Source organism: Lissotriton vulgaris, chromosome 8 (genome assembly GCF_964263255.1).
Source record: "Lissotriton vulgaris chromosome 8, aLisVul1.2, whole genome shotgun sequence".
In the NCBI taxonomy this organism is placed as follows: domain Eukaryota; kingdom Metazoa; phylum Chordata; class Amphibia; order Caudata; family Salamandridae; genus Lissotriton; species Lissotriton vulgaris.
The window spans coordinates 314,335,873-314,407,961 of NC_141696.1; positions in this window are offsets into that span (position 1 = coordinate 314,335,873).

Consider the following 72,089-nt stretch of genomic DNA (forward strand, 5'->3'; position numbering starts at 1 on the left):
TGGAGAAATGGCATCTTGTTCGCAAGCTCCTCATCATTCTTCAGATGAAGATATCTTGGAGGAAGATCCACCGAAGCAGAGACCTGAATTAGTGGTAGGGAAATGTTTCACCTTTCCTGCCAGAGAAAAAAAGGTAAATGCAGGAAAAGTTACATGCTTGCTGTGTGACAGGGTCCTGTCGCGAGGCAGTGACAAAAAATACTCCTGTGGAACAGCGAGTATGTATAAACGTATGCAGACCATTCACCCAAAGAATCTGGCACGAGAAGAAATGAGACATGCAGCAAAAAATCCACCACCAGGCATTGACAGCACCTCCTGAGCGTCCACTTCAGCACCACCAGTAGAAATTCGCCCAGAATTTGCTAATCTGCAGCAGCACTGCACTAAGTGCAAAACCATCATCTGTTATGGTGAACAGTCAGTGGACATTATTTGTGCAGCTCAACGGAACCACAAATGCAAATGATTTTTATTTTTTTTGTTATTGGAATGATGTTGAATTTCAAAAGCTAACTGTTTACTTAGTTCATTTTTTGTTAAATTTTTAAAAAACACCAAAAAAAGTACCACATTTTTTTAAAACGACATAAAAAATAGAAAACAAAAAACAGAAGGAAAAAAAAATTCAGAACTACCTTATTTGGTTTGAAAAAGAACTATATTTGCTTGGTAATGTCTAAAAGTTTGGTTGAATGTATGTGTAGAGCATGATTGACTGAAAGAATGCATTAGAACTGTATGGTGAATTTATAGGGGATAGATCTATGTGGAAGTGCTGCAGCGTGGCACTGCAAGCCCTATAGCTGCACCGCACTGTGGCACTTCTAAAGCACTGGGTTGTGACATATTTACATGAATATGTCCCGAATTCTGTGCTCCCTCTGCACTAGCACATAAACTGCAGCCATGCAGTGACACAGGCACCCTTGCACCATGGTCAAGGATATCTGTGCCATGGGGAGATTGTTTTTTGTGCAGGAAGGGACTACTTCCTGCACAAAAACAATCACTGAAGGCATTTTCCTCCTTCAATGTGGGCTGTGGAATGCTGCATGCATTAAAAGAGGAAAAAACAAGGATAAATGAAAACATTTCACCATGTTCTGCCTCGCTACACCACCTCTAGGGTGGCGCACCATTCACACATATCTACAGATTTACACTTTCTCGTAAATCTTGATATGTGTTATTCCATGGGTGTTGTGTGGGAACAGACACAGCAACACCCATGGTACGTCCCTTCAATGCAAAATTCTGCGTTTGAATAGGTCGTATTTTCAAGGAGAGGAAAAGCCACTTGGCTTAAAGGTTTGTAGGGATTGCGCACAGAATATTGTACGTGTTGAGTGCTAGTAGTTGACAGCAGGATAAGTTTATAGGCACTTATGTTTCAGCAGAGTGATTAGATAAGGACATGCTTCTGTCAGGATGATTGTAGGAGTGAACACAGATTCACAGTGTGATTCAAGACAAGCATGACTATTACCTGGACTTTTTGTCAGTTTACAAGCACTCTTACCTGTAGGATGCTTGTTAGATGATTTCGCAGTAACGTTATAGACCAACTTACCTTGGCTCTAAATAACACCCAGTGATATATAATTAAACACTAAGGTTATTAAATAGAATCTAGGGAGGAGGGCTGAATCTAGGAGGCTGCCTGTTCCTTGATTGTCCACCTGCGAAGCAATAGGGAAGAATATTGTAACTTCACCTCCTTTTTAGCTATTTGATTGCTATCCTAGTCTAAGAGTTGCACTCTTGTTGTTTAAATCCAAAGAGGAGCCTACCTGCGACTTCTGAAGTTAGGTGTCACGTCCGTGTTGTCGTTGTGAAGTGAGATGGAATAGGTGTTGATGGTCTTAGTGGAGATCAAGGGGAGGGCAGTCTTTGGAGAAGTTTGTTGTATTCCTACATGAAAATGTAAAGGGGTGACTAAGTTACTGATTTTTCTACATCTAAGAACTGCTATTTTAAAACCGTAGATTAAAACATTCCATTCTCTATGTCACTTACTCTTTTTTACCCTCTTGAATTTGTTCCTTCACAACCTATAATGTCGTATGAGAAAATCATGAATAAAAATAACACACTCTGAACAGTTACAAAGTTCAAAACACAAATGTTCCCTTTAAATCACGAAAGCGTTCAATGGTTAAGTCTTTAAATCTTAAATGTTTTCTTTTTCAGGAAACAAGAATGTTCTAGGACATGATTCAAATAATCGTCTTTAAATCATGCCAGGTAAGTATCTTTTCTTGGTTGCTGCTTGCTTGTGGTGGACAACTACATTTAAGTAGAAAAATGTTCACTTAGCTTTTAAAATGTTCTTCTTTCTTTCTTGCAGCTTATGAAGGTCTTCGCGATGTCCGTTGACGCCAGGGTACCTCGCAGAAGAATCCAAAGGACTAGCAAGACAGGTGAGTCTGCTGGAAGTCGAAGGAAGGCAAAGCGTCTTGGTACGTCGGGTGTGGCTCTTTATACTCGTGCCACACCCAAACGGCTGCTGACGCATTGCGCACATTTACTTACGTGCGTATGTGTTTAAACTGTTTTCCTCTTTTGCCGGTAGCTTCAACAAAAGTGCACCAAGCTCTCTTACCTGTGCGAACGAGTATTTCCAATAAACTATGAGTCTCTTTTTGTGCAAATATCAAAGCTGCATATTTCCCTATACAACTAGCAGTAACAAACATATCACATAACGATTATGTTACAACGAGCTGTTACAAATATGTCAAAAGACAATCATATTACAAAATCAATATGCAGAATATACATATTTATTTATTTATTTATTAATGGCATTTGTAGAGCGCGTGCAATTACCCGTAGGCGTCTCGGCGCTGGTATGCAATGCTGTCTATCCCTGATCAGAAGATTGGTGGCTGGGTTTACTGGTTGAATAACCACGTCTTCAGTTTCTTTCTGAACTGGAGGAGTGTGGGACTTGTTTTAATGTGGTTCGGTAAGGAGTTCCAGATTTTAGGGGCTGCGATAGCAAAGCGGCGATCACCCCATGAGACTGTTCTGCTTCGTTGGACCACAAGTTGGTTAAGCGAGGAGGAACAAAATTAATACCACAATAACCATTGCTGTGCTGGATGCACGGGACAGGGGTGGGTCTCGAAGTGGGATAAGCTCCTTTAGGAGCACTGCGCCAAACTATTGGTGGAGTAATAGGTTTCATGACACTTTTGCAGGACTGACTCAGTAGTCTGCTAGGGGATAAAGGACCGCCTACATTGTGCACATTTGATTGTAACACTACTTGTCTCAATGCCTGGTCATTCTGCAAGTGCATAGACAGTGACTGGGTTCCTAGAGGGCTAGTAATTGACAGCAGCATACGTTTATAAGCACTTATGTTTCAGCAGAGTTATGAGATAAGGACATGCTTCTGTCAGGATGATTGTAGGAGTGGACAGAGCTGCTTTAGATCCATGGAGCAGGTCATCAGAGCTGCTTTAGAGCCAGAGAACCAGGCAAACAGCGCCATTGTGAAGCCAGAGACCCAGGTCAGCAGAGCTGCTGTAGAGCCAGAGAACCAGGTCAACAGAGCTGCTTTAGAGCCATAGAACCAGATCAGCAGAGCTGCTGTAAAGCCAGAGAAACCAGGCAGCAGAGATGCTTTAGAGCCAGAGAACCAGGTCAGCAGAGCGGTTGTAGAGCCCGAGAACCAGGTCAGCAGAGCTTCTCCAGAGCCAAAGAAGCAGGTCAGTAGAGCTGGTCTAGAGCCAGAGTCCCAGGTCAGCAGAGATGCTCTAGAGGCCGAGAACCAGGTCAGCAGATCTGCTTTAAAGCCAGAGAACCAGGTCAGCAGAACTGCTCTGGAGGCAGAGAACCAGGTCAGCAGAGCTGCTCTAGAGCCAGAGAAACCAGGTTAGTAGAGCTGCTTTAGAGGGAGAGAACCAGGTCAGCAGAGCTGGTTTAGAGCCAGAGAACCAGGTCAGCAGAGCTGCTCTAGAGCCAGAGAACCCAGTCAGCAGAGCTGATTTCTAGCCATAGAACGAGGTTAGCAGAGCTGCTTTAGAGCCATAGAACCAGCTGATCTAGAGGCACAGTACCAGGTCAGCAGAGCTGCTTTAGAGCCATAGAACCGGGTCAACAGGGCTGCTTTAGAGTCAGAGAACCGGTCGGCAGAGCTGCTCTAGAGCCAGAGAACCAGGACAGCAGGACTGCTCTAGAGCCAGAAAAACCAGGTCAGTAGAGCTGCTCCGGAGCCAGAGAACCAGGCCAGCAGGACTGCTGTAGAGCCAGAGAAACCAGGTCCATAGATTTGCTTTAGAGCGAGAGAACCAGGCCAGCAGGACTGCTGTAGAGCCAGAGAAACCAGGTCCATAGATTTGCTTTAGAGCGAGAGAACCAGGTCAGCAGAGCTGCTTTAGAGGAAGAGAACCAGGTCAGCAGAGCTGCTTTAGAGGGAGAGAACCAGGTCAGCAGACCTGCTTTAGTGCAAAGGAACCAGATCAGCAGAACGTCTCTAGAGCCAGAGAACCAGGTCAGCCAAGCTGCTCCAGAGCCAGAGAACCAGGACAGCAGGACTGCTCTAGAGCCAGAGAAACTAGGTCAGTAGAGCTGCTCCAGAGCCAGAGAACCAGGCCAGCAGGACTGCTGTAGAGCCAGAGAAACCAGGTCCATAGACTTGCTTTAGAGCGAGAGAACCAGGTCAGCAGAGCTGCTTTAGAGGGAGAGAACCAGGTCAGCAGAGCTGCTTTAGAGGGAGAGAACCAGGTCAGCAGAGCTGCTTTAGTGCCAAGGGACCAGGTCAGCAGAACGTATCTAGAGCCAGAGAACCAGGTCAGCCAAGCTGCTCCAGAGCCAGAGAACCAGGACAGCAGGACTGCTGTAGAGCCAGAGAAACCAGGTCTGTAGAGCTGCTCCAGAGCCAGAGAACCAGGACAGCAGGACTACTGTAGAGCCAGAAAAAACAGGTCCGTAGATTTGCTTTAGAGCGAGAGAACCAGGTCAGCAGAGCTGCTTTAGAGGGAGAGAACCAGGTCAGCAGAGCTACTTTAGAGGGCGAGATCCAAGTCAGCAGAGCTGCTTTAGTGCCAAGGGACCAGGTCATCAAAGCTGCTCCAGAGCCAGAGAACCAACACAGCAGGACTGCTGTAGAGCCAGAGAAACCAGGTCAGTATAGTTGCTTTAGAGCGAGAGAACCAGGTCAGCATAGCTGCTTTAGTGCCAAGGGACCAGGTCAGCAGAGCTTATCTAGAGCCAGAGAACCAGGTCAGCAGAACTGTTTTGAAGCCAGATAACCAGGCCAGCAGAGCTGTTGCAGAGCTAGAGAACCCAGTCAGCAGAACTGATTTCGAGCTATAGAACGAGGTCAGCAGAGCTGCTTTAGAGCAATTGAGCCAGGTCAGCAGAGCTGCTTTAGAGGGAGAGAACCAGATCAGCAGAGCTGCTTTAGTGCCAAGGGACCAGGTCAGCAGAACTGCTCTAGAGCCAGAGAACCAGGTCAGCAAAGCTGCTCCAGAGCCAGAGAACCAGGACAGCAGGACTGCTGTAGAACCAGAGAAACCAGGTCCGTAGATTTTCTTTAGAGCGAGAGAACCAGGTCAGCAGAGCTGCTTTAGAGGGAGAGTACCAAGTCAGCAGAGCTGCTTTAGTGCCAAGGGTCCAGGTCAGCAGAGCTACTTTAGTGCCAAGGGACCAGGTCATCAAAGCTGCTCCAGAGCCATAGAACCAAGACAGCAGGACTGCTGTAGAGCCAGAGAAACCAGGTCAGTAGAGTTGCTTTAGAGTGAGAGAACCAGGTCAGCAGAGCTGCTTTAGTGCCAAGGGACCAGGTCAGCAGAGCCTATCTAGAGCCAGAGAACTAGGTCAGCAGAACTGTTTTGAAGCCAGAGAACCAGGCCAGCAGAGCTGTTGCAGAGCTAGAGAACCCAGTCAGCAGAGCTGATTTCGAGCTATAGAACGAGGTCAGCAGAGCTGCTTTAGAGCCATAGAACCAGGTCAGCAGATCTGCTTTAGAGGGATAAACCAGGTCAGCAGACCTGCTTTAGTGCCAAGGGACCAGGTCAGCAGAACTGCTCTAGAGCCAGAGAACCAGGACAGCAGGACTGCTGTAGAGCCAGAGAAACCAGGTCCGTAAATTTGCTTTAAAGTGAGAGAACCAGGTCAGCAGAGCTGCTTTAGAGGGAGAGAACCAGGTTTGCAGAGCTACTTTAGTGCCAAGGGACCAGGTCAGCAGAGCTACTTTAGTGCCAAGGGACCAGGTCATCAAAGCTGCTCCAGAGCCAGAGAACCAAGACACTAGGACTGCTGTAGAGCCACAGAAACCAGGTCAGTAGAGTTGCTCAAGAGCCAGCGTACCCAGTCAGCAGAGCTGATTTCAAGCCATAGAACGAGGTCAGCAGAGCTGCTTTAGAGCCATAGAACCAGGTCAGTGGAGCTGATCTAGAAGCAGAGTACCAGGTCATCAGAGCTGATTTCAAGCCATAGAACGAGGTCAGCAGAGCTGCTTTAGAGCCATAGAACCAGGTCAGTGGAGCTGATCTAGAAGCAGAGTACCAGGTCAGCAGAGCTGCCTTAGAGCCATAGAACTGGGTCAACATGGCTGCTTTAGCGTCAGAGAACAGGTTGGCAGAGCTGCTCTAGAGCCAGAGAACAAGGACAGCAGGACTGCTGTAGAGGCAGAGAAACCAGGTCAGCAGAGCTGCTCCAGATCCAGAGAACCAGGACAGCAGTACTGCTGTAGAGCCAGAGAAACCAGGTCTGTAGATTTGCTTTAGAGCGAAAGAATCAGGACAGCAGGACTGCTGTAGAGCCAGAGAAACCAGGTCAGTAGAGTTGCTTTAGAGCGAGAGAACCAGGTCAGCAGAGCTGCTTTAGTGCCAAGGGACCAGGTCAGCAGAGCTGATCTAGAGCCAGAGAACCAGGTCAGCAGAACCGTTTTGAAGCCAGAGAACCAGGACAGCAGAACTGTTGCAGAGCTAGAGAACCAGGTCAGCAGAGCTGCTCTAGAGCCTATGAATTAGGTCGACAGAGCTGCTCTAGAGGCGGAGAACCAGATCAGCAGAGGTGCTTTAGTGCCAAGGGACCAGGTCAGCAGAGCTGCTCTAGAACCAGAGAACCAGGTCAGCAGGACTGTTATGAAGCCAGAGAACCAGGTCAGCAGAGCTGTTGTAGAGCCAGAGAAACCAGGTCAGTAGAGTTGCTTTAGAGCGAGAGAACCAGGTCAGCAGAGATGCTTTAGAGGGAGAGAACCAGGTCAGCAGAGGTGCTTTAGTGCCAAGGGACCAGGTCAGCAGAGCTGATCTAGAGCCAGAGAATCAGGTCAGCATAACTGTTTTGAAGCCAGGGAACCAGTTCAGCAGAGCTGTTGCAGAGCCAGAGAAACCAGGTCAGTAGAGTTGCTTTAGAGCGAGAGAACCAGGTCAGCAGAGCTGCTTTAGAGGGAGAGAACCAGGTCAGCAGAGCTGCTTTAGTAAATCTGGCCCCCAATCTTGGTCTGTTTTATTTCTAAAAAAAATATCTGCTACATAAATGTTGTTTACTGCAGTGTGACTCTTTTGAAGAACTGTACCATGAAATGTGTTCTTTAGCTGTGGTGTGGAAAATATGTCCTCACTAAGGGCCAAATGTATCAAGCCAAATTGACTTTTGCGTTTGCGAATGCAATTTGGACTAATGGTATGTATCAAGGAAATCTGCTTGAAAAATAAGGAATCGCAAAATTTGCGATTCCTTATTTTGTGATTGCATTTAAGGAATCACAAATTTAGCGATTCCCTAAATGCAATGTAAGAAGCCAAAAAAATTCGCAAATTGGCCTTAAGGAATCGCAAATTACCACCAACTTCTAGTTCGTAGTAAGTTGCGAATACCTTTAAAAATGCATATTTTTGCATTTTTCAAAGTGCCATGTGACTCACATACATGCCCTTAGGGCATGTATGTGCGCCACATGTGCACCCATGCATATTTCAGGGGTGCAACAGGGTGTCCTTTGGACACCCCTGCACCCTTGAAAATATTCTCAAATTTCCGAATAGCAAATTGCGAATCGAAAATTTCCCCTTCATTCCTATGGGCCTTCTGGCCCAAAGAAATGAATGGGAAAGTATTCCTTAATTGCGAATTCGCAATTTACGAATTCGCAATTAAGGAATATCAAGAAATCGCAAAAAAATTGCGATTTTCTTGATACATAGCAATTAGCGATTCTGTAACAGCGATTTCTTAAAAATCGCTATTGCAGAATCGCTAATTGCTACCTTCATACATATGGCCCTAAGTTAGCAATGGACATTTGCCTTTCCTTGGTCACTGCTACAAACTCAACCCAAGTAATTCGGCACTTGGACTTAAATGGTTGTAAGCACACAGGTGGGTGAGGCAGAACAGATGTGACTCATAGATCATGGACCAGAACATGTCTCGTCTTTTAATGAAAGACGTCAAAGTTCGCCTTTATGTCATGTGTTTCTCTGCCAAAACATGCGTTAAGAAATGTCTCTTGTGATTTTCCCCATCACATAAATTCAGACGTGAATGAGCCGCCTGCTGCAGCTGTCTGAAAATCAGGTCAAGGACCTATTTTGGATAATAATGAAAAGTGACTTATTTGTCAAAAATATCAGAATATAGACGAGACATATATTTGTCTGCAGCTTGTTTGCCAACCAGCACCCTTAGTAACAGTTTTTTCTCCGATCCAAAATATTACACTTTTTAATGATCTGGAACAAATTCAGAAGAATAATAGCCAGACATCAGGACGATTCTTTTATCTGTCAAGGAGATTGGATGGCGGGTCAAGGTCTGAGCCCTGGGACTTTCATTTCTCAGCAGTCAGTCACGAGAGGAGGATAAAGTAAAACCTAAGCATACTTTGGGGAAATTGATTTGCCGATTGCTTCTGGTCGTCATTTGTCATCAGTATTAAGAGATATTTGCCTTGTCCCACGGAATCCCGGGAGCACGCCTTCACTTTATATTTTATAACATACAATGGCATTCGACTGGCACATTCAGCGTGTGGGGTACCGGAACTGTTCCCTTCCAGTCAATTTGCAACAGACAAGAACACAGCTGCGTGACCATTTCCTGACCTTTCAACCATCCCTTATGCACATCCCACTCAAGTAAACCCTCACCTTTGTGCTGACACCTTCACACCTCAAAACACCTGCACAATCTGATTCTGCTGGTGCCTTAGGTTTTTTTTAAATTTTATTATTTAGACTACGTTGATCCTTGCAATCAAACACTAGCAATTCGGTTCATCAGTCGTAAGCACACGAGATATAGTACAAGAAACATATCTATACTTCAAACACAGAAAAAACATTGTATTGGCCCAGAACAATTAAACCAACTCACATAAAAAGAGTATACTTTTAAGAACCACGGGGCATATTATGAAGGGGGTTTATCTCCGCTTTTTTGGCTTTAAAAGCCAAGAAAGCGGAGATAAAATTATCTCCCTATTACCTAGCTGCCGCTAACACCAGTTAGTGACAGCTAGTTGGAGATAGCGATCATCTTGGGCCCCACTTTGCATGTCAGTGATATTTATCACTAATGAGATGCAAAGTGGGCGTGCCAAGATGTTAGCGACTGAAAACAGTCGCTAACATCGCTATCTCCTATTACCAACTTTTGGAGATATTCACGCTAAGCGGGAATATCTCCAAAAGCTAACACCTGCCCTGAGCAGTTCTTAGCCATGTTATCCAATGGGAGGTGGATAACATGGCTAAGAGCATTAGCTTGCTAATGCATGAATATCGCTGACTTTTCAGCGATATTCATGCTTTGCGGCGATTTTTACCGCATTTGCGTTAAACCTTGATAATACCAAGGTTTGTTTGCGGTAAAAATCGCCGCAGCGCTGCGGTAAATATTTGTCTCTAACCAAGCAATAGCGATAATTATCGCTATTGCTTGGTAATATGCCCCTGCATCCTTTATTAGATCAGTGTTTGTAAAAGTGTGGGTTGTGAGACACTGGTAGGTCGCCAGACAATTTCTGATGGGTCGCAACAAATATGAAGATGCTGCAGGAAGCTGAGTCTCTGTATAGTGTACTAAAGAGAAGTAAACTGTGTAGAGCAGTGATACTCCTCCTGACCTTCACATGGGGCCCCCAGTAGAACCCCTGCAATAGGCTGCTCTTTACTAGATCGAGCAGTAACATGCAGAAAGATGGTAAATAAACAGCAGGCGTTTATTTAAACTAACTGAAGTAAAACAGAAGAAGCAGATATGGTGTACTGCCTCACTCAACTTTAGGAGAACATTATGTTTTTAAAACCTTGATCAACACACTTGTAAAAATATTATAACGTCTCATCTAATCTAAAACAGTGTATTTTATGAAGATGCAGATCCTTTCACCTCAGTTAACCAGATGATATCAGAGCATTAAGTATTAAAACATTAACAGAGAAACGTTCATGCATCCGTCCACCCTGACAACAATGCCAATGGCGAACTAAGAGGATGCCAGTTGTCACATGGAACCTTCTGGGTGGTCTGGGTTGTTATTATACATGGAGAACATTATACTTTATTAAATCAAACACAAGAGAGATGCTTTTCAACACCGCATATCCTGGACTCAGGAGGCAAAGTGAAATGAAACAATTGTCTAGGATCACACAACTTGGTCAGTAGGGAAGCTGGGGATTGATCCCAGGTTTTCTGATTTCACATTTTGTAATTCTTTTTCATTCCACTTTAATAATCATGTTGGTTCCTTTTTACACCTCGATCTCCCAAGCTATTGATAGCATCCATCTTAACCCCTCTCCTCAAAAAGCCCCACTCCCACATGTTCGCATAAATGTGGGCCTCAGACCCATCACCGACCACACGTTGGGGCCCTTAGGGAAATGTTTATGAGTACCCATGGTGCAGAGTGCCCACAGAATCCCCAAATGGTACACAGAGGTAAAAGTTGATAATATGAATGTTCTATAACCTATGCAGTGTATAGTTGGAATGGCACACAGAGATGAGTGCCATGTCGACTCTCTGGACTTTCCTCCACCAAGACATGCAGCCTGCAATGGCAGATGACATAGACTTGGTGGAAGGGTCCTGGGGTGGCAGAACCAGCGCTGGAGCCCCAGAAGACTCTCTTAAGACTCTCAGACAAATCTGCAACTTCTAGGGCCGTAGTACATAGCAATATGAGGGATACACTGCATAGATGTATGTCGAGTCTTGGGTTAATAGATCTATGGAGACAAAGATCTGGGAACACTATGGGAGTCTCATACCATAACTATAAATACAGGCATAAATCACGTATTGATTAAGCCCTATTTAGTCTTTCAATTAAGGATCAGGTTAAAAGCATAACATATCTGCCTCTACATCTGTCAGATCATTCTGCTGTTTTCTTCACTATAAAATCAGAGCAGAAGTCCACTCACCCATCTTGGTCTTTCGACCGAACAATTCTATTGGAGGACGAGGAGAAAGAGTATTTGAGGCAGGAAACTGTTTTCTTTCTAGAGCAAAACTTAGGCTCTGCCTCTTTGGTCATTGTATGGGAGGCTTGGAAGGCTTTCATCAGGGGTTGTATTACAGGTAGGGCCTCATTCAGGAGAAAGGAATATGAAGAGGCAATTCGACATATAGAGCAAGAATTGACCCACCTAGAATCATCAGACCAGTCCCTCGCTGATAAGCAAGAGGAGAAAATAGAATTAAAGGCCAAGCTAGACACACTATTGCAGGAAAGGATAAATAAAAGATGGCAGGCAAGCAAACTTGCCCACTTCGAATATGGTGAATCTGCTGGAAAACTGCTGGCTTGGAAAATCAAAGCTGATCAGTCCAGAAACTTTATTAAGGAAGTGAGGGTCGCTGGGGAAGCCAGTAGTAGGTTAACAGATACAGCCATTGGGGAAGCCTTTAATGAATTCATCCAGAATATCTATACAGAGGAACTTAATGTTAATTCAAATGAAAGGAATAAATGGATGAATAATATAACTCTCCCAGAATTGGAATGCCACCAAACTGAAAAACTAGATAAAGCTATAACAGAGCTGGAAGTTTCCAATACTATTAAACAACTAGCCCAGGGTAAAGCCGTGGGACCAGACGGTCTCCCAGGAGAATTATGCAGGGTACTTAATTCTATTCTTACCCCAGTCCTTACGAACCTTTTTCACAACATAATGATTAAAGGGGAGATACCACCAAGTTCTTGGGGGAAGCCAATATAGCTTTAATATTAAAAACAGGTAAGGACCCAGCTGAGTGTGGGTCATATCGCCCAATCTCGCTTCTCAACAATGATTACAACATCTTCACCTCAATCTTGGCTGCGAGATTGGGAAGCGAGATTGGGTCAATCATTCCCTCTGATCAAAAGGGGTTTATTAGGGGTCGGCAATTGGCCGACCTAACCTACGACTTGGTGGGAGCCGCGGATATTGCTTCAACTTTTGGCCTACCCCTGGCCATCATGACCCTTGACGCTACAAAAGCGTTCGATAGAGTAAACTGGGTATATTTAAAATTAATAAAGGAAAAATATAATCTGGGTCCTAATTTTTGCAGGGCCATAGGCTTACTGTATAACAACCCTAGAGCATCCCTATTAATAAATGGCACTCAAACAACTCCTTTCAAATTTAGTCGAGGAACAAGGCAGAGCTGTCCCTTGTCCCCCCTTCTTTTTAATTTATATGTCGAACCTTTTGCGCAGTCTATCAGGGAGGATACCAACATTCCACATTTTACTTTTTCAGGCTGGGAAAAGAAGATCGGTCTCTATGCAGACGACATAATCATTTACACAACTGATCCCGCGCTGGCATTCCCAATTATTATAAAGAAAGCGGAGAATTTTGGAAAATTTTCGGGATATGAAATTAACGCAGGGAAAACCGAAATTATGGTTTGGAATATTCATAATCTCCAGCTCCCGGTAAAATCTTCATTGAGGTACCTGGGTCTTACAATTACTAAAGATCTAGAACACTTGGCTCAAAATAACTTAGCCCGTATTTCCCGAGAATCCCAAACCTTGATGAAAGCTTGGTCCTTCCTCCCGCTCACCATCTATGGGAGAACCAGCTTGATAAAAATGAGTATCCTCCCGAAATGTACTTTTATTTTTAATTCTATCCCGTTTGTATTCGACACCAAACAGCTTGCAAAATGTCAGCAAAATATTAATTCATTTGTTTGGGGGTATAAATCCAGCAGATTAGCTTGGAAAAAATTGAGAAGGAGAAGAGAAAAAGGGGGGCTCGCATTGCCAGATTTGGAATACTATGCTTGGGCATTTCATCTAACCCACTCCAGGATGTTACTTAAGATCCCTTGGGAAAATGCAAATGGGCGTATGTACAAAGCAATGCTAATGGGATCGGATCTTCCAGTGAACGGCTTTCTCTTTAAGTTCGGCCACCAGAAGTTCTTTAAAAAAATTAGATTAAAGTCACTATTGGGTGCTTTAAAAGAATGGTCTCAAATAAAGTCTAAGATCAGGACAGGATACCTATCCAAACATGCCCCGATTTGGGATTTATCGGGACTAGCGTCACAAGAAGCCAACACAGTAAAAAGAGTCTTGCTAGATGCAGGTATCACACAGTGGGGCGATCTCCTGGTGGAAAAATCAATCATAGATTGGGAAATTTTTAACTTCAAGGTATCATCATCATTCTCTTGGTTAGTATACTTGCAATTAAGTAGTTGGCTTCGGATTCAATCTAAGAAGAAAGCAATGATGGGAGAGGAGAGTCTATTAGAAAATATTCTTGTCGAAAGACCTCCCGGGAAAAAGGAAGTAGCACTCTTCTACTGGCATATCATAGAGGATTGAGAGAGGGAGCTCAACCTCCCGGAAAAACTTTGGGGTCAGGAGGGAGAACCACATATGGAGGACATATGGGAGGAATCTTTTACCCTGCTCTATAAAATTATCAAGCCAGCATGGCTGAGGCGCAACCACCTTTTTACACTTCACAGAGCGTACTATTCCCCTAAACGCCTGTCGAAATTTCAACCCGCGAAGTGTTGTTGCAAATGTTCTCTTGTAGCTGCCTCAGATCTTCGCATGTTCTGTGAGTGCCCGAGCATTGCTACCTTCTGGAACGAAGTGAGAATAACACTTGAATCCATTCTTGGTTCATCTATCACGTGCTCAGGGCTTTTAATTATTTTTGGAGTAAATGACAATATCAAGGGATTAGAGAGAGAATTTCTGTTTTACGCCATTTTATTGGCAAGAAGAGAGATCTGTAAAAACTGGATCAATATAAACCCCCCAACACATGCAGAGTGGCTGTCTTCATTATATGCAACGTCAAAGCAGGATCTATCTAGAACATGTAGTCGAATGTCTGACATAATATCGACAGACAGAATATCGAAATGCAAAAATATCGGAGCAAAAATATCGACAGCAAAAATATCGGAATCCTATCTTCATTAAGGTAAGTACAAAAATATCGAAAAAATAATATCGTAGTACAAAAATATCGGAATCAAAAATATCGTTTTTTTAAATGTATTAATAATAATGTAAAAATAATTTTAAAATACATATAATTTTACAAATATTAAATAAAAATATTAAAACAAAATTAAAACTAATACATATACATTTAAAATAAATAAAACACTTAATAATTTAATGTAATTATAATTTTTATCATGTAATTTATTTGATTTAATGTAATTTTTTTTTGTTTTTACCCTGTACGCCTGTACCCCAAAAACCCAAAACTGACCCTGAACCCTAAAAATATCCCTGTACCCCAAAAACCCAAAACTGACCCTGAAACCTAAAAATACCCCTTTACCCAAAAACTGAAAACTGACCCTTATCCCTAAAAATACCCATTTACCCAAAAACTGAAAACTGACCCTGAACCCTAAAAATACCCCTTTACCCAAAAACTGAAAACTGACCCAGAACCCTAAAAATACCCCTTTACCCAAAAACTGAAAACTGACCCTGAACCCTAAACATACCCCTTTACCCATGAACTGAAAACTGACCCAGAACCCTAAAAATACCCCTTTACCCATGAACTGAAAACTGACCCAGAACCCTAAAAATACCCCTTTACCCAAAAACTGAAAACTGACCCAGAACCCTGAAAATACCCCTTTACCCAAAAACTGAAAACTGACCCTGAACCCTAAAAATACCCCTTTACCCAAAAACTGAAAACTGACCCTGAACCCTAAAAATACCCCTTTACCCATGAACTGAAAACTGACCCTGAACCCTAAAAATACCACTTTACCCAAAAACTGAAAACTGACCCAGAACCCTAAAAATACCCCTTTACCCAAAAACTGAAAACTGACCCTGAACCCTAAAAATACTCCTTTACCCAAAATTAATTAATATTATTTAATTACCAATTAATTATTAATTAACAATAACAATAAAGTAAATATATTAGCACATTTGCTGTAATTAATATAATTTAATAATTAATATTATTTTTCCCAATTAATTAATTAATAATAACAATAAATTATATATAAAAAAATTACTATAATTAATGTAATTAAATAATTAATATTAATTAATTACCAACTAATTAATAATTATAAATATGTACAAAAGTATATTAATTATTTAACTAATTAATAGAAATTAATTACCAATTAATTATTAATTAAAATATGTACAAACATATATCAATTAATTAATTATTATTAAATTACTTCCCACCCTATTCCCCTATAAACCCATAACCCGCTACAGAACATATTTATCAATTAATCAATTAATTAAAAATAATTAAAAATTAATTCTCAATTAATTAATTAATAATTCCTACTAATTAATAATTAATTTAACATAATTAAATTACTTCCCACCCTATTCCCCTATAAACCCACAACCTGCTACAGTAGTAAAAAACAATATTTAATTAAATTACATTAAAAATAAATAATAAAACATAATAAATACAATATAATATACACTAAATTTATTTAAAAATTGATATTAGTAACATCGAAGTTATTAATTTTGATATTATTGACATCGATATTTACAACTTCGATATTACTAATATCATACCAATATCGATATTAGGACTGTCGATATTACTTACCTTCGATATTTTGTCCCATCGATATTTAAACTTCGATATTTTTGTATATCGATATTTAAAAATCGATATTTTGTCTGTGTACCCATGTAGTCCTCGTTCTTTGAGATTTTGGGACCTTTTGATCAATTTGAAAAGGGACAGTTAGTCAACCTGGGTTTTTTTTTTTTTCCCCTGGTCCGATGATTAGGCCTAAAATCTCTCTGTCCAAAGGGAGGCACCGCACAGCTATTGGACAACTGGCTGAATTGGTCTGAAGGGAGAATGTTCGTCCATGCTCTGCTAGCGACATGGGGACTGACTCTCTGAGTACTTGAAGCTTAGTATTGGGCTTCTTGGTGCTATAGGGGGGTTGGGCCTTTTGTCTGTGCGGAAATGAGCACAGTTGGATCGACTAAATCGACTAGTGAGGTAGTGTGGCTCACTGGTTAGAGGCGGCAGACCCGAGAGCGGAGGACGGCCCGGGACCAGGGTTCCATTCCCGGCGCGGCAGGTTTCTGGACCAGGGTCAGCGGACTCGATAATTCTCTCGCCTCGGTGCCCACTCTGATCAGCGATCACACTCGGCAACTCTGGGCATTAGCTTGCCTCATCTTCACTAACTGCCCCACCAGACCGCCGGGGATGCCTGGTCTCACCCTGGAGATACCCATTAAGGGACCATCTCTCAGGGAAGCCAGGAAGGGTTTCGCAGCGGTCGAAGCGCGGAAATACTCCCCCGGGAGTGATTCTAGCGCTATATAAACACGCAAAAAATTAAATGGCTAATGAGGACCAAAAAAAAAAAAGACTCTCTTAAGTACCCATGTCTTAGATACCAGAGGTGCCATTTACTAGGAACTTACAGGGTGCGCTTACAGTTCAAAATCAGCCATCAGGCAAAAACCAGGGGCTTACTTTCCTACTGTGCATGATAGGGAAAGGGCGGGACTGTGCTGTACTGAACAATATACAGTTCATGTTTGTCATTTGCCAGTGCTGGCACACAATGTGCTGCCTAGTGCCAATGCAGACACCATGGTGCAAGGATGCCAGCATTAAAAGTAGGCATATACCTCTTTCTGTGTTTGCTGCAGAATGCAGCAGACATATAAAGAGTAAGTAATGAGGAGAAACAAATATATTTTTCCTTATTACATCTCAGCTGAAAAGGTGCAGCATTCTGATGCATTCCAGGTCCAGCAGTATTGCTAAATCTGGGAATACTTTAGAATTCAAGGGTGGATGCGTGGGAACACTCATGCTCCATCCATGCAATGTCTTTTCAGAGCAGAGTAAAGCCTAGCAGCAATATGAGCTGTGTTGTGTTACTCTGGATTTATCAAGCCACTCAGGAATACTTACGGTGGCTTTGGGAGGCTTGATACATCACATCTCAAAGGTTGCATCACTTTTACACCCTGTTAGACCAGACAGTCTTAGGCTGGTCTTTCCCCAAACTCGCAAGGGCTATGCAAAACCTACATCAATATGCTCCTTAACAAATGTCAGGCTATATTTTCAGACAAATTGCTTCTTGTGCATTTAAAATAGGCATTGGTGTTTATTTTCTCCCTCTGGCTGTAAAGTTAGAAGAGATTTTAAAGTGAAGTCTGTGACCGTCTTGTTGGGGTACATGGAAGGGGAAATGTATGATCTAATTTTTTATTACACACAACAACATTTAAATGAACTGTACATATAATTTAGAATATATCAGCAGTTAGAAAAGGAAAATGAAACTGTTAAAGATGGGGTTTCTGGTAGGCTAGGGTATACACCTAAGCCAGGCAGAACCCACAACTCTAGTCAGGGCAAGTAAGTTACACACCAAAATAACCTGTGCTCACCGCCTGAGAGGTTGGTGCAGAGCAGGCAGGTTTATCATCAGAGGCCATGTGTAAAGCATTTGCACAACACACTCACACCAGTAACACAATGAATGCCCCACAAAAGAGTCTCCACACAGGATTATATAAAATGTATCATATATTATATATAAACAGAGGCCATAACAAACTGTGCATATTATGCAAATGCTTAAAAAAATTCTCATTATCCTGGCCATGCAAAAGTTTGAACGCTATATCTTGTAGTCCCACTGCATGAAAATGCAACAGTTTAGGACAAAGCACATAAATCATCACATCACCCAAAACACAGGAAGCATGATAACTGGGCACAATATTGAGGTCTTGCAACCTTACTCATTATCCTGTCACTACCAGAGTCAACAACATAAACATCACAAAACATTAGTACCTGACATGTGACAGTGAAACACAGTATTCCCATAAGGAATACACAGACATAGGCCCTATGTCCTCCTATTAGCAAAGATACAGTAATTAAGGGTAAACAGTCAAAATATCGAGTACAAAATATCGATTGGACATAATATCGAGTTTAAAATATAGAATGGACAAAATATCGAATGGACAGAATATAGACATCAAAAATATCGTTTTTAAGGTAAGTGATGTACTATCGAATATTAAAAATATAGAAAGTTAAAATATCGAAGTATATAATATAGGTTATTAAAATTATCGAATTTTTAATAATATCGAATTTTTTATTGTGTTTTTTATGTTATTATATGTGTGAAAAGTGTGTATTTACGCTATCCAACGCTTTCCCTACTGTTGCACTCACTGGAGTGGGATTAGTAATTTTTACCCCTACGCTATCCAACGCTTTCCCTACTGTTGCACCCACTGGAGTGGGAATAGTAATTTTAACCCCTACGCTATCCAACGCTTTCCCTACTGTTGCACTCTTTGGAGTGGGAATAGTAATTTTTATCCCTATGCTATCCAACGCTTTCCCTACTGTTGCATTCTCTGGAGTGGGAATAGTAATTTTTACACTTACGCTACTGTACGGTAATAATATTGGATATTATTTAATTATATTATGTTACTATATATATATGTTTTAACAAATATGATGTAAACATTTTTTTTGAACTTTCATTAATTATTTTAATATTATAAGTTAATTTAAGTATTTTTAAGTATATTTTAGTAATTAATTTTTAATATTAATTTAATTTAACATTGTTTTTAATAAAGTCGATATTTTTATAAACTATATTTTTGTAAACAATATTTTTAACTCGATATTTTTGTACTTACCTGTTTGTAGATACAAACTCGATATTCTGTCTGTAGATATTTTGTCAACAATATTTTTGATAGTCGATATTATGTCCCTCGATATTATGTCAGTGATCCGTAATTAAGGAACAAGAGAAGGGCTCAGAGGCACCTGCGTACCAATTACATGTAATGCAGTACTTTTGGTGAGAGCAGCTTAAGGTGATATGGATATGCTAAATACTTTACAAGTTTAGGGGCATATAAATGTGTGCAGGTCCATGCCGAGCTTCGCCTGCACCCATGACTGTACAACCAATAAATCATGGCCCCAAGGTATGGTAATTCCTAAATCACCTCGGCAACTCCAGTACACAGTTACATAAGGCCCGATCTACAAGACCACTATGGTCCGGGTGACATGAAGACACACCAGGCAGTTTAAAAAATAACAATGCTAGGCAGTAGCAAGTCACTACACCATCAGGGCCCAGCCGCACCAGGGGAACAGACCAGGTACCTGTGAAGTCAGCGAGCAGTTGGCAGGTCTCAGCCCTAGGACTCCCACTGTTCATACCAGGATCGCTTTGGGCGTGGGACCCACGCTGTCTCTTGGCAATCTGGAGCACGGCTCAGGGAGCGCTCCTGACTCCAAAAAGAGTCAGGGCTAGCAGTGCTGGTTGCGGTACAGAGTGTAAACCTGCTGCACACTTATAGCGAGCAGCGCAGGTTCAGAGGGCACCACACTGTGTTTAGTAAAGATTGCAAGCCTCCTGAGCATTCCCAGTTAGCCGCAGCAGGGTCAGAGTGCACCGCACCATGTTTAGCAAGGGCATGAGTCCTCAGATACTAACAGGGCAATGATGCAGGCTCAGAGTCCAACTGCAATCAGACAGGCACCCAATTCACAGCATGTTGAGCCCAGCTGATATGTGGGCAATGCTGGTTGTAGTTTAAATAGCAGGAATGGAAGCACAGTACATTAGTTTTGTCACTATGCGCTGACCTCAGCGATATAGTTACAAACAATGAAGGCAGGCTCGCTACAGGCAAAAAGTAGTATGAGCGAAATACCCAGAAGTAGTATGAGCCCCAAGGAAGACTTTGATGTACCTGTGTCTTCCATAACAGAAGGGAAGCCTTGTATTTCTAGGAATAACGGGATATAGAGGTCAGACTCCTTCCTCCCTTACTGCAGAGGAAGCAGGCATCAGGTCAACACAGCAGTGCACAGTGCAAAGTGGCAATCCCTCCTGTTGATGAAACAATCAATTTGTAGCAGGCCAACAAAGCAGAGCAGTGGCAAAGTGACAGTCCTTGATGTCAGCATAGCACCATTTAGTAGCAGAATCTCTTCAGGACCCCAAAGTGAATCAAAAACATGTACTTACTCTAAAAATGTCTTTGATGTAAAGGTGACTTAAAAAAACGTAGACGTACACAGCACCCCTTTTTGACCCTAACCCTGGCTCCAGACATCAATTGGAGCCAAACCAGCCCTTTGTGTAAGGACAGGACGCAGCATACACAAATGTAAGTGCACTCAGCCTCCCCCTCTCCCAGCCCAGGAAGACTATCAGTATGTAAATGGATGCTGATGCCTCTCATGTCACACCCAACCCTGCCTCTGTTGTATTTGTCTGGAAAGTATACACAAAGAGAAGCTATCACTTTGCCCTAGCCGTTGTTTGGAGTCAGGCTGCAAAGCACAAGAGTTATGAGCACAGAGAAATGGCCACTTTCTAAAAGTGGCATTTCTAAAATAGTAGTTAAAAATGCATCTACACCAGAAAGCATGATTTATGACTACCATTCAAAATATACAAAACATGGCATCACTACTCCTGGCAGATCTGGAATTACCACTGACACATATCTAAGGGAAATCCCAATGCAAGACTGTGAGAGGAGTAGCCCTCACAGCAGTGAGAAACAAAATAGGCTGAAAAAAAGAATATGTTATTATGGTAATTCACAGAATCCTAAAAGCATGTCTACTATCATATTGAACAATTGTCTCTGTCTAGTCTGTTAAAGCTAGGTGGGTCATGAAACTGAAGGTAAAAAAATTAGGTTGTGATTCGAAAACATTGAGGATGCACTGATTTAGATGATTTAGGGAGAATGTAGCTATATGTTTTTCCTCTCCAATCCAATCAGCTGTGTTTTTAAATCACCCTAGTAAGTATTTTAAAGAGAAACAGCCATGCAACTTTGCTACTATTATTAAAAATGATTTGCGTGTATAATTAAGAGTGTGAAACTAAAAAGTGTCACGTGAAAAGTGTTGTACAAATCTGTAGAGCACCACGTTCTCAAAATCCAAATTGTTTATGCATTAGCAATAGAGGCTATCGTACTTTGAGACTATTGGTCTTTAAATACCTGCCCTACATTCCAAAGAATGACTGAGTGAAGCAGGCATGTATAACATACTCCAAGGAACAATGACCAGACACCTTTGAACATAAAAAATGACATTTCTCAGCACAGCTTCCACATAAATTGGCTAACAATGAAGACATTTTTTGGGGCAATTATTCAATATCCTTTCATAGTGTGCCAGGTTTGTAGTATCTTCATCATAAGAGGTGTAAGTTTACTCTCTCCAAATAAGCCTTGAAAAATTCTTGTAAAGGCTACCTTACTACTAAAATAGGTCTCAAAACTGGAAACAGAGATGAAGATATTCAGGGAATTTAAAATCTGGATATGCAATTGTACTTGATCTATCATTTTGTGGGTAGCATTTTTCTTCACTGCTACATTTAAATTAATTTATCATTCCAAAGTGGCACTTTCAAGTAGATTATCAGGCATTTGTTTATTAAAGAAGCTACCTGAAATAGGTAGGGTGTAAAAATTAGCCATTTTACAAACGTATAATCACATGCCATAGACAAAGCTTTCAAGATATTTTACAGGCTCACAGAGCACAGCTATTGCTTAATTTATAAAACCCTACCACGGTCAGAATGCTAAAAGCTTAACCTAATTTTGCACATGTTGGTCTCATTCAACAATGGTGACACTATAAAGTTGTATCTGTATAAAGAAATAAGTCACTTAGCATAATTTACAAAAGTAGCATTAAGTGGCCTCTGGAATCACAGAACCAATATCAGCAACATGCATATTGAAATCATTAATAATTATAACTCGAAGATCAGCTTAAAGTATATTTCAGGAATGTTACCATATTGCCCACAAACATCACCGATGCAAATTTAGAAAATTCATACATATTGCTATTAAATGCCAGTATTTTATTTTGAAGAAAGATGCATAAAATGCAATTTCTGTTTCAAAATAACAGATTTTAGATCTTAATACATACATGTTCAGACCACAATCATCAGCTGTTCTTTTCCTTAAGTGCCGTCATGTACTACTCTAAAGAATAGACAAAATCTATATTTCATGTCAATTTATTACTATCGAATACAAGGGGCATTCATGTTATGGTAACCATTTTGACCACTGTTATGCCAGGAGTGGAGGGGATTATTTTAGTAATATGAATAACATATTGTGGACAAGACTAAAATGACGGGGCTCCTATTATAACACAGACGTGGCACTAGAGGATCTCTAGTGTCATCCCTTCCCGGGCACACAAGTGTTTATCTTCCCACACAAAGAAGACTTTCAATCCAATGTTTCAATTGTTCATGAAGTTTATTTTATATTTGTAGAAGAATTTATCATCATTATTTCATGTTGTTCATTCAACATCATTCATGTGTTTGAAGGTCAGACATTGTCATAATAAGGCATCCAATGCATTTCGGGCATTATATAGCATGCCCTTCATCAGGGAAATAGACACTATAAAACAAAGAATAATAAAATCATATCAAAAACATTCTGTGTGAGTCTTTTTAACATCAATCATGACATTAACTGTACAGGATCTGCATGATATGTGCATATAACTATATGTGAACTGTGTGTGAATTCAAGGGTTCAGTGATTCACATGCTGTGGTTAGTATTAGTGAAAAAACAGAAAGAATTTCTCAAAGGAAAAAGCTATCACTCACATGGCTGCGTCTCTAACGATGCTTGTTGTACTGCAAATTAAAAATGAAACGATGTTACAAAAACAGCCTCAACTGGTGGGGCAGTCCATAAGACAGAGATCATTCTATCAAAAAGACTGGTGGTCTGTATAGTCCCTCAAAACTAACCTTGCTCGGTAATATGCGCGCGATTACGTCCTTCTCTCCTCGTACTCCGCGATGGCACAATGAAATGCCGATCGCGTTCTCCTATTTAACCTAGATTCTGGTCATGTGACGAATCACATGGCATGGCCATGGAAGAAAGACTCATTACCGAGGGTGGCGAACCAACGTCTGATATCTAAGTAACACCCCTGTTATTGAGAGTAATCTAAATCCTAATTATCATAATGGGTGGCATGAAGTGCCGGTTACGAAAAATGCTGAGAAAATAGGCTAACGAAAATAAAAATAAGGTTGGAAAAATAGATGTGGTTGGAAAGAAAAATCGGGAATCGAACTTCTCACTGTTAAGATGTTAGATGGGCTGTTCTGTGGTTAGTGCTATTGTGGAATATGCAAAATGGGAAAGAATATTAAGAATGAAAGGTGTAAGTGTCAAGTGTGTGTATGAACTCACATAGTATACACAAGGAACAGTCAGGGGAGCAGTTAATTATAGGTAACATGCGAATTCAATTCTTTCATTTAACCCCAGTGGTTTCTGGCAGGATAAATTTTGTATCCAATAGTTCTCTCTCTGCAGAAGGTATTTAGAATTGTCTCTGCCTTATTCTTTCCCATTTTGCATATTCCACAATAGCACTAACCACAGAACAGCCCATCTAACATCTTAACAGTGAGAAGTTCGATTCCCGATTTTTCTTTCCAACCACATCTATTTTTCCAACCTTATTTTTATTTTCGTTAGCCTATTTTCTCAGCATTTTTCGTAACCGGCACTTCATGCCACCCATTATGATAATTAGGATTTAGATTACTCTCAATAACAGGGGTGTTACTTAGATATCAGACGTTGGTTCGCCACCCTCGGTAATGAGTCTTTCTTCCATGGCCATGCCATGTGATTCGTCACATGACCAGAATCTAGGTTAAATAGGAGAACGCGATCGGCATTTCATTGTGCCATCGCGGAGTACGAGGAGAGAAGGACGTAATCGCGCGCATATTACCGAGCAAGGTTAGTTTTGAGGGACTATACAGACCACCAGTCTTTTTGATAGAATGATCTCTGCCTTATGGACTGCCCCACCAGTTGAGGCTGTTTTTGTAACATCGCTTCATTTTTAATTTGCAGTACAACAAGCATCGTTAGAGACCCAGCCATGTGAGTGATAGCTTTTTCCTTTGAGAAATTCTTTCTGTTTTTTCACTAATACTAACCACAGCATGTGAATCACTGAACCCTTGAATTCACACACAGTTCACATATAGTTATATGCACATATCATGCAGATCCTGTACAGTTAATGTCATGATTGATGTTAAAAAGACTCACACAGAATGTTTTTGATATGATTTTATTATTCTTTGTTTTATAGTGTCTATTTCCCTGATGAAGGGCATGCTATATAATGCCCGAAATGCATTGGATGCCTTATTATGACAATGTCTGACCTTCAAACACATGAATGATTTTGAATGAACAACATGAAATAATGATGATAAATTCTTCTACAAATATAAAATAAACTTCATGAACAATTGAAACATTGGATTGAAAGTCTTCTTTGTGTGGGAAGATAAACACTTGTGTGCCCGGGAAGGGATGACACTAGAGATCCTCTAGTGCCACGTCTGTGTTATGTACCTTGACGTCGCAGGACCCTCGACGCCACCTTACGGTGCACCATAAAAACAACTAACTGTTGAACTTTGAGATATAACAAATTGCTGTGCATTTATCCAATTCTATTATGGGGCTCCTATTATACCACATAGAGTCCCAAAAGTGTTGAATGTGCTCACAGTGCTTTAAAGAGAAAATAACCAAACACAAGGACCAACCCAGATACCCAGTTCAGAACCTGGGTCAAATTATACATCAAACAAACACATTGTGGGTCACAGCTGGTACGACCCGGCCTTTTTTGTAGGGTTATCCCTAATCGTTTTGCCTTCTATCTCCTATTTTTGTTGGCTTGAGGATTCTGGGCACTTTACCACTGCTAATCAGTGCTCAAGTATGTATGCCCTCTCTGTAAATGGTGATTAGGCTTGGTTATCCATGATTGGCAGATTTGATTTACTGGTCAGTCCCTAGTAAAGTACACTGTGTGTGCCCAGGGCCTGTGGCACTGATTGTGCCACCCATGTGAGTAGCTCTACAAACAAGTCTCAGGCCAGCTTCTGAAGTGTATGTGAGTGCAGTTTTAAAATGACATGTCAACCTGGTAAGTGCACCCACTTTCCAGGCCCAAACCTTCCCTTTTATTATATGTAAGGTGCTCCTAAGGTAGGTCCAAGGTAACCCAATGGGCAGGGAGAAGTGTATGTGAAAGGTAGGACATGTATTGCTGTGTTTTACATGTCCTTATAGTGACATACTGCTAATTTAGTTTTTCACTATTTCAAGGACTAGCTGTCCCATAAGTTATCATTAGAGATGCCTTGTAAAGCCTTACAAGTGTAACTTTCAATTGGGACGAGATAGAGATTTGGAGTTAGAGGACCCTGAACTCAGAATTTAAAAATACATCTTTTATTGAAGGTGTTTTTTTAATTGAGTGTTTGAAAATGCAACTTTTAAAACGTGTGCATTTTCATGCTTTACCATCCTGTGCCTCTGCCTGCCTGTGGAATCAACACCTGGTTCAGGCTGACAGTTGGGCTGTTTGTTCATTCACTTTAGACACATGAAGGGAGCTGAGGTGGGAACTGCATATTCTGATTGCCCATCACCAGGCTGATGGGCATCCCGGAGCTAAAGTGGTGGGAGGATTTGTCACTGACACCTGAATAGGGCTGTGCCTGTCCTCTCACAATGCTGTCTTCACTCCTGTAGTCTGTCTTGAGCTCGGTCCGGGCAAGGGAGGATCTGTGCACTACAAAGTCTATCCTTCAAAAAATGCCTATGTCAAAGCCAAGAAGGAGTTTAAGTACTGTATCTATAAATTCACAATTAGAGAAGACTTCTGGATCAAGAGGATACTCTGCCACAAGAAAGAGCTAAAGAGCTGTTTAGGAGTACTGCTCCTTTGCTGTGTTGCTTTGCTGGGTTTGCCTGCAGTTGGTGCTTCTGTCTTGGAGGGAAAATCGACTAAACTTTGTGTTGTATCCTGCTTGAGTAGATTCTCCAAGGGCTTTTGTGTGCATGCCTCTTGTTAAGATGTCTCAGGGCCATCAAAGACTTCACCTGTTCGCAGCTGGAAGAATCAACGCTGGGCCAATTTGCGTGGCTCCAAGTTTGCCATAGCCCGAGTCCCGAGCACTGTGTTCCAACTGTCCAAGACACCCGCTCTGACTCCGACGCAGACCTCGCTGTGCCGCTGAAAAACCATTGCATCACTGCGTTGCGGCCAAAGGATCGATGTAGCGCCTGTTCACGGCTGGGTGAATCGACAAAGTGCCTGTTTCACCGCTGCCACATTGACTCTGGTGCATACGGATTTTCCCATGCATCACATCTGTACTCCAGGTCAACATCAGTAAGGAACCGAGGTCGTGCAGTAAGAAACCGATGTATCACCTCCCCGAGCAGTAAGAAACGGAGGCAACACCGCCTCTCCCAGTAAGGAACTGACGTATCACCTACCCTGTGTGATAGTAAGGAACCAATGCATTACCTTCCCCATGCATGAGGGACCGATGCATCACCTTCCCTGCATGTGTTTTCGTCTTTAATTTTGAAGCATCCAAGGTACTTTGCGCTAAAATGGGACACATCCATAGTTTTCTATGGATTGAACTGTTTAAACCTTTTTAAAGTGATATTTTCATTCATGTATGTTGGAACTTTTTGTTTTGGCCTTGTTTTGATTAAATAATGATTGGTTATTTTTTAAACTGGTGGAGTGTCCATTTGTAGTGCTTTCTCTGTGTTACTGGGTGTTTATGTACACAAACTTTACACATTGCCTCTGAGATAGGTCTGGCTGCCTGTGCCAAGCTGCCAAGTGAGCTGAGGTTATCTTGGGTGAGTAACTCCCTCACCCTGACTAGAAGGAAGGGTCCCTACTTGGACAGGGTGCAAGCCACTGCCAACTAGCGACCCCTATGTCTAACAGAGATAAACCACAGATCCATCACACCAATAGTATTAAATCCACTTGGGTTTGATACTATTTTAACTATTAAGACAATAGGCCCAAAACTTCATATTCATGTGATATATAATACCACAGGGTTATGATATAAAAGTAGAACAATCCGTGTGGATGGTGCAGGGTGTAGAAGAATGTTCTCAGTGCATATGAATTAATTTATATGTGTGCCTAAATACATCCTAATATCACGAGGTATCAACATTTGGGCACACCTTAACTATGATATCAGTGTTCATAATCCTGCCAGTGGGATAACTCTTCAGTATGTCAACATTTCGACCTGCATGGACCCATTCAATCGGTCTCTTCAAGACAGTGCCAACCAACGGAGGACCTAAAAATAAAAATAGGACTCATAGTAGTCGAATCAAAAATACCCTTTACATAGGTAATCATTGCCAAATAACTATTCATCAGATCTTAAGCTACAGGCTACAGTAGCTGACAATAAGCACTATGCACATTCACGTGGAGCCAATTGTACTATACCCCTGTAGCGGATTCAAATCAATGGCCATGGCACTCTGGTGAGCCATAAGTATAAAAACAACTAATCATCTGTATACATGTTTATGCTTGAATTATTCCACATATGAGATAGCGGCACATCAGTGAGATAGATCAAGATAACCCATACTAAGTGCAATCAATTACACAAAATATGCTTGCAGTACAATGACTTTAGTCATACATGATGCTCACATAGTAGATGTACCACCTGATATATCAATTTTGAATGAAAAATTATACTGCCTGTTTGTGGTTTGTTTCTGTGGTCCCTCACTAATATTGTTTTGACGTGTTTGAAGGCAAAGAGGTGCTTTTATTAACATCTTCCAGTAGATGTCACTTATCCCTGATAACCTTCTGCATCTGATTACTGACTGGGTTAAATGTCATAAACATTACTGAATGAGGCCTTGTTGACTGCTCGTACCTGGGCCATGGTAGATTCTCTCTATGACAGAACCAGGGTACTTTTAAGGCAGCTTGGGTAACCCCTCATTATTAATTTACCTCTTATTATCAAGATTTACCTGTAATAATTCTCTTTGTTAGTAGTACTCCTCCAGATAGAATTAATCAAATGGTAAGTTATCATGTACAGCTCTTTTGGGAGGTGGCTACTGTGAAGAAGCATGGCATTTCTGTCTGTGTTTTCACAGTAAAATGTGGTAACTACCAGTCTATCATTGTATTTCACCCATAAGTTCAAATGATTGATATTAATGTTGCTGTTTCTACTTGTGAACACTCTGGGCATTAAGGCACTTTCTGAAACCCTCTAATTCGATCTGAGGACCCCGCCACATCATGAATATGTCATGGATGTACCGGTGCCAGATTTTTATGTTCTCCAAAAAAGGATTCACTGGTTTGTGGAACACAGTGGAATGGAATGGATGGAATGGAATGAGATTTTTAAAGCGCATGGCTGCCCAAGAGTGTCCCAGCGCTGACAGAAAATCCAGGAAATCAGGTCAGGCGGAAGCGAGAAGAAGGTCAAGGGAACAGCCACGTCTTCAAGGATTTACGGAAGGACAGAAGGTTAGGTTGGGCACGGAGGTCCAGTGGGAGAACATTCCACATTTGGACGCCTGATAGGAAAACCGCCGGCCTCCGGAGCGTGCTTTCTTAATCCTGGGTATTTGAGTGAGGTGGACATTAGAGGATGAGGGTTCTGGTCGTGATATAAGGAATCACGAGATCTTTAAGGATAGGCGGGGCGTTTCCATGGAGGATTTTATGAGTTAAGCACATGGCCTTAAACTGCACCCTTTGCTCCACAGGAAGCCAGTGGAGTGCTCTGATCGCCGGTTTGGCAGAGCAATGATTTTTTGTGCCCGTGAGAATCCGGGCGGCCGCATTTTGCACCACCAGCAGCCTGGCTATAACTTTTTTAGGTGAACCGAGATATAGGGCATTGCCGTAATCCAGTCTAGACAGGATGAGGCCCTGTAGGAGTAGTTTTTTTGACTGGAAAGGAAGCAGGGGGAGGATCTTGCGGGTGGTACGTAGTAGGCCAAAGAATGTTCCAGCTGTTTTTCTGGCCTGGGTGTTAAGGGTTAGGTTATGATCCAACCAGATCCCCAAGCTTTTGATGTCAGTTTTGGGGATTGGGGGGGCCATACTCGGGGGCCATAGAGACTCCGGACGATAATGGGACTGATTACCCATTACCATTATCTCCGTTTTATCCCCATTGAGTTTAAAATGGGAGGCGTTCATCCAACTGACTATGTCCCCCAGGCAGGAGTGCAGATCAATGGTGGGGTTATCTGGCTGGCTGAGGGAAACAACCAGCTGAGTGTCGTCCGCGTAGGTCAGAAGTTTAATACCATACGGGACGATGATTTTTTCCAGGGGCGACATATACACGTTGAAGAGCGTTGGGCTCATTGACGAGCCCTGAGGCACTCCGCAACATATAGGGGTCTCCCTGGAGATGAAATCACCCTCCGCCACCTGGAAAGAGCGGTTGTGGAGATAGGATTTGAGCCAAGAAAGGGCAGATCCTGAAATACAAAGATTTTCAAGCCGCTGCGCCAGGATGCTGTGGTTGACGGTGTCGAATGCCGCACTAAGAACGAGGAGGATCACTGCCACTGATCCTCCTGCATCAATGATCTTCCTAGCCTCTTCGACAACCGCCACCATCGCTGTTTCTGTGCCCTGGCCTGGGCGGAAACCGGTCTGTGATGTTTTGAGCAGATCATTGGATTCCAAATAATTTGATAGCTGCGAATTGATGTATTTTTCAGCCATCTTGCTGATGCCAGGGAGGAGGGAGATCTGCCTGAAGTTAGCCAGATTGCCAGGGTCAAGGTTGGGTTTTTTGATCCGCACGATGAACTCCATCCACTCCGGATCACCGACCGACCCCTGCCCTCACCACGTCTTCAACAAGGCTGACGCTGTCATCGCACCCCACCTGCGAGACATCATCAACACATCCTTCGACACCGCCACCTTCCCTGAGAGCTGGAAGCACGCCGAACTCAGCGCTCTACTCAAGAAACCCACAGCGGACCCCACCGAACTCAAGAATTACCGCCCCATCTCGCTCCTCCCGTTTCCAGCCAAAGTCATCGAGAAGACCGTCAACAAGCAGATGGCCGCCTTCCTCGAGACAAATGGATCCCTCGACCCCTCACAGTCCGGCTTCCGAGCCAATCACAGCACCGAGACCACCCTCATCGCCGCCACCGATGACATCCGAGCCCTGATGGACAACGGAGAAACAGCGGCCCTCATCCTCCTAGACCTCTCCGCGGCATTCGACACTGTCTGCCACCGCACCCTAGTACAGCGCCTCAGCAACGTCGGAATCCAGGACAAGGCGCTGGAATGGATCATCTCCTTCCTCGATGGAAGAACACAGAGAGTCCGCCTACCACCGTACAAGTCAGAGGCCACCGAAGTCATCTGCGTCTTCCCTCAAGGATCCTCTCTGAGCCCCACCCTCTTCAACGTCTACATGAGCCCCCTCGCGGCCATCGCACGCCAACACAACCTCAACATAATCTCCTACGCCGACGACACCCAGCTGATCCTCTCCCTGACCAACGACCCCGCCGCCGCCAGAGCCAACTTGCACGAAGGGATGAAAGAGGTAGCCGAGTGGATGACGACCAGCCGCCTGAAACTGAACTCGGACAAGACGGGGGTCCTCATCCTGGGCTCCTCACCCTCCGCCTGGGACGACTCCTGGTGGCCTCCTGCCCTGGGCACCGCACCCAAACCGACAGACCATGCACGCAACCTGGGCTTCATCCTGGACTCCTCCCTCTCCATGACCAGGCAAGTCAACAACGTCTCCTCAGGCATGCTTCAACATTCTACATATGCTACGGAAGATCTTCTGGTGGATCCCCACCGAGACCAGGAAGACCGTCACCCAGGCCCTCGTCACTAGCCGACTGGACTACGGCAACGCCCTCTACGCCGGTACCACCGCCAAGCTCCAGAAGAGACTCCAGCGGATCCAGAACGCCTCAGCCAGACTCATCCTCGACATCCCACGAACCAGCCACATCTCCGGACATCTGAGAGACCTTCACTGGCTCCCCGTCAACAAAAGAATCACCTTCCGCCTCCTCACCCACGCACACAAAGCCCTACACGACCAAGGCCCCAGCTACCTCAACAGCCGAATCAACTTCTACGCTCCCAAACGCCACCTCCGATCAGCCAACCACGCCCTCGCCGCCGTCCCCCGCATCCGAAGAGCGACTACAGGAGGAAGGTCCTTCTCCTACCTGGCCGCCAAGACCTGGAACTCCCTCCCGACCGACCTGCGCCTGACCCAAGACCACCTCTCCTTCAGGAAGAAGCTGAAGACCTGGCTGTTCGAGCAGTAGCGGCACCCCCCCACCCCCAGCGCCTTGAGACCCTACGGGTATGTAGCGCGCTCTATAAATGTCATTGATTGATTGATTGATTGATTTGATTAGGGCTTTTACCACCGCCTTCTTCCAGCTAGTGGGAACCGTTCCATTTTCAATGGAGGCGTTTATTAGGTTCACCATTGGTCTAGGATAGTGGGGGCAACCTGTTTTAGATGTCTGACTGGTGCTGGGTCATGCGGAGATCCGCTTTTGAGGGATTGAAGAATGGGCCCTAGAGTTTCCTCACTGATTGAGGAAAACCTGATTAATTCTATATCCCTGTTCTGGCACTGCAGAGAATAAGAGGGAGAGGGGTCCACAGGGAGAAGAGGGGGGAGGTGTTGAAGAATGTTTTGTATTTTCAGATCGAAGAATGTGGCTAGCTCGTTACAATGATCGTCCGAGAGATTGTGCGTAACTGAAGGTACTGGGATCTTTAAAAGTTTTTTCGCAATTAAAAACGTTTCTCTGGACGAATAGGCTGCCTCGCTAATTTTTTTATTGAAAAAGGATATTTGAGCGGTTTTTAGAGCCTTTTTATAATTGAGGATAGTCCTCCTGTAATCATTTTTGCTATTAAGATTGAAGTCTTTCCTCCATACTCTTTCCGCTCTCTTACAGATTTTTTTTAAGAGGCGTACCTCATGGGTGAACCATGGGGATGTGGCTTTTTTCCTCGGTTTCTGATGAGGTTTTTTGGGGAGGACTGTATCTAGAGATTTAGTGACCCAGGATGAAAACTCCACGTCTGCCAGATAAGGGTTCGAACTGGGATGTGGTCTGGTGTCCTCATGAGCTTGTTTCCATTTGTCATAATCTAGTTACGCCCAAGGACGGGATGGTCTACCAGATGCTTGGGTGGGAGGAGAAGTGGACTGAATACGCCAACTAAAGGGAATGAGCAGATGGTCAGACCATGGCACAGGGTTTGGCGTTCCCACCACAAGGTCAGGAAAGTTGCAAAAGATGGGATCAAGCAAATGTCCACGATTGTGTGTGGGGAGGATGTTCTGTAAGTACAGTTGATGGGCTGCCAGGTCTAGAATCAATTCTGTAGCTAGTTTGTCTTTACTATTTTACATATGTACATTGAGGTCCCCTAAGATAAGGAGATTACGCCGTGTACTGGCCATGGCCAAGAAGCATTCCAGAAGAGAGTTATGGAATTGCCCCATGGCTCCTGGTGGGCGGTAAATAAGGACTCCTGAAAGGGAGATGCAAGGGGACATTTGAATAGTGAAATGAGCATTTTCACAGTCCGACAGGGGGCTGTCAACGAGTCTACACGTGAACGATTCTTTAAAAATGACGGCAATTCCTCCTCCCCTGCCCTTGGGACGTTTCAGATGTTGAATAAGGTATCCGTGGGGAAGAGCCTGTACTATGTCGGCGTCTGAATCAGGCGCAAGCCATGTTTCTGTAAGAAATAAGATTTCTAGATGGTGTTCCTTGATAAGTAAGTGTATTTCAAGGGTATGTTTGGGCAGAGACCTGCAATTGATCAGGGCCATATTAATAATCGTCTGAGTAGGGTCCTTGTTAATAGAGGGAGTGCATTTGAAAGAACAGTGGGGGCAATGGGTGAAACAAGAATTTCCTCTCAATACCTGGGAACATGGCGGTGGAACAGGCCGGTTAAGGTGGAATAAGGCATCCCTTGAGTATAGTGTCCTCATCTCAGCCCCCGTGCCTGGCTCCTGGCTTGTACTGGCGCGGACGGGCGCCGACGGGCTTGCCTTAGGCGGGCCTTCGGTGCGCCATCGTCACGCCCGCTGTGCTCGTCCTCTGCGCGTCCTAGGAATGCACATGTTTTGTAGGAGTGAACTGCTAGTGGGGGGCGTGGCCTCACAGTAGTGGGTTTGTCCCAGTATGCTCGGCAATGGCGGCAATCTTTACACGGAGCCCGTGACAGCGCTAGAATCCACTGTTAGGGGAGCTCGAGTGATTCTGATTTCCAAACTGAAATACTCAGGGGAGAACGTGCCAAATAAAAACACAGTAAATTTACAAATGTTTAAAAAGAGTGTGGCGAGTGGTCTCCCGGCTTCCGCCTCAGGAGATGGTGTAGATTTTCAGAGTCGCGCTTGTATTCAGCGCACTCTTATTTATACTGCTGGTGGGGGGCGTGGCCTCACGGTAGTGGGCGTGTCCCACTATGCTCGGCAATGGCGGCAATCTTTACACGGAGCCTGTGACAGTGCTAGAATCTGCTGTTAGGTGAGCTCGAGTGAGTCTGATTTCCAAACTGAAATACTCAGGGGAGAGCGTGCCAAATAAAAACACAGTAAATTTACAAATTTTTAAAAAGAGTGTGGCGAGTGGTCTTCCGGCTTCCGCCTCAGGAGTTAGTGTAGATTTTTAGAGTGACTCTCAAAAAGATCTACCTAAATGTTAGGCACATCTGGCGTGAAACAAACACCTCTGGATACACCCTCAGACTGTAGGTAAATATCCCCTTGAACATAAAGTAATTCTGTTTCAAGGACACCTCAGCTGATTAGTTTGCTAAAAGAAATACTTAGCCTAGACAATATGTCCAAAATCCCCTGGTTGAGCTACCTTAAAGACACTTTCAGTAAGGAAGGGCCACCAGACCTTTTTCTAAACCCGGCTGGTATAACTACTAAAGACCCTATACTCATTAAACAGTCTTTTATTACCCGCCAAAAGCTGGATAGAGAGGGCAGGGAATTATTGAAGCCTAGCGTCCGCCTCCACCTTTTGTTAAAAACCTCGACAGTGGAGGAGCAATATTTACTCTGGCCCATACCAGAATATGATCGTTTTCTTTTAACCAGGTTCAGGTTTAACATGTTTCATCTTTTACTGGCAGTCCCTAGGGGTTGTCATAAGGGAACGGTGTTAGCACCCTGTTGCTGCGACTCTCAGTCTACACAGGACCTGCTTCACTTTATGTTTTTTTGTAAATATTATGAATTCCCAAGGATTTTTTACCTCAAACCTATTTTATAAAGGATGAACTTTGTACAAACTTGGCCTGCACTATTTTATCTTCAACTGTTGAACTCAGAAAGTATACTCCATGTGGCGGGTTTTTTAAAATGTACTATGAAATATAGAAAATGCCTGGATTTACCACTGTCTTGAATTGTGGGTGCCCCACATGTTGTATCTTGTTTTGTAAACATTTTAATTGGTAACCTGGAATGTTATTTTTATTGTAATATGAACTTTTATGGTTTTATATCTAAAAAACCGAATAAAGTACTTTTGATACTGACACCTCAGCTGACTGGTCAATAAACTCAACCAGGGCAGAATTATCCTTGATGTTTCTTTTTAAAATCTTTCCAATGGGCTATAGAGCCTCATCTTGTGGGATATTCATTTACATTCCTAGGTACAGATGATGAAGCAGGCCTGAAGCAACAGGGAAGGCCTCTAAGAGTCCATGGTTGTCCTTCCTGTATTCATGTGGAGTAAACAGCAGGACACAGCAGCAAGCAATCCCCAGAGAGTCCTTGCACAGGTCCAGAAAATGAACTGTAGAGTGGCTCTGAGGGTCCCTTTTCTTATACATGGTGCTTTTTTTGAAGTGGAAGACGTTTCTAGAGAGATCTAGAGTTTCTATAGAACTGTTTGATATGCTTGCAGTTTCCTGACTCTACTGCCCTAGCTCCAGGCTGGCTGCATGAACAATGTAGGGGTGACAGGTCATTTCTGTGAAGGCAGAGTACATCCTATTCAGGTGCAATTGGAGCTGTGCCTGGCTCCACCCAACAAATTCAGCAAAAATAAGAGGGGTGAAGATAAACAGTTTCGGGAAGGACCACTTTAAAGCTGTCAACACTTCCTTCCTGGTCCAGGTAAGGCTTACAACCCCTACTTCATGATCCAGTTTTCTGTCACAATAGGAACAGAGACAAATGTATGAGAAGGTTCCACTGATGTGAAACCTTATGCCACTTAAGCGTCCTTTTAGCATCGCTATTTCAATAGCCAGGCTTCTGTCTATGTCCTTTTTTTAATGATCATGTTTTGTATAGTGTGAACTTGACCCAAAGGTATCAGAGTGCTTTACTGTATCAGCACAGCAGCACATACATGAGTTACATTTGGAATTAAAAAAAACATAGTGACCGTATATAATATAAATTAGATATACAATAGTATAGGAGAGTAGAGGCACAGTTTTCCTTCATGGTGGTGATGCTCAGGTTTACTAGTAAGGTGTGAGGTAGGATCATCAGGCTGGTCAGATCGATTAGCGAGGAGGGTTGAGGTATTTATTGAGAAAAAGAAGGTTATGTTTTTTTCTGAAGTGAGGGAATGACGAATGTCCCGTAGATCCTGAGAAAACGAGTTCCAGATGCTAGGAGCATTCTCAGAGAAAGAATGAGTGCAAGATTTTTCTTTCTTAAATTTTGGCAGAATCAGGAGTAGAGCTTTGCAGAGCTCTCTTTTGGGCCAGCTTTTCATTTTTCGTTTGCCAGGTAGATTTTTTCTCCCATGTAGAGAGCGTTGTAGATTATGCAGATTGTTTTGAGTGCACACATCTTGCCTCGATTGGCAGCCTACTGAGGTTCTTGAGAGTGGTAGTGATGTGGTTAAAGTGAGACGGCGGTTTTTTGAAACGGCGGAACGCGCAGTGTTGATGCATCGTGATCAACATCTCAGGTGACTACTGGTTTGACACTTATTGATTTTGGATTAGAAAATACACATTACATACCGCATAGGACGGACTTGCGTTCCTAAGATCTTTGCCATTATATAAAAAATCATTTGGAAACTAACTGATTTCTAGCATTACTATGCACCAACAAAAGGAATAATATCCGAGTGGGGCAAACACAATACTCTCAATTTGGAGCTCTATTTGGGGAAATCCAAACATAAGGAACACACAAGGAGCATAAGGATACAGAGTTTTCTTTCCCCCTTCCCCAACTCTTTAAGATTGGAAACTAATGTGCATCGGAACAACTATTTCGCCCTGAAGAAGTTCTGTTTCCAGAACAAAACGCGTTGACTGTTTTTTTTCCTAAAACAGATCATTAAATGAGCATTGAAAATTTACATCAAGACTCAGCGTCTGTGTGTGAAGATACTAAGAGAGTTGTCTAGTCTCTTCGATTTGGATGAGATTGACTTACAAAGCGGTGCTTTTCCATATTGGATAAAAAATGTGGTTAAAGTGACTCTCCCACAACAGTAGTCTGGCCACGGCATGGAGTGTAGCTTTCACATGAGGGAGGTATGTTTTTGTGGTGCCTGTGATCGTTCCGTACTATACTCCAGCTTACAGAGAACTAAGAATTCTACCACAGCCTTTAGGTCTTCAAGGTTATTTTTTTTAAAGTGCTTTAACATGTACAATACACTTTTACCTGAGGCATTAATATGCTCTTTCAGCTTCAGGTTACTGTCAAGTATAATTCCTAGAGATTTGACAGAGTTGGAGATGGATAGTTTGCAGTGAGGGGGTCGAGCCAGATGTCTATGGGAAGGGACTTTATTTCAGTTGAAGAGGGGTTCCATTTTGTTAGGGTTGAGCTTAAGGTGGTTGTTTATTAGCCAGGACTGAACTGAGGAACGAGTGCTATTTAGGTGCTGGATGCCTTTAGCTGACAAAATGTTTATGTAGAGTTCAATGTCATCTGCATTGGGATAATAGATAATCCCTGCTTATTTCAGGATCATTGCAAGTGGTTCCATATAGAGGTTGAATAGGGCAAGTGACAGGCTTCATAATTGGAGAATTCCTTGAGGGACTACTGTTGAAATTGAGGTGGAGTTTAGTTTTTTTAGTTTTGAGATGTTGTTTAGGAAGAAAGCAAACCACTGAAGGAAAGTGCCAGCTGTGAGGGTGTTTAAGAGTATGCCATGGTTGACAGTATCAAAGGCTGCCAGGAAGACTAGGAGACAGGTCTGGCTATCATCCAGAGATCTGTGTAGGTCATCAGGGATGTTCAGTACTGCAATATCTTTACTGCTGCATTTCCTGAACCCAGATTGGCAGTGTTGTGCAGTTGTATTTTCAATGTGTTCGTTGAGTTGTTCAAGCACACATTTTATGATAGTTTTTACAAGGAGAATAAGGTTAGTTATATGCCTGTAGTTGTTAAGGCCACTTTGTTTGGCATCTGGCACTTTGATGACGTGAGTGGCTTGGCCTAGTGTAAGGGAGACCGGCATGGAGCTGCTCAATAAGGAGGAGGTAATGATTTTGGTCAATGTAGGAGAGATGATGTACCTAAAACTGTGGACCATCGCGGCAGGGAGAGGGTCAAAGATGTCCAATGTTGGCTTTATGTAGGCCAGAAGTTTGAGGAAGTCTTCTTCAGGGAAGAGGTTGAATTCAGACGAAATTGCATAACTTTTTAGTTAGATGGGGTTGAGGTTGGTGTTCTGGAATGCTGAGGGGGAGAGTTTGGGAGGACAACCTTTGGTTGGAGGTAGGACATTGTGATGATCCACTTTGCTAGAAGGGCCATCTTTGGTGTCGGGTGGGGAGATAGACGTGTCATGTTAGAGTTTCATGTTGGTTATTTGTACAGGGAAGAGTGCTGCAAACTCTTCACAGCGCTTAGTAGAGTCATTGATTGGGTGTTGAGGAAATAAGAAGGAGGTTTGCTGCTTGGTAATGTTGAAGAGGCTTTTAGTTCGGTTCCTACACTGGTCAAGTTGGGCACAGAAGAAGGAGGATTTTTTTCTGACTATGTGTTTTTTGTATTTTAGTCGTTTGGCACGGAATAAAGAGTTATGTTAGCGCTGATTGTTGTCTCATTTTCTTTTAGCCAATTCAGGTTGCTGCCTGTTTGTTAATGTCTGTATTGAACCAGGATCTGGAAGGGATACTTCTTGATTTCTTCAGATTCAAAGGGGCGACTGGGTCATTTTTGCATTATAGCACAAGGTAAGGTCAGCAGCAGGGCTGAGTTCAGGTGGGGTAGAATTTTGAACTGACTAATGCTCCTAACTCTGCCTGGGGGATTATATGTGTGTTGCTCACCCAGTGCTTGGGTTGGATAGTTTGAGGCTTGGACTCATATTGATTGACATTAGTATCGAAAAGTGGGGGTGGTCAGTCGGTGGATAGGATGGAGTGGAGGGATATGGTTTTGTGATTAGAGATGATTGAATCACACTTAGAGCCCTATTTATGAGTTTGTTTAATGAAGTGTTGGGCAAGATCATTTGCTTCAAGGAGGGTGAATAGGGCTTGTACTATTGGATCTTAAGCATTATTCAGGTGCAGGCTTCGGTGTCCTAGTATAATGCCTTTGCTACCTTTTAGAAAATTATGGGTTACTAGGTCGGCTAAGTCTTCAAAGAATTGTTGTTTTTCACATGGAGGATGAACTAAGATTTGAAGGGTTTGCGGTCTTTAGAAGGGAGCTGAACTTAAAGCTATTTGAAGATAGAGTATTTGGCAGTGTTGAAGAGAGTTAGGCAGGGATCGTTTTTGTGTATGATGGCTAGACCATCATCAATACGATCCTTGGAGTCACAGTGAGTGATTGAGAAGCCTGGTGGGGTGAGGAGATCAATGAAAGGGAACGTACTGTCATTCAGACAGGTTTCAGTTAGAAAGCAGATGTCAATTGTATTTGATATGGTGGTTTCTGCTATTACCGTGGCAAACTTGATTGCAGACAGACAATTTAATATCATGGAGCATAGCGTAGGTAATAATCTCAGACCAGACTGACTGAGTTGAATAGTAGTTAGTTGGACAGACAGCCTGGGAGGGAGAGTTGTGATCTTGGTTTACTAATGCCAAGGATGACCAGGATCAGTGGCAAGGTTAGCTAGGAGGATTGTCTTTTGTGTTGCCCAGCATTTTGGCTTCCCACTGTGACATTCCAGTCGTGGTGTATCTGGGTTGGAGGTGCTGATGAGTGTATGGGATACTTTGCCCAGGGGTAAGGGAGGGTTAGTCTTAATACATGTTTGTGGTAGGGTCATTGTTCACCATAGGTGTGTGAGGTTGTGGCAGGATGTAGCAAATCTTTGTGTCCTTACGTAATGACGAGACTTCATAAAGAAAAGGGTTGATTTTGAGTTCTAGAAGGGCTAATATGGGGATCAGTTGAGAGGCAGTTGGGTCTGTGGTAGAGAGTGTGGTATGTTGGAGCTCGCCTAGGGATGGGGTTGGAGGCTTTGGTATAATCCAGCCTGCTGTGGTTGGGGGACTGAGACAACTCCTGTTCATTTGATAGATCAGGATGAAAGTGCGTGTGGGCCATGGATTCTGGTAGCGATCCCTAGGTATCAGGGCATCTGAGAATGGAACAGACTGTAGGCGGGGGCAGAGGTGGTGACCTTGCAAGGGGGTTTGGGAGTAGAAGGTTCAACTGGGAGAGTAGAGGGTGCAAGGTTGGGTTCTTTGGGAGAGGGTGGAGAGGTGATGGGATCAGATTACATGGAGGTGCAAGGAGCAGGGAAGTGTTGATCAAAATTCTAATCGTTTTGTTCAGAGACTTGGATCAGGATGCTCCCATTTCTGTAGATGCTTATGGACAGTTCTCCATTAATGTTCTGGGCTAGGGATATAGTGAGTTTAAAGCCATAAGGGGCATTGGTAATATTGGTTACATGAAGGTTTTTGCAAGAAGTTCTTTCAAGATTTGGCGGGTTTCTTGGTGTAGAAGATAAAGTCTGTTTTAATGCCTCCATAAACTGGACTGTAGAAGATGTCTGTTATTAGTGTCCCTGACTGTATCCTTGTTTACTTAGAAATATGTTTGAAGTTGTTTACAGCATGTTTGGAGAGTTTTAGCAGAACTTTTATGCATTATGAGTTTGGTCCGTATCTTTCCATGACAGGTCAGAGGCAGGACATGGACGCACCAGTAGACTCCCAAACCTGAAATGAGGCTCGGAAGTTGTTTCTGGAGCTACCCAACATTCTATTTGAGGAGGCGCATTCAGGAAGGTGCCTAAAGGTCATGGGGCTGCTCCTTCATCTAAGGGCAGTGCACTTGGTGATCGTTGTAGATCTGGATAGTACACTTAGTGAGTACAATAGGGGGTTACAAGATGTCTACCCCAAATAACTAGCTAGCTTTTGATTTACCACTTTCTCCAGTCCACTATCAATAGGCAAATCTCATTTATCCCTCCCCATTTTACATGCTTTCCGAAGCCGCCCTATTTTTCTACTAGCAGAGGTGATTTTAATGCTTCATCAAGGCCGATCACTTTCAAGAGGGAAGCCTAGCAGGACTGAATGAATTCCAGGTGGAGTCTCTAGGCATCAGAAAGATTCACTTTTAAAACTGCCCTTCGGATGTAGCTTCCAAATAGCTACCTTCATCAGCGACCCTATATTTAATACACATTCAAAAAGGACTTTGAAGCAAATTGTTTATGTATGCTGGCCAAAATGATGAAAAAAGAAACTGAATTGTTTTTAAGACCAAGGGGAATATTTACAAAGGGATTGCACCACCAGAACATGACTTTTACCAATGTTCCAGCGGGCCAAAGCCCTGCACCATATTTACAAAGAGGCGTTAAGCCACTTTTTGTGGCTTGCCGTTGCTTTGTATATATGGTACCCTTTCAAGGAGATAGCTGCATAAAAGGGGTGTGGAATGGGTGTTGCTGTGGGTGCTCCACTGCAACGCCCATTGCTTTGTGATGCTGTCCTAGATTTACAAGGATGTGTAAATATGAGGCAGCGACAAAAACTAATGCCTTGCAATAGCAGGCATTGGAATGCTACAACAAGGAGATATACTTTTATTTCTCCTTGTTTTTGCTTTTTCTATGTGGACTGCATTTTGAGGCACACATATAAAGAGCAAAAAGCTATTAATAAGTGTTTATGTGCAGGAAGTTGATCCTTCCTGCACATAAACAATCATTAAATAATGGAAAGTTGCTATTTTTATGTGTGCTGCACAATGCAGCACATATAGATAGAAGTAACAAATCACCATATTTTATTTTTTATGTATATGGAATGGGCACCATACTGCTCATAAACAATCATTCAGTGCAACACAATCACCCTTGCACTATGGCGCAAGAGTATCTTTGTTGACGCTAGGCAGCTATTTTTAGCCCCAGCGCTAGCGAAAACACAGGGGTGCATTGTATTGTTGTACATACAAGAGCTTCGTGTCCTGCCATTTCCCTGCATATATTCCCCTCAGTGTCTCTCTAGAAAACTGCAGCTATTTTACACACACACACATAGTGATGACTGTAGATGGCAGCTGTTTACTGTTGGGCCATAGTCTTCCTTAAGATTTACTTGTCCCACTTGTCTTACACAGTCATCTGTGAGGTCTTCAGAGCATATTTAGGTTTTTATTCCACATAACAGAATATAGGACATATTTCATTGCAGACAACAAAAACGATTAACCTGGAATTATACTTTTCCAGATGTATGTGTACTTGGTGTAAAATGTGGCCAACATATGAAATTTAACATTTCAATTTTAACATTTAACTTCAATTCCAATGCTACATACACTTCAACCATCAACATACTATAACCTCACTGGAAAGTTAAATTAGCCAATTGCATATAGTCAATTTCACCTCACGTTACAGGAGACTGAGCACGTACCTGGTGGTGCTGAATGGGTAGTTACAGTAAACATTCACGATACAAGCCAAAAGCAATCAGAAAGAGTAGCTTCTGTTAACTAATTACCTCTATATTTAGACAAAATTGATTTGTCTACATATCTATCCGTTCCCTTATGTGAAAGATATCAAGGGGGGTTTGGGGGGGGCAGCCGACCGCAGGGAGGTCTCCCCCCGGGCGTTTTGGGAGGGCTGCGTGGGGGGTAGGAGTTTAAGCCCAGAACCTTCTAGATTGTTTTGGGCTATTTTTTGTAGCCTTTGGTAGCCTGGCTATTTAGGTCCCTGAATCCGCTTCCCAGCCACCATTTTAGGTTTGGTGACCTGGTGGCTGGGAGGTTAGATAGTTAAAAGTGTTTCTCATTGTCTTAATATCTTTGCACTTAGTGAATTTTTGTATTTAAGGCTAGGGTTTTGTCATCGTCTTTACTATGGAAGACTTTCGTGTGCTCGAGGGAATGCGTCTGCTCTCGTAGGCTGGATGACTGGATTTATTGGTCGGCGGGGGGCCGGCGCGTCCCCAGCGTCAGGCTTCTGCCGGTGTGGCTGCGGTGGTTGCAGCGTGCTCTTCCCCGAAAAAACATTGGGCGGGTCAGGTGAGTGAGAGGGGCCGGTCTCGCACTAGGAAGCCGCCCCTACTGAGTCAGCGCACGCTGTCGCAGGGAGCGGGGAGGTTTTTGTGCTGCCCGGCGTGCCTCCGTGTGTTTCTGCGGCAGTGGGGGGGCCGTCTGGAGTGCCGGTAGAGGAGCAGGCGGGGTTTGCACCTCGCTCGCAGGCGAGGCATGTGGAAGTGCTTTCGTCAAAGCCGGTTGCCAAGCGGGGGGGGGGGGCGGAGAGGGAGCAAGAAGCGCTCCGCCTCTGACCCTGTTCTGGAGAGTTTTTCTGGGCAGGTGTCAGGCGTTTTAAAGCGTGGGGCACATAGAGGTTCTTTGCAGCTGGGTGATGTGCTGGGAATAGGTCAAGGGTTTTTGCAGACATCGAAGCCCTTGTTAAATCCTGTGGGGCAATTTGTAGCTGAGACACAGTTCATGAGAGTGAGTAGCATTGTCAATCAAGGGACAGGTGGGGCAGGGGGGCATGAAGAGTTTGATTTTCAAGGTGGTCAAGTTTATTCTGATAATGATGCCAGGATTGCGCTTTATGATGAGCAAGGAAATGTAATGTAATGTAATGTAAAGTAATGATGTCTTGTAAAGCGCATGAATCACCCCACATGGGGTATCTCTGCGCTGTAGACCCCGTCCTGGCTTTCCCTGTGAGATGGACCCTCCTGGGTATCTCCAGGGTGAAACCAGGCATCCCCGGCGTATGTGGGGGGCCGTTGTGGAGATAAGGCAAGCTAATGCCCAGAGTTGCCGCGTGTGATCCCTGGTTAGAGTAGGCACCGAGGCGAGAATTATCGAGTCCGCTGACCCTGGTCCACGACCCTGCCGCGTCGGGAATTGAACCCTGGTCCCGGACCGTCCTCTGCTTCCGTGTTTGCCGTCTCTAACCAGTGAGCCACACCACTCCACTAGAAATGTGTGTAGTCCTTTGTTGTTCTCTACCCCTGCTTCCCAGAGAGTTGCATTATCTGTGGTGGGGAGTTCTAGGGGCGAAGGGGAGTGGGCACAAATGGGTGAAGGGGGTTTTAGTCCTGGGGTCATTTTGGATGCTGAGGGCACGTCATTTGGGGCTGGTGGGTCATTAATAGCAGCCCAGAGTGGTTTGCGTGGGTTTTCATGGTGATGCACATCAATTGGTTCATGATGTTTTTCCTTCTCATGGCAGCGTTGGGGGACAGGTTGGTGGTGTTCAAGATTTAGAGCTGCACACTTCTAGTGGGCGAGGGGTTGGTGAATTTTTGGATACGAGGGCTGCCAGCAGGTCATGTTTTTCTCTTCAAGGTGAAGGTAGGGTAGGGATGGGAGGGCCAGTGGCTACTAGATCTGTTGGGGTTTGGCAGAATGTAAATGAGGTTGCTTTTGATGATGTGGTGCCTGGTCCACTTCCTCAATATGGTAGGGGTTTGGGGCAGGCAGTTAGTTTTGCATTACAAGGGTCTTCTAGGTCTGTTCCTCATTGGTCGGAGGGTACTGGTGGGCCCCATTCTGAGACACATCACTCTGGTTTTGACAGTTTTGGTCATGGGCTTGTGGGCCAGGATGGGGCACACAGGGAGGTTGAGGCACAGGCAATGCCGGAGGGGTTCTTGCATAGAGGTGATTCTGCGGCTGTTTCCGATACAAGATTAGATTGGAGTGATGAAGAGGATGTGGTAGGTGCTTCTCCCGTGAGGGAGGTGCCACCGAGAAGTTTTGATAGAGGATTGTCACTTGATAGGTTGCAGGGGAGGTCAGTGGGTTCTGTGGTATTCCAGCGACCAGAGCTTGGGGCAGGTGTTTGTTGTTAGTGAACCCAGCACACTAGTCCAAACTTTTTCTTTACAGGAGAGGCATAGGTGCGGCGGTCCAGATTTGGTAGGGCGCGGCCCAGCCCAGCTTCGCCGAGGTGAACTGAGGAGAGCGCCTAGCACGGCCCTTTCTGTTCCACCGAGGGAGCCCGTCGCGGTCAGCACATGTAGGTCTGGCGCGATCTCGCTGGCCCCGCCGAATAGCAGGTCTAGGTGGTCTACCTTACCATCGGATATGGAGCTACAGAGTTAATGCACGGGGAGGTATAGGCGAGTACAGTCTGCTCCCCCGCCAGGAGGATCTTCTCATCACTTTAAGAGTAATGTTGTTGATGAAGGGTTGGGTAAGACCCAAAGTGTTGCTTTCTCTCCTGATATGGAGGCTGTGGTTTTGGATTATGACGAAGATACTCCTGAAGAAGGTGAATTGCGCAAGGTGGATGGGGAGGAGCCCTCTAATGTATTTCGTAGTGTTTTTCAGAACCAGAAAGTATCAAGGCCAGTTCAGGAGAGACGAGAGCGCGGCCCACCAGTCAGGGCTCCTCGAGGGCGGCATACGCTTGATGTGTCAGCAACACGGGCGGAATCTGTAAGAGTTGTTTCTTTGTTGCCAGGTGAGAAGATAGTTACACAGGCCAAACCTGCGATGGTGTCTGTGGGGACGGAGGTGGTTGGTTTTGCTGGGGTTGGTGAAGGGAGGTTATTGAATGGGAGGTATGTGAAAGATACTGATGTGGGCACGGATGAAGCTTTTGGGTCTGCAGGGGGCAAAGTTGGAAGTAGTACAAATACTGAGGCTACTGGAGGCGTTAAGGAGCCTCTTGACAGCAAGGAATTGAAGATTAAAAAATTGCCTTACATGGGTGTTACTAAATCTTTGGGCGCTCATTTAATGTTGTCTACAAAGGAAGGCATTTGGAAGGGGGAATACGTGGAAATACTGAAACTTCTTCATCGTGGGAGGGTTCTAAGGAGGAAGAATATGAGCTTGCAAAGCGTCCAAGATTTCCTTTAACTATTGAAAATTGGACGGCAGCATTTCTTATATATGCAAGTGTTTATTGTGAAAAATTTCCAGAGCGCAGCGTATCTATTTTTAAATACATGGATGTCATTCGGAAGGTGCAATTAACTGAAGGAGGATATGCTTGGGCCCAATATGATGAAGAATTTAGGGCTAGAATGGCATGGGATCCAGAGGCTAAGTGGGGGGAGCTGGATACAGATTTATGGCAGCATACGATGGGGGCTGCCGCAGGGGTTAAGACAATCTTTACAGCCAGTAGTCTACCCTTGATTTACTGGCCCTTTCAAGGCAAGCCCACCCATGGTGGGGTGGGGAGTGCGTCCAATACACAGTCAGGAAGTGGCACATGCTGGGAATTTAACAAGGGGTCGTGCAGAAGAGAATATTGCAGGTATAAGCATGAATGCTCCGGCTGTGGTAGACGACACCCCTTGGTTAGATGTTGGGGTTACAAACCAGCGGGTGGCCAGCAAGGAAATCAGTCCAGTGCTGGAGGTCCTGGGATGTCACAGCAGTTTCAAGGGGGTCGGGGAGGTAGAGGTGCACAGGGTACTGGGCCCAAAGGCTCATACGCCAGTTAAGTTGGCGAAGTTACAGCTTGCCCTCCAGGAGTTTGAGGATGTAGGTGTCAAACAGACATTGCTGGAGGGTTTTCAATTTGGTTTTCATTTGGGCTATTCGGGACCAAGGCAGAGGTATTGGGCTGACAATTTTGAAGTCAGCGTCTGAACATAGTGCAGTGGTGCAAGAAAAATTGAATAAGGAGGTGCATGCAGGAAGGATGGCAGGCCCTTTTCATATGTGGCCGATCCGTAACTTAATTATTTCACCTATTGAAGTGGTCCCCAAGAAAGAGCCGGGGCAATTCAGACTTATTCAACATTTGTCATGGCCGGAGGGGTCATCTGTAAATGATTTTATTGATACGTATGCTGCTTCGGTTTCATATTCCTCAGTTGACGTGGCCATGTCACTTGTTGTGACCTGCTTTCCGGCTGCTTCCAGTCCATCCAGATGATTGGAGTCTTCTGGGTATCCATTTCGATGGGAAATGGTACGTGGACCAAGCATTGCAGATGGGTTGCTCTATATCCTGTGCCCTTTTTGAATGTTTCAGCACCTTTTTACAGTGGCATTTTACACACCAGTCTGGTCATTCACTGGTAACGTACTATTTAGAGGATTTCTTCTTTGTTGGATCTCCGGGCTTCACGGAGTGCCAGACAGCTCTGGACACTTTCCAAGGGCTCATGGATGATTTGGGGGTTCCCTTGGCTCCTGAGAAAACAATGGGCCCTGCCACTACCTTGTCATTTCTGGTGATTGAAATTGATTCAGTGGCAATGGAAGCTCGCTTACCAGTTGACAAAAAAGTGAAGATGTTGGAGTTGTTGGGTGTTATGTTAACAAAACGGATGGTGTTTGTGAGAGAAATTCAAGTGCTACTGTGACACCTCAATTGTGCGTGCAGAGTGGTAAGAGCAGGGAGGACTTTTGTTGCAGATTAGGCAGGGCTTTGGCAGGTCAGCATTTGCGGTACAAAAGGGGGTGGTGATGGACGGAGCATCTGAATCAATCAAACACTCACACCCAGTCAAAAGATCTGGGTTTAATCCATCACCGTTCTTTAGCCCACTCTGCCACCCCAGTTCAGACATGGCTATATGCAAATCAGTCTGACGCTGTGCCTCATGGGAACAGTCCAGCCCGAACTGCCAAGCCATGTCTTCCCTGGACCGAAAACAAGCTTCCGAGGACCAGTTTCTGGCATTCCAGCCGTCTTCAGCCCGGCTTGCTTCAATCCAGTGGCAAAGTGAGCAAGGGACTCACGTCTGAGCATACCCTGCCACACTTATGGCGGCCAAAAGCGGTACAAAAGGGGGTGGTGATGGACGGAGCATCTGAATCAATCAAACACTCACACCCAGTCAAAAGAACTGGGTTTAATCCATCACCGTTCTTTAGCCCACTCTGCCACCCCAATTCAGACCTGGATATATGCAAATCAGTCTGACCCTGTGCCTCATGGGAACAGTCCAGCCTGAACTGCCAAGCCATGTCTTTCCTGAACTGGAAACAAGCTTCCGAGGACCAGTTTCTGGCATTCCAGCCATCTTCAGCCCGGCTTGCTTGAATCCAGTGGCAAAGTGAGCAAGGGACTCACGTCTGAGCATACCCTGCCACACTTATGGCTTTAATTTTGTGTTTTTTGCAATTTTCACCCCGAGTGGGCTGGGTATGCTCAGACGTGAGTCCCAGGCTCTCCACATCACTGGAGTCAAGCTATCCAGGCTGAAGAAGGCTGATAGCCAGAAACCGGTCCTTGGATGCTTAATTCCGGTCTAGGAAAGACATGGCTTGGTAGTTCGGGCTGGACTGTTCCCATGAGGCACAGGGTCAAGGCTGATTTGCAGATAGCCATTGTCTGACCTAGGGTGGTGTGGAGTGCAAAAAAACGATGGATTTAGGCCCAGATCTTTGTACTGGGGTGAATGTAAGACATTGTACTGCATTCTGTCCATCAACTGTGTGTTTTTTGCAATTTTCACCCCGAGTGGGCTGGGTTGCTCAGACGTGAGTCCCAGGCTCTCCACATCACTGGAGTCAAGCTATCCAGGCTGAAGAAGGCTGATAGCCAGAAACCGGTCCTTGGATGCTTGATTCCGGTCTAGGAAAGACATGGCTTGGTAGTTTGGGCTGGACTGTTCCCATGAGGCACAGGGTCAAGGCTGATTTGCATATAGCCATTGTCTGACCTAGGGTGGTGTGGAGTGCAAAAAAACGATGGATTTAGGCCCAGATCTTTGTACTGGGGTGAATGTAAGACATTGTTCTGCATTCTGTCCATCAACTGTGTTTTTTGCAGGTCAGCATTTGCCTCACAATCGTGTAAGTTTGTCAGCGGGTGTCAAATAAGATTTGCGTATGTGGGAATTTTTCCTCACTTCCTTTAATGGTGTGCCTTTGGTGAGAGAGGTTGATTTCCAATGGGATGTGCAAATGTTTTCTGATGCTGCAGGCAGTGAGGGTTTTGGACTGTACTGGAATGGTAAATGGCGTGCGGAACGCTGGCCTGAGGATTGGTTGAATGGTGGTCGGAGCATAACTTTTTTGGAGCTTTTTCCTTTGCTAGTTGCCTTGTTTCTTTGGGGAGAGGATTTGGCACACCAAAAAGTTCTTTTCCGCGTTGACAATATGGCTGTGGTGGAGATTGTGAATCGGCAATCTGCCAGAGATGAACAAGTTTTGAAACTCATGAGAGTCTTTGTGCTGGGCTGCTTGAAACATGACATTAACTTTCGCGCTTTGCACATCCCTGGTGTGGACAATGACATAGCGGATGCTTTGTCACGTTCACAGTGGGAGAGATTCCGGGAACTGACCTATGAGGCGGACACATCACAGACACCGATGCCGATACATCTGTGGCACGTAGGCAATGTCGGGTCTTACAACTGGTGGTAGGTTCTTTATCTGTGTCTACGCGTTCTGCCTATTCCTTGGCTTGGAGGGAGTTTTTGGAATCTGGAGCTTCCAGGCGTGAAGAGGTTTGGCGTCGTTCAGAGGATGTAGTTAAGTTCATTTTGGACCTCATGGACAAGGGTCTGTCTAGAGTGACTATTTCTGGTAAGTTGGCGAGCATTTCCTTTATGGGAAAGTTGTTTTGGGGTTACTCCCCCTCTGCTGGTGAGATTGGCAGGAGAATGCTTGAGGGTTGGGCCAGAGAACAGGGCAGTAATAGAAAGCTGAGGGCTCCTCTATCTTGGCAGACTCTTGCGCGTTTATTAGCAATTTTGCCTTCTGTTTGTATAGATGATTTCGAGGCTTGATTGTTTGCCATGTTAATGGCCTTTATGTTCTTTGGTGCTTTTCGGGTATCCGAGTTGTTGGGTTCTAAATCCAGTGGAGGGATTTTTTGGCAAGATGTTTTTTTCTTAGAGGAAGGTGTTCATGTGTGGCTGTCTGGCTCTAAAACGGATCAGAAGAAGTTGGGTAAACTAGTGTGGTTGGTGCCGAGTTCCCCTAGGATTACGTGTCCATTGCTGTTGGCTCACCGTTGGCGTTCTTTATCAGGGGGTGGTGATGATGACATTGTGTTCCAGCATATTAGTAAATCTCCTGTTACAGCCTATCAATTTCGCATGGTTTTGCGTAAGGCTTTGCAGCGCATTGGTCTGGATGGGGAGCATTATGGCACGCACTCTTTTAGGATTGGCGCTGCGACTGAAGCGTTTAATAGGGGTTGGTCACAGGAGGACATCATAAGGTTGGGGCGATGGTCATCAAAATGCTTTCAGCGAAACGTGAGAGGTGCCACGGAGGAGGCGCTTGCGTCATCTTCCTTTGCATGAGTATTTACTGTTTTTTTTCAGGTTCAGTTCCTGGGCCCCGTTCTCCAGCGGTGACTGTTTGGATTGTGGGGCACTCGTTCGTGAAATGGGCCCGGGTTCAGGCAGCCCAAAGTTATTTCGGAGAAACATTGGGTTTTAATATCAGAATGTTTAATATTGTTTGGAAGGGTAAAGGTGGGATGCTTTGGAGGGAACTGATTTCATGCCTTAATAATGGTTTGGTGGGAGGTTGCTGTCCAGACATTCTAGTGATACATTTGGGTGAAAACGATCTTTGCGCAACTAAGGGAGTGGTGCTTTTGTGGGCCATCAAGAAGGATTTGGCTCTTATTAAGGAACATTGGGCTGGTTGCTATGTTTTTTGGACGTAATTGATTCCTCGTATGATTTGGAGAGGAGCAGTGAATCCTAGAGCGGTTGATCGAGCCAGGAAGAAGGTGAATGCGGAGGTCTCTAGATTTTGCCGTCAGCTTGGTTTTGGGAGAATTTCACATAGGGAGATTTGTTTTGATTCAGTGGAGTTCTTCAGGGATGATGGGGTCCACCTTTCCAGAGTTGGTATGGATTTGTACTTGTTGGAGTTACGAGAAGTTTTAGCAAGGTCCTTGACGATGCAGCGGTAATTTTTCCAGGTTTTCTCTTTTTCTTTTCCTACTGGGGGGGCAGGAAGGAGAGGTGGGGTAGTTTCCCCCCCCCCACCTTTCTGGGTGGCGGGGTCTAGTTGTTTCAGGGCTGTTTGTGTCAGATTTTGGTGATTAATGGTCAGGTTTGTTTATCGTCAGAGAACAATGAGTTGGTCATTGGTTGACCGTTTAGATGTTTTGTGGGGGTTTGACAGGGGTGAAGGGTCAGGCAGGTGATTGGTTTATGGAGGGCCTGGTATTCATAATGTTATTGGGTTTGTTGATGACGTAAGTTTTATATTGATGACGTATGTTTTATATTGATGACGTATGTATTATAATGACGATGACATGTTTTATAATGATGACGTTATGTTTATATGATGATGGAATGTTTTATAATGTTGTTGTAATGTTTGAATTGATGTATTGTATGGGTGAGGGAGGGGCAATACAATTTTAGGGGAGGGGGTGGGGGGCGGGGTTTAGGTTTATTTATTTATTTAGTGAGGATTAGTTTTGGAAGGCTTTGCCAAGGTTTATTATTTGTGATGTGCACCTGTGCCTACTAAAGCAGCCTTTTCCACACTCAAGCTTTTTGGTCTGCTTTAACCCCCCCACCTCGCCCTCCCTCCCAGCCGACCGCAGGGAGGTCCCCCCCGGGCGTTTTGGGAGGGCTGCGTGGGTGGTAGGGGTTTAAGCCCAGAACCTTCTAGATTGTTTTGGGCTATTTTTGGTAGCCTTTGGTAGCCTGGCTATTTAGGTCCCTGACTCCGCCTCCCAGCCACCATTTTAGGTTTGGTGACCTGGTGGCTGGGAGGTTGGATAGTTAAAAGTTTTTTCCCATCCCTCCCTCCCAATTAATTTTTCTTTAGTGCAGTATTTTTCTTTTGCCGTCTCTTTATATCTTTTTTTCCCTCCTTCCTTTTTTATACATTTTCCCTCTCTTTCTTTCCGCTCTTCATCTGGTTGGCCTTTTTCTTTGGAGCAGTTGTGCAGGGGATTTCATTTTTTGTAATTGTCGCTTGGAACAGGTGCGGTGCGGCGTCTAGTGGTTTCAGGGCTGTTTGTGTCAGATTTTAGTGATTAATGGCAGGTTTGTTTATCGTCAGGGAACAATGAGTTGGTCATTGGTTAACCGTTTAGACGTTTTGTGGGGGTTTGACAGGGGTGAAGGGTCAGGCAGGTGATTGGTTTATGGAGGGCCTGGTATTCATAATGTTATTGGGTTTGTTGATGACGTAAGTTTTATATTGATGACGTATGTTTTATAATGATGACGACATGTTTTATAATGATGACGTTATGTTTATATGATGATGTAATGTTTTATAATGTTGAAATGTTTGAATTGATGTATTGTATGGGTGGGGGAGGGGCCATACAATTTTAGGGGAGGGGGTGGGGGGCGGGGTTTAGGTTTATTTATTTATTTAGTGAGGATTAGTTTTGGAAGACTTTGCCAAGGTTTATTATTTGTGATGTGCACCTGTTCCTAATAAAGCGGACTTTTCCACACTCAAGCTTTTTGGTCTGCTTTAACCCCCCCCACCTCGCCCTCCCTCCCAAATAAAAGTATTATTAAAATATAGCAACATTGTAATGTCTGATTCATGGGGGTGGTGTGGCCAACTGCCAAGCATGGAGGACATGAGCTGAGAGAGCTCCATTCTGAACCCCGACACTTGGCAAATAATCCTAACTTCAACTGGACCTCAAGACCTAAAAAGAAAATATTTTGGGAGCGGAATGCTTCTACCACCGATGGCTACGTCCCGAAAGGCCTGGCTCAAGTGAAAGCTATATTTTGAGCTGCCGTTCTGGCCCACATGGGTGGGAGACGGTGGGAGGAGCTGCTGACTGCCGCACAGGGATCTGATCGGCCTCAATGCTGCTGCTACGAGAGCAACAACACCCGCTATTCATGAGCACTGGGAAATGACTAGGACCCCGACAGCTAAATATGGGGTGCGAGCTTCCGGAATGGGGTGTTGGGGTGTTGGCTAAGTGGCTCATTGAGGTACAGATAAGTATACTGCGGTAGACACAAGATGGCGGAGGGCAGCGACTGTCAGGAATGGCTGGTTGCCTGATAACGGGAAACAGATACTGCGCAGGAAGAATGCTGCTGCTCCTTGCTGCTACTGGCCCTACAGAGAGGTAGAAAGGTCTGGCTTTGAAGGAGAACACGGAGTGATGCCGGGCAGAGAAGTCATGCGCCAGAGCACAGTATTTAGCAGATACGTCACGGCGCTGGGGGCCATAATTATTTCTGAAAACCTGCACAGAGAACTAACAGGCCCTTTGACCAATGCAGCTGTTGTCCCGACGGGCGGTAGCGGATGGGATTGTGGGGGGACCCCGTGGCGCTCCAGAGGGTCTGTGGCCACTGGTACTAACTGAACAAGGGACTGCGGATGTTGTCGATGATGGGGCTGATAACAGTAGTGCAGTCGCTGAGGTACGGACTCTGAGAAGCTTGCATACGGTGCTTCCACGGTAAGGGCAACTCTTGACTACCTTCTGTGCTGGCGGAGACATGTGTTAGATGACTGGAAACTACCTGGTATTAGGCTGCTGCTCGGAGATGGAGGCTGAAACTGCACAACACCATAGAGAGACAAAAGTACTATCATATATTGTCGAGTGTGTAACTGAGCCTTCAATACTGCATTTGCAATGAGGACACTTGCATCTGAAGTGTACACTGCGAATGGGCTGCTGGAGCCTTACTGAAGTGGGCAGCTAGTAAATGCTGGAGGTGGATACTTCATTGTTGGTGCTGGGGATTAACCTGCCAACAAGGAGTCCACACTGTGGAAGAGGGGTGCGCTACGGGGGTCTCCCGACTGAACATAGTGGAGCAGAGGAGCATACGTGGCCGTCAAGGCGCTATGGGGCTCCCTAGAACCAAGCATTCTGACCCAGCATCTAATGAAGGCACGCAATCCACATTAGGCAGAGAACCCCCGAACAACCTTGAAAATAATGTGGTGCCACCCACAGGGACTGATCAACATTCAGCCAAACTGGACTTAATTTTAGAAGAAATAAGGGATTCACGAGTAGCGATTGAAACACAGATGGGGACGCTATCTACTAAATTCAACTTGTTGCAAGCTGACCATAAAAAACTAGCAGATAGAGTGAAATCAAATAAACTGGCTCTGGATGATCTGATACCGCATACCTCTAATTTCAAACAATTCCAACGTCAATTAAAGGAACTACAAGACAGGGTACATAATGCGGAAGGGAGATCCCGACACAATCATGTTCAAATTCTTGGAATCCTGGAACGCAGTGAAGGGTCTAACCCTGCCCAGTTTGTGGAAAAATGGATACCAGACCATGTGGCGAAGGAGGGGTTGACGGATCTAGACAGTGTGAAAAGGGCCCACCGAGTGCTGCCTAGACTACCTCACCTGGTAGCGCATCCAAGGCCGCTGATAGCACACATCCTGAATTATAAAGACTCGCAACACGATCTTACGGGCTTCTAGAGAGAACGCCCCTATTCGCTTTGAGAACAAAACGATCTCCCTGTATCCAGTTTTCACTGTAGCAGTGCAGAAAGCCAGAGCCACTTTCAGGAGGTCAAGCGGAACTTGAGAGCACGCAATTTGAAATATGCCTTGCTTTTCCCGGCCCCCTTGAAAGTTATCTACGGACAAAAATATTCTACGGCCTTGCAGACCTCACTTTCTTCAGGCCAAATGCGATGAGCACTTATGCAACGGGATGCCGTGGACAGCAAGGCATAGACAAGGCAGACTGTGGAAGCTACCGTCACGAGTCCATCTCCGGAACAGATCAGGAACAGTCAAATAGACGCTCTTTTGACGGCTGCGGCACTGGCTGCACAAAATGCCCAGACTGCAGTAATTTCGACTCAATCCTCAGATGCGGCTACAATCCATTCTGACTCCGAGACTGGTTTAACATTGTTCCCATCGATCACCGCACAGATTGCAAGAGAATACTAGAATTGTAACTCAGGGCCTGCCGGGATTGGTATCGCATATGATACTATGTAATATGTTTTATGCTGATTGATATTTCTGGAACTCTAGTTGATAATAGCTGTAAGGGGGAATGTATTGACATACTAAGTTCATTCTTATTGCTTGCAGAGTAATGTTTGTTCAGAGTGGGGCAGTTGAAGTTGAAATTGTTTAATCATCTCAATTGATTGTATGGGGGTAGGACATGCTGTATAGTCACATCAAAGCCAGACCTTTCTTTTTATTGCCATGCAGTCTTTAGATTATGTCTGGCCACTCATTGGCTGGATCCCATTCCTCCGTCTGGTCAACACTGGCTAGGAAGAATTCTGTCAGTGCATAGAATGGAGCTGTTTATTCCATAAGAGGTCACAGGGCAAAAGCCAAAGGGTTAACTATTTGGCCCCCCCTTAGCGAATTGGTCCCACTTGAACAGTAAACTGGAATGAGGCTAATAAGACAGATATGCTTGTTCCGTTCTTCATTTTAGCTCTTTTCTCTCTCATGTTTGTTGTAATGTATGTTAATTGTTTTATGAAAGGTTAAATAGACAATACTTGGGCTGAATCTGCTGTGGGGGGCAGGGGTGGGAGGTGGGAGGTGGCACTCTGAAGACTATATGATCTGAGAAAAGGGCATGACTCAGTCATATCTATGAAATATCGTACATTCCTGTCCTTTTCGCCTGTGCTAGTAGACAGTGGGCTGCCATGCCACAGTGGAGGCATCCATGCACCATGGTACAAGGGTCTGTGTTGTAATGGTGATTATTTTTACACAGGTGGGACACCTTCCTGCATGAAAACATTCACAAGAGGTGTTTCCCTCTTTTAAGGTGCGCTGTTCAATGCAGCACACCTACAAAGAGAGAAAAGGTAATTTCTCCTTGTTGCGCCTCCCTAACGCCACCCCTAGGGTGGCATTATAATTTGACTAATACCCACATTTCCAATTCCTTGTAAATCTGGGATTGCTTCAGATTGCATGGGTGTTGCATGGGAACACCAATAGCAACACCCATGAAACGCACCTTTCACCATTATTCTGCGTGCAAGGGGCACATATTTACAAGGCCATGAAAAGCCACGTAAAGTGGCTTTGTGTGGCCTTGTAAATATTAATGTTCGATAACACAGTTGTGAAGAATATCTTTTTTTATTTAATTTGTGTTTTATTTTTTATATTAATATTATGTATTAGTGTTGTTTTATGTGTTACAAATTTATTTAAACATTGTTTGTAATTCTAAGTGATTTAGACCTTTTTCTTAATTGATGATAGTAATTTATAGTGTTGTTGGGTTTGTTGAGGGATAGGGTGGAAAGTTAATTAAGTACTCATTAATTATTCATTAAATACAAATTTCTAAGTAAGTAGGTGATTGTTATTCATTATGTAATACTGATTGATTATGCTTATGTTTGGATATGGATTGCTAAATTTGTAGGGGTATAGTGTGGGAAGTTAATTAGATCATTAATATATTTTTGTTATATTTTAGCGGAGGGCTGCTGGGTTTGTAAGGGTATACAGTGGGAAGTTAATTATGTAATAATGAATTAACAATTAATTAATACGTTCTGTATGATTGTTTTGGAGTATATGGTGGGAAGTTGATTACAAAATAATAATTATAAATGTGGAATGACATAAGTAATTGATTGATCTGTATGCAAATTGTGTGATAATTATGTAATACATTTACATTTTAGTTGCGGGCTGGTGTGTTTCTAGGGTTCTAGGGTGGGAAGTTAATTAAGTAGTAATTATTTAATAATAGACTATTAATTGTGAATTTCTTATTTAATTGCATATTAATGACGTAAATTGTGATATGGTTGTTTATTTTCATTATATTTTAGGGGCAGGTTTATAGGTTTGGAGGGGTGTAGGGTAGAAAATTAATTAAGTAATAATTGATTGAGCATTATTTGTGATTGAAAATTATCACATTGTTTATGAATTTTGTAAATTGGATAATTGTTGTTTATTTTTTTATACTTATATATATTTTATGAATTATAATATTTACGTTTAGAGTTGTATATTCGCTCAAAATGACTAGGGTAATTCAAGTATGCAATGTGTATTAAGTGAAGTACCTTACTTACTGTTGCATATATTGAGGAGTGAATAGTAAATGTAACCCCTACGAAATTTTAAACCCCTCTAAACTCCAACTCTTTCTCTACAGTAGCCCTGTTTGAAGTCGTAATAACATATGTAACTCCTTTGAAGTCCTACAATTTTCCTCCTGTAGCGTAAACTGGAGTGGAAATGGTACATGCATTATACCCAGACTCCAGTACATTTCCTAATATTCAATAAATATTATTTAATAATTTTATATACATTTAGTTTTATTTGTTTTCCAATTTATTTATAGTTTTGGAATCAAACTGTTAATTTGTTTTTCTGCTTTGTGCCCTTCTCACTTTTTGGGGGATTTTTTTTAAAAAAAGGGCCAAGCCTCATGGGATGGGATCCCCTGGGCCCAACATGGCCTGGGAGGTGGGCTGCTCGCCCCTCCTCCATTTCAATTATATTTTTTTTAAAAAGGCTGGGCTCAGGGTGATGGGGTCCCTGGGGCCTAAATTTGCCAAGGAAGGGGACATCAAGGCCCTCCTTCCCTTTTTTAATATTGAATTATAAAGACTGCGACACGATCTTACGGGCTGCTAAAGAGAACGCCCCTATTCGCTTTGGAGGGATGAGGCACCCTTGCCTCCTGAGGGCCTCATGACTCAAGTAGGAGTAGGACCCAAGCAGCAGTGCACTAGGAGGTGTGTTTGCAGAATTAGTAGAGAAAGGGGGCATGGCCTCAGGTGACCTCTCAGCAAACCCGCTTAGTGGGACTTGCTGGAAGTAACAGGAGGGCTAGTTGACCCCCAAGGACCTTCAATAGCCAAAGGGACTTCATCCCCCTACTAATAGTGCACCAGGAGGTACGTTTGTAGAGTGGTTGAGAAAGGGCGTTTGACCTTCTACCAGGTCTCAGCACACCTGCAGTGTGGGACTTACTGGAGGTAACAGGAGGGGTAGCTCACCCCCAAGGATGTCCTTGGGGCAAACTATCCCTCCATTTCTCTTCAATAAGTGCCATACAGCGGGATTGGTAGGAGGTCTTCAGAACTCTTGCCCCTTTATCTACCACTTTGCAAACGCAGCTCCTAGTACACTACTGCTTTGGAAATCAAATCTACTTTACTCCTGAGGGTCCTTGGGGGCCAAGACGCCCTCCTGCTACTTTCTTTAAGACCTACACAGCAGGATTCCTCAGAGCTGGCCAGATGTCCAGCTCCTTTTCTTCACCACTCTGCAAACATGGTTACTAGATAAAAAGGTTACAGGGACATTATAGTTAGGAATTACCATTTAAAAAACCTTGGATATTCACTGAAAAAAACAATAAGGTTACAGGCATGTTATCATTATGAAATGGAATAAAAAAGGCCTTCGAAATCGACTGAAAAAAACAAAGGTTACAGGGCTGTTATAGTTAGGCTCAGGTTTCACCTGTATAAAACCAGAGGAACTCAGCTGATATAGTTGTGAGTGAACTATAACGCTTGCCCCTGCAATGCACTCCTTAGGACCTCACATATTACATCCCTCATGATATGGTCAGTGACATCCCTCACGACATCACTGATGATATCTCAAATGACATCACTGATGTCACCACCCACACAATCCCTGAGGCACTCACTCCCATATAACCTTTTATACACCCACTTCAACTTCCACACTACCGTTCTCAACCCCATTCACACATCCATACCAGTACTAACACAGTCAATCATTGATTCATAGATCATCACACACATCTACTTAGTCATCCATACAGCCACTCAGACACCCACTCACTCACTAATACAGCCAATAGCTTATCCCCTCATACACACATATAGCCACTCACATACTGAGTCAGTCACCGATAAAGCTTCTCACATACCTGCTCACTCACCCATACAGTCAATCACACAGCCACTTACTCACCGATACACACTCACTTACTCATTTACTCATACAGATACCAATATATACTCACTCACCTATACAGTCACTGACACAAACACACACTCACTCATACAGCTACTCTCACATTCAATCACTCATCCATAAAGTCACTCATATTTCTCATCACTCATCTATACTGCCTTTCACATACCCTGTTACTCACCCGTATACCACTGACATATGTGCTCACTCACTGACATGGCCACACACATACTCACTAACCCATTCAGCCTCTGACTCACCCACTCACTCATCACCAGCCCAAACAGACACTCAGACACCCTTAGAGTTACTCAGACAACCAAGCACTCTCACATATCCACTCACACAGCCATGCAGCCACTTAGACATAAACTGACAGACAGATACAGACATTCACACAACCAGTCACTTACCTATACATTCACTGGGACAACTAATCGTACACTTATACAGTTAGTCACACACCCACTGAATCATCATCTGATTAGAGACTCATACACCCAGTGATTCACCAATACACCTTGGTATATAAATTGACTCTCAAACGGTGTAAAAACACTCACAGTCACCAGTTTATTTCCTCAGTGAAGTCATCAGCAATGCCATTTGAGATGTCATTAGTGATGTCACTGACAATGTCATGAGTGATGTAATATGTGAAGTCAAAAGCAGTGCATTGCAAAGGCGTGGTATATAGTTAGCTCAGCTAACTATGACTGCTGGGATTCGCTGCTTTTTACCAGTAAAATCTGAGCCTAACTATAACATCTCTGTAACCTTTGTTTTATCTCCGTGAATGTATATATATATATATATATATATATATATATATATATATATATATATATATATATATATATATTCACTGAAAAAAACATAGGTTATAGACCATATATAGTTAGGGATTCGCATTTACAAAACCTCAATTTACTCACACAAAACCATAGAAATTCGCATATATAGTTAGTTGCAATAACTATATATCGCGCACCCGCAATCCACTGCTGATGATGTCACATATTACATCATTCATGACATGGTCAGTGACATCACTGATGAAATCACTGATGACATCATCCAGTGACTGTATGTTTCTGTAAAGTTAAAATATGTCTTACATATTGAAGAATGAGTGGCTGTATAAGTGTCTGGATGAAGTATTTAGTAGGTGCATGACTGACTGTATGAGTGAGTGATTTAATGTGTCTCACTGAGTGCATGGGTTAGTGACTAAACTGTCTTAATTTGTGCATGATTATGTCTGTTGTTCTGTAAACTGCTGCATGTGTTGATCAGTAGCTATATGAGTAACTATATGGGTTATTGATTGGTTGCCCAAGTATTTGTATGGGAGACTGAGTGTGTGTGTGGGTGGCTGGGAGGTGTGTGACTCTGTGCATAGATGTGTGAGTAGTTGATTCACTATATGTATGGGTTCAAAAGTGCATGTGGAAACAGCTGTATGGCGGTTGACTGTCTGCATGAGTATATTGGTGATTGAATGGATTTCTCAGTGCTACATGTCAAAGTAAGTACATATGTAAAACACTGTACATGTGAGAGTTGGCATATATAAATAACTGTGCATAAGAGCCAGTGAATGTGTGAGTGGCTGTATGGATCATTGTGAACTTGTATCAGGGATTGTATAAGAGAGTAAATGTGTTAGTATATGTTTGAATAAATAAGGTGTGTATAACTATATAGTTGAGGAAATGGAGGAGTGATTGATTCTTTTCATGACTGACTAGATGTATGAGTAACTCCATGGATGAGTGACAATCTGTGAGTTTCTGTTTACACTGATTGTATCTAAGGTTATATTAGAGTCTGAAGAGGTTCATCGTATTATCACATGAATGATATTATCAGTGATGTGATCAGTAATGTCAAATGAGATGTCATCAGTGATGTCATCAGTGATGTCATTTGAGATGTCATCAGTGATGTCATTTGAGATGTCATCAGTGATGTCATTTGAGATGTCATCAGTGATGTCATCAGTGATGTCACTGACCATGTCATGAATGATGTAATATGTGACATCATCAGCAGTGGATTGCGGGTGCGCGATATATAGTTATTGCAACTAACTATATATGCGAATTTCTATGGTTTTGTGCGAGTAAATTAAGGTTTTGTAAATGCGAATCCCTAACTATATATGGTCTATAACCTATGTTTTTTTCAGTGAATTTCAACGGTTTTTTAATAGCAAATATCAAGAGCTGTAAAATGTCAAGTACGTGGTAGGTAAAAACATTTTCGTATTTATGCACGCTGATGTGCTTTGAACGCTGCCCCCCCCTCCTCTTTTCTTTTAGGAGTATTCTCTCTTTGCAGATAGTGAAGGGTAGGTAACGTAAGCCTTTGCCCCCGTTGTAACCCATCGTGCCTGCTTCCCTCTACATTTGATTAATTGTTATCCAAGCATTTACTGTTTTAGAATTGGGTGCTCTCATGCTGATGCCAGCTTCAATCTGAAACATCCAGAAACACTGTAGACTACCAATTCGATCAGTTCCGGTGGAGCCCCCACGTGACCCGGTAGAGAAGAACTTGCCCTCCCCTCTTTAACTGATTGTTCTTGTTGCCTGTCCCTTCTCTTGTCATTTAACAGAACTTTTTGGACTGCTGAAAGGAGTTGTATTCCGACCGCTGGTTGGTGGAGACATTTTGACTATATTCTGGACCTGCGTTGTCGCGTAATGCGTCATATGACGCGCCGCGTTAGCGCACCCGGAAGTGCTCCGATGCGCAAGGCGCAGCTTCCTGGAAACGATCCAGAGCGCGGCGTGCAGCGCGTAACGTAAGCATAACAGATAATGTGACTTGTTAATAAAACTTTTCATTGGTTCATTTTACTTTTGTTATTCTAATGATGAAAGGCTTGGTCATATGACCTAAAAATAACGCTTTTCATTGCTTTCGAACATTTTTTTTTCCCAAATGATGAAAGCCCCTCCTTTTTTTTTCTCACTCTGACTTGTAAAGCAAAGGACCCAGATGCATTTACAGTTTATCACTAACAATGTTCCAGGCTAATGTATTTTCCCGGGAAATTTACAACTGTCCTGCAAGTAAAATATTCCTTTTTTGAGAAAAAGGGCGTTTCTTCGTCCCATGAGGGAGCCGTTGAGCAAAAGAGGCTCGGCCTGCTGTCTTTGTCGCTGATAGGCATGAATATCAGATTCTTATCGATCACTTTATGTTGCAGGAGTAGAAAACACAACAGCCCTTGACCATTTTTCTTTACTGCGTTCCTGCGTATTATACCTTTTAACAGTCATGTAATTGGACTGCTTTATTTCACTTGCCTTTTACTGATTCGAAAACAGTGGCTATTATTCAAAACGTTTCCAATGTAAGTGCTACTACCATGTTTTGTTTTAAAAACCTTTATTGTGAAAATGTCAGAATACACCCCACGCGCAGCATTGTAGGATGGCCACACCAGTGCGGCAACTTGCTGGACACCACCTCGGTGCCCTCCGGATCTCGGCGCGTTCGAGTCACTGTACCGCAAGAGCGGGAGAAACTCAGCTGGACACGCTGTCTTTCGGTGCAGCATTGTAGGATGGCCACACCAGTGCGGCAACTTGCTGGACACCACCTTGGTGCCATCCGGATCTCGGCGCGTTCGAGTCACTGTACCGCAAGAGCGGGAGAAACTCAGCTGGACACGCCGTCTTTCGGCGCAGCATTGTAGGATGGCCACACCAGTGCGGCAACTTGCTGGTCACCACCTCGGTGCCATCCGGATCTCGGCGCATTGTGCTGCCTTCGGCCTACTGTAGCAGCAAGTGCGGGCGCAACTCGGCTGGACGGCGTGTGAAACGCTAAGGGGCGCCGCACTGCAGATGAGGTGCCTCCACCTGGGGAGGCGGAAGAGGGCCGTTCGCGCTGTCTCCCCCGGGCACCCCACGTAGTCTTTCGGCGCAGCATTGTAGGATGGCCACACCAGTGCAACTTACTGGACACCAACTCGGTGCCATCCGGATCTCGGCGCGTTGTGCTGCCTTCGGCCTATTCGCACATCGGTCCGCTACTGACGCCGCCTCATGGGCCAACAGATTTTGAACGCTTTTTATAGCCCAAAGCCGCATAACAGGTCATGTGACTTGTTTATAAAACTTTTCATTGGTTCATTTTACTTTTGGTTTCCTAATGATGGAAGGCTTGATCATATGACCTAAAAATAACACTTTTCATTGGATTATAAGATTTTTTTTTCCCAAACGATGAAAGACCCACCTTTTTTTTTCTCACTCGGCAATCAAAAAAGGTTCCGTTAGATGACAACAGAGGGGACAGGCAACAAGAACCATCACTCAAAAAAGGGGAGGGCAAGTTCTTTCCTACCGGGTCACGTTGGGGCTCCACCGGAACTCATCGAATTGATAGTCTACAGCGTTTCTGGATGTTTCAGACTGAAGCTGGCATCAGCATGAGAGCACCACCATCTCGTAGCTCCGTCGTGGCCATTCCGCAAGCAATCATGGCAGCCGCTCCCCACCGGAAGCCTGCGGGAGTCGGGGGCCCCCAAGACTTTTGTAGAATCTTCAAGGCTGAGGGGACGCTTTCGAGAATGGAGCCCAAGTCCTAGCAGACAAGCGTCCGAGTTCCAAGGTGTCCCAGGGCCATTTTAGTGGACCAGGTCCACATCCGAAGAGCCGGCCGCCATTTTAAGAGTCCTGTGGCAGCCGCCTATCGCTGCGACACAAGAGTAGGCGCAACTCAACTACATGGTGAGCGAGACGCTGTAGCCGCAAGAGCGGGCGATAAACAGCTGAATGGCGGATGAGGCACAGTGTAGCAAAAGCGGGCGGAATGGCAACTGAAACGGTAAAGGGACGCCCCACTACAGCAGACGAGCCTCCACCTGGGGAGGCCCGTTCACGCCGCCTCCCCCCCCCCCCCCGGGGCGCCCCACGCCGTTTTTCGGAGCAGCATTGTAGGATACCAAAACCAGCGTGACAACTTACTGGACATCACCTGGGTGCCATCCACATCTCAGCGCGTTCTGCTGCCTTGGGACTATTCGCACAACAGACCGCTACTGACGAGGCATCCCCCCCCCCTTCCCCGGGGCGCCCCACGCCGTTTTTCGGAGCAACATTGTAGGATACCAAAACCAATGCGGCACCCAGGTGACATCACCTTGGTGCCGTCCAGAACTCAGCACGTTGTGCTGCCTTGGGACTATTCGCACAAAAGACAGCTACTGACCATTGTTGCTTCAGTTTTTTTGGGGGAGATGCTTGCGAGGGTGGGGAGCCATGCTGAGGATCGGCGGCGTGCAGAGAGTAGGTCTGGTCAAGGCATCTAAAATGGCTGCCGTGCACGACAAAAGTGTGGCATTGGAAAAAAAGCAAGATGGCGCAGACAATGTTTATCAATACAAATTAATTTATAACAATTATTTTTAACAATATATTTACTCACAGTGTCAAAATGGCGGTCAACACTTTCTGATTTCCTTCGAATCGAACGTTAACAGACGTCACGATCGGCGGCGTGCAGAGAGTGGGTCTGGTCAAGGCATCTAAAATGGCTGCCGTGCACGACAAAAGTGTGGCATTGGAAAAAAAGCAAGATGGCGCAGACAATGTTTATCAATACGGATTAATTTATAACAATTCTTTTTAACAATATATTTACTCGCAGTATCAAAATAGTGGTTAACACTTCCTGATTTCCTTCGAATCGAACGTTAACAGACGTCACGATCGGCGGCGTGCAGAGAGTGGGTCTGGTCAAGGCATCTAAAATGGCTGCCGTGCACGACAAAAGTGTGGCATTGGAAAAAAAGCAAGATGGCGCAGACAATGTTTATCAATACGGATTAATTTATAACAATTATTTTTAACAATATATTTACTCGCAGTGTCAAAATAGCGGTTAACACTTCCTGATTTCCTTCGAATCGAACGTTAACAGACGTCACGCAGCAAAAAAAAAAAAAAAACGCTCACGCGCAGCCGCTGGAAGACAAGTATCAACATATATGAGCCTCCTCAGCCACCCTCAGAAAACATAGGGGGTCAGGATACGTCTCCCGTACCCCCTTATACCCATTTCTCACATTGTTTTTCCTCCATCTTGTAATTTAATTAAATCGAAACACAAAATGGCGAATTCCCGTTTCGCGTCCCGGTTCGCGAACCGGAAAGCGCTTCTACCGCAAAAAATCAATATTTTCTTATTTGCCCCACGGGACCCTTTAATAACCCCAACATCATTCCTAGGGGGTCAAGAAGGGTCTACCTTGCCCCCTTTCATTAAATTCCCCCTTCGTTTTTCTCCTCCTCTTGTCTCTCGATCCTACCAAGAGACAAGATGGCGTCCGCTCCGGACTGTTTAGAATGTTGACAGACACCGGAGAGCCAATCAGCTTCGATTCGCAAAGCTCCGTTACGCGAAAAGTACGCGAACTGGTGCGCTATCCGGGACGCTGTCCCAGATATATCTGTTTTTTTTAACATTAATTTCTCAAAATCCACTGGAGCACATATATTGAGACCCAGCAAAGGCACATAGGGCTAACAGTCCCTACAATTTTGCCAAGTTTCGTGCAAATCCATTCAGCCGTTCGAGCTAAAAGTGAGGCCAAACGCCCTATGGAAAACTCAATGTTAAAAACGCGTTTTGGGACCCCCCTTTTTTCTCGGTCCCCCCCTTGACGGAACCCCCCCAAATTTTCAGGGGCTGCTCAGAAACAAAATGTGCCATTTTCCTGAATATTTCAGCCGATTCCGTCCACAAACGCCAAAGTTATTAGACATAGAATTTTCAAAAGTTACATAGAGAAAAAATCCTAACTATATATACCTACTGGCGACCGCCAGTAGGTAATATATATATATATATATATATATATATATATATATATATATATATATATATATATATATATATATATATATATATATATATATATATATATATATGTATTGTCACTTCAAGGTTGTCTACCTTCGGGTAGCACACGAGCAGCAGCTTGATTTATGTGTAGGTGAGGACGGGGATCCGCTTGTAGATGCCGCTCCGTAATAGATCTGCCCGACGTGTTTCAAAGCTCCATATGGTTCTCTTCAGGGGCTTTAACTGGCTTTCCATATGACACACCCACCAATGGGAGGCTCAAATGAGACTGTGTATTATTGGAAGTGTGATGCGGAAAGCACACAATCAAGTCCTGTATGGACCCCGCAAGTGTGCCCGTCCTCGATCCCATGTACGGTTGCTGTTTCACTTCCATGACCCCCAAGGATGATGGGGTGGTGCATACTCTGCGGCTGGACGGCCGCATATAAATTGTCACTCCAAGGTTGTCCACCTTTGAGTAGCACAAGAGCAGCAGCTTGATTTATGTGTAGGTGAGGACGGGGATCCGCTTGTAGATGCCGCTCCATAATGGATCTGCCCGACGCGTTTCGAAGCTCCATATGCTTCTCTTCAGGGGCTTTAACAGAAGCGGGGTGAGCAACCGCTAACCCACTTCTCCATTTTCCATATGACACACCCACCAATAGCAGGCTCAAATGAGACTGTGTATTATGGGAAGTGTTGTGCAGAAAGCACACAATCAAGTCCTGTATGGACCCCGCAAGTGGGCCCGTCCTCGATCCTCTGTATGGCTGCTGTTTCACTTCCGTGACCCCCAAGGATGACGGGGTGGTGCATACTCCGCGGCTGGACGGCCGTGTATAAATTGTCGCTCCAAGGTTGTCCACCTTTGAGTAGCACAAGAGCAGCAGCTTGAATCATGTGTAGGTGAGGACGGGGATCCCCTTGAAGATGCCGCTCCGTAATGGATCTGCCTGAGGCGTTTCGATGCTCCATATGCTTCTCTTCAGGGGCTTTAACAGAAGCGGGGTGAGCAACCGCTAACCCACTTCTCCCTTTTCCATATGACACACCCACCAATAGCAGGCTCAAATGAGACTGTGTATTATGGGAAGTGTTGTGCAGAAAGCACACAATCAAGTCCTGTATGGACCCCGCAAGTGGGCCCGTCCTCGATCCCCTGTATGGCTGCTGTTTCACTTCCGTGACCCCCAAGGATGACGGGGTGGTGCATACTCCGCGGCTGGACAGCCGTGTATAAATTGTCGCTCCAAGGTTGTCCACCCTTGAGTAGCACAAGAGCAGCAGCTTGAATCATGTGTAGGTGAGGACGGGGATCCCCTTGAAGATGCCGCTCCGTAATGGATCTGCCTGAGGCGTTTCGATGCTCCATATGCTTCTCTTCAGGGGCTTTCACGGAAGCGGTGTGCGCAACCGCTAACCCACTTCTCCATTTTCCATATGACACACCCACCAATAGCAGGCTCAAATGAGACTGTGTATTATGGGAAGTGTTGTGCAGAAAGCACACAATCAAGTCCTGTATGGACCCCGCAAGTGGGCCCGTCCTCGATCCCCTGTATGGCTGCTGTTTCACTTCCGTGACCCCCAAGGATGACGGGATGGTGCATACTCCGCGGCTGTACGGGCGCGTATAAATTGTCACTCCAAGGTTGTCCACCTTTGAGTAGCACATAAGCTGCAGCTTGATTTATGTGTAGGTGAGGACGGGGATCCGCTTGTAGATGCCGCTACATAATTGATGTGCCCGACGCGTTTTGAAGCTCCATATGCCTTGTATGTCAGCTGTTTCACTTCCCATAATACACAGTCTCATTTGACCCTCCCATTGGTGGGTGTTTATAAACTGCAAAAAAGGCTTGTAAACATGGACTAAATTGCAAGAATTGCCAAACCTTTGAAGGCCTTATGATCATGATTAATGAAGAATTACTTACAATATGGACTATGTCATTAGATGTGGGTGCAATAAGCTGTATGTGGTAGCACTATGAATAGGTTTAAATTGAGGGTTTTACAACTCATAAGAGCAATAGTGAATGGTGATAGGAGTTACCTCATGGCGTGCCAATTTAAATAATAAAATAATCGGTCATTGACAACTTTTCAGTTACTGTGGAATCAAGCATATCTAGGCACACCCAAAGGGAAGTGATCAAGAAAAGGAACTGAGAAATCAGGAATTGTGATTAATAATAGTCATTAGGAACAGATAAACCATGGGGCCACAATATTGATGATGAACTATATGTCTATTTATGATTGAACATTGAATGGAACTTTTGGTTCTTGGTCCATATAAGGAGCTCCATGTGAAGTACACAGAATAGAAGATGACTTTTTTTATTAATTGAAAATGTTGCACAAAGCACTTGGCACCTTCTCTTATATGTATCTTTTTCCTAAATACCTCTCTCACTTTTACAACTTTATAATGTTCCTCTTTTTCTTCTCTCTCCTCATATATTCCACCTTCTCCTTTTTCTTCGTGGATGGATTTTAAGAATAGTGAACTATTACCATTACAACTGGCTACGACAACCTATGACAAATAGAAGTGTTGCTTCTTACAATAATTTTATTGGTATCCCCAAACAGAGTTGATGCATTGTATTGTGAAATGAGTACATTTTTGAAGTTATTTTGGGCATTATACACATATTTTCATAACTATGTCTTATAATACTAGGGCTAATAATTATGCATTGTGAACTTTAAATAGCAATTTTTAAGTGTTAAGGAATATATTGTGTCATGAAAGATATTGACAGAAACTGTAATAATTGTTTACAATCATGCATTGTGTACTTTAGGAGCACTATGTACTTTGTGTACAATTGAATTGGACAATTATGCACTGTGCATCCTTATAAACAATAGCACCTTATGTGTATAAGAATCATATATTAAGCAATTTTATTGCTCAAGGCACTTGATGAGAACTTAAGGAGAACTTGAATATAGTATTGTATTGATAAAGCTGTATCAAACCACCTTGTTGATGAAAATCAAACATGGATTGAATTACCTCCCCAAACTAATGTCTAAGGATTAAAAGTGGACCAGAACATTTGCAACTTTGAGACTATCATTGACAATGTATTACTTTATGTGTTCTCGGGGAAGAATTGTATTGATTTATTTGTTCTCTTTTTTGAAGGGATTATTGAGGTTGAATTGGCAGCCCACCCTTCCTCAACTAGAAGCACCAACATTACTTTAGCTTAATTTTCTCCCCTTACTGTTTGCTGAGTGCCTGTTGTCTGTTTCTATGCCTGGTCCCCAATTGTTTGTGTCTAAGAGAATCATTCTGCATGGAAATATGAATCATAATGTTATGATGCATTTTATAGTGGGAGATTGAGAAGCAGTTTAATTGTATTTTTGTCATTAATATGGACAATTTAGATCAACGTTATGTCCTATGGATATTGGATCATGTACTTTGTAAAACAGAATGCACTTTAGAATTTGAAACAACCTGGATTGTTGTTTTAGTCACGGATAAAAAAAATGTATCATTAATATCATATTACTCCATCACATGTTACTCATTTTTCTATTTGAAACTAAGTTTTGTCCGAGAGTCTGACAGATGTGAGAAAGGCAGGGGCAACATGAAAAGTAAGAGAGGCAACAAGGCACTTAGCCTTGACAGGCCTTAAGTATGAAAATACACTTAGTCATTAATTGCACAGGCTAGGGACTTCGTAACTGATGTGAACCGCAGCCGTAAATTAGCTTATAGATGCACGTTTTAATCACAAGATACGTGCAACAAGCTTCTTTTCATGTTGCTACATGCCGGACTCCAACTGTCTATGGCTTTAGGATAAACTTTGAATAAATAAGTTGATCATAACTACTATGCCCACAATGCATCATAATTTTGCTGGGTGGTATAATAGTATAAATAATGAACACAAATGAGGGACAACTGTTGTTAACCGGTGACCAGGGACAGTAAATGTCCGAAACGCGTAGGTGAGGAAACCTACAGGAATAAACAACTGAAGCTTAAACTTTGAAGTGGTGTGCGGCGTCTTCATTTATTTGAAGGATTTTTGCTCAAACATATATATATATATATATATATATATATATATATATATATATATATATATACACTAGCAGCCCGTCCCGACGTTGCCCGGGAGCAATTAGGCTTCAGGGCCCCCTCCCGCCCCGCTTTTGTAACCTGCAGACGTCACTTTTTCCTCCTGTAATTTACTTTGCTTCAGGGGCTCCACCTGGACACTTTTGTAACCTGCACACGTCACTTTTTCTTCGTGCACAGGTCATCCACCCCCTTCCCTCCACTCCATCCAAGGGACGCAGGTATTCGTGAAGGAAATATTAACCACATCAGCCTTGTTGATCCGTTGCACAACAGCCCCCAAGGTTGGTCTCCTGTTATCTTAGTGGCTCATCGCTGCAGTTGCATGCAATAACCATCCCATCCTAACAACCAACACAGGGCTCACTCAGGAGAAACCATCCAGTACAGTACACTGATGCTTTATTGGCATAATAACAGACACATGTGCTGCTAAACCGGGAATGATCAATGTCGAGAACCTGGTTATAACATACGCTGGCAAAGTCAATATTTAAAGACATCAGCCAAACTTTTGACTTTTCGGCCCGTCCCTTCCCTTGCCTGCCACGTCCCCTGCCTGGCCCTACATGAGTGCCCTTACCTCCGCCGGCGCTGCTCCCGCCTGTCCGCCCCATCCCCCGCCTGCCCCTACATGAGTGCCCTTACCTCCGCCAGCGCTGCTCCCGCCTGTCCGCTCGCACCACCGCTCCTCCCCTGCGCCATGTCCGCCGCTCCTCCTCCACCACCGGTCCTCTGCTCCTGACGTCACCACTCCTCGCCTGCGCCATGTCCGCCGCTCCTGGGACGCCGCTCTGCCCTGTGCTCCTAACGTGACCACGCACGTCGCGGCCGGTGCTACTTTTGAGGGACTACTTTTTTTTTAATCTAACATTTTAAATAATGTTTATTTTTTTAATTTATGTAGCCTATAAACATCTACACACCCTGCCGATTTCAACGGTGTATCGGGTGTGTAGATTGGCGCAGTGGTTCCTGAGTTTACCCGCCTCAAAGCCTGAAAGTTTCTGCTTTATTATAGTAGTATAGATATATATATTAGTCTTGAGGCTGTCAGGTTAATTTGGGAACATACACTGAAATAATAATCAGGCAGTGGCCTAGAAGAAATTAATTGTACTAATTTATGTGTTATTGCAAACCATAATTTTAGCAGCAAATATGAAGAGGTATACTAAATAAATGGTATTTATTCACAATCCTGTAAACATTGCAATGAATTTGCAATTGTTTTGTATATGTAAGTGTGTAAGTGTATAGTTCGTTATCTATGTCTTATGAAAAAACGGAGGTAAATAGCATGTTATGACAGGCACCTAGCATGTGACCAAGGCCGTCATTACAGTGAAACGTGTAATTGCTGAAGCTGATTAAAAAATTGAAGTACAACTGCAAGGTATTGGTTCTGTATGTTTTTGATTGCCAAACTTTACAAAAACCGAACTGGATATTAGCGGGGAGAACCGTACCTGCAAGCGGACTGCCCACGTTTGGACCAGTGGCAAACAGTTTATGTGGATACACCACGTTCTGCGGTGTCTCCGTGAAGTGAAGCGTAAAGCAGCTGCAGGTCCCCATACGACATGTACTGTCTGGACTGGCCTAACTAACTGGAGGATCTGGACTGGAGGGCTCGTTGATGCACTATGAAGACCCCAGGTGAGCCACTGATTTGTATGGGTGTGGAGGCGGTAGATAACCGTCAGGAAGCAAGGAAGCAATTTGTGTATGACGGTTACCAAGACGTAATATAAAAGAAATATGTCAGCCAATATGGTACATGAGAGAGAGGAGGAGGCTGAACAAATGTTCAGCGAAGAGAATTCACAAAGATTGAAACAGGACCAATCAAAAGGGAGAAAATAACCTCAGTCAACAGATCTCCTGCAAATGCTGAACAGGTGGGAGAAACTAAACCACAAAGAAATTACGAAATGGTGGGAAATCAGGAAATCAAACCTTTACCAAAATATTTGGAAGTGAACCGTATTCCTCATGGGTTGAAAATATTGATTGCACCCAGTTTTGACAACTAAGACCCTGATATGCTCAAAGAATGGGCAACGGTCAATCTGGAAGCAGCAGCAAGACTAGTGCTAATTCTGATTAAATATGCTGATAAAGACAGACAGAAAATCCTACAAGAGATCGAAGCACTGGAAACAGATCTTAAGACCAGATCAGAAGCTGATGAAGTAGAGAATTTTATAAATAGAAATCAAGAACAGTCTGAAAAAACATGAGAATACCATCAAGGAAAAAAAAGTTCAAAAATTCAAAGGAGACACAATTGATTTTGAGAATGGCTAAATATTTTCATT